The 69,749-nt window shown below is 52.6% G+C and overlaps 2 protein-coding genes across 2 annotated transcripts; one reads left to right on the top strand and one right to left on the bottom strand.

The window, feature by feature from the left end:
- The first annotated feature begins 228 nt into the window (after positions 1-228).
- LOC135873572 (cytosolic purine 5'-nucleotidase-like) lies at positions 229-30,872 on the top strand. Its single transcript, XM_065398184.1, has 18 exons — positions 229-347; positions 9,870-9,943; positions 10,723-10,840; positions 11,733-11,828; positions 15,910-16,001; positions 16,371-16,428; positions 17,113-17,206; positions 18,456-18,509; positions 19,048-19,131; positions 20,026-20,067; positions 20,349-20,447; positions 21,155-21,221; positions 21,379-21,549; positions 22,126-22,177; positions 25,278-25,338; positions 26,230-26,406; positions 27,009-27,104; positions 29,492-30,872. Exons 1-18 carry the CDS (start codon positions 229-231, stop codon positions 29,546-29,548), a joined length of 1,611 nt encoding a protein of 536 aa, XP_065254256.1. The 3' UTR covers positions 29,549-30,872.
- Positions 30,873-32,430: 1,558 nt separating this feature from the next.
- Positions 32,431-60,244, bottom strand: CKAP2L (cytoskeleton associated protein 2 like). The gene is made up of 9 exons (XM_065399462.1): positions 60,158-60,244; positions 54,121-54,187; positions 48,444-48,510; positions 44,157-45,463; positions 41,773-41,974; positions 39,204-39,359; positions 38,089-38,152; positions 33,264-33,459; positions 32,431-32,647 (listed from the first exon to the last, which is right to left on the bottom strand). The coding sequence occupies exons 1-9, from the start codon at positions 60,186-60,188 to the stop codon at positions 32,431-32,433; spliced, it is 2,307 nt and encodes a 768-aa protein (XP_065255534.1). The 5' UTR covers positions 60,189-60,244.
- Positions 60,245-69,749: the final 9,505 nt, after the last annotated feature.

Below are 69,749 nucleotides of genomic sequence, written 5' to 3' on the forward strand. Positions count from 1 at the left end.
GCCGGGGGACACTGGGGGGGAGCCGTCCCCGCTGGGACGGGACCAAGCCCCGCAGTCTCCGGCAGGAAGCCCCCTCCTCGCCCCGCAGCGAGCCCCGCGGACGGGCCGGGGCGGGGCGGGGCGGCTGGCCCGGCCCGATAGCCTGTCAGGCGATAAAAGGCTCCACTTCCAGCCGGCCGCTCGCTCGCTCTCCTGGCCAGGGCGCACCACACCGGACCGGCCGCGCTCATGGGCAGCCTCGCCGGGGAGCCGGACGCCGCACTGGCCCCGCCGCAGGACGGGCCCCGGAGCGCCAAGGAGCCGGGGGGCGCCGACTGCCGCGCCCTCAAGAGGGCCTGTCAGCACCGGTAAGGAGCAGCGCGGAGCCGGGCGCCCAGAGCCGACGGGGATGGGCCCCTCCGGCGCTGGCTCGGGAACTCGGAGCTAGCGCCCCGGTGCACGCCTGAAGCTCCGCTCACCAGCTCGGGGGCAGCCCGCCAGGGGCGCTTGGCCCCATCCGACTCCTCCGCGGCGCCCCGACTAACCGGGAGCCGTGCGCGGGAGTCCCATGGGGAGGGGGGAAGGCGCTGGAGCCTGGCACCCCCCGGTGCAGAGCGCCCCCCTCCGGGGCTGGCCAGTGACTCCCCAGCAAACCTGCCCCCCCCCCCCAGCATCATTAAAACAAGCCTTAAAAACCAAAGGAGCAGAGCGGGGTGGCACTGCCCCTCCTGCCTGTGCCCTGTGCCCCTCCTGCCTGTGCCCTGTGCCCCTCCTGCCTGTGCCTGGCCTGTCTAGTTGGACTGTCTCTGGTACAGCTGGGCCCTGATCTCAGTTGGTCTCTAGATGCTGCTGTAATGTCCAGGACTCTCAGAGCTGGATCTTGGTAACCAGACCTGAGCACCCAAGGGAGCGTGTGGATTGTGAGCAGTAGCTCTCTGAACACCCTGGCGGGTGCTGCGGTCAGGAGCTGTGTCTGGCTTGGGTGGGCTGGGGGAGGGGGTGAACTCATGCCGGGCACAATGGAAGTCACTATAGTTATTCCTGTTGTGCTGGTGGGGAAACTGAGGCCCCATGAGGGAAAGTGACTGCACGAGGCTATTGGCAGAGCTGGGAATAAAACCCAGGTTACCTGGGCCTTAGGCCACCTGGGCCCCAGGCCAGCACTCTCTCCACTAGGCCATGCTGCCTGCCTTGTTGCTAATGATTTTAACCTCCCTTGGCCCGGGTGTAAGTGATGACACAAGGTGCAGCGTGTGAGCATCCAGCTCGGGCTTCCAGTCAGGACAGCTCAGCGAGAACAAGTCTCTCCATTCTTTAAAGCGCCCATCACTGTGGTATCTAGGCACTGGACCTGCCGTAGTAGCCACTGTATCTAGACTCTCCCCAATCTGTGACCTCTTGAGACCCGTGAATTCCTCTAGCCCCTAGATTGCCAAGGCCTTTAAAGTAGGGTCAGTATCCCTGTTTAATTGATGGGGAAACTGAGGCACAGAGTCACAGGATTTGCCCTAGGTTGGCTGGTGAGTCAATGGCAGAGCTGGGCCTGCCCGCCCCATGTGGCAGGCGTAAGCCTGGGTACAAAGCGTTGCCTCCGAGGGCAGCAAAGAAGGGTTAAAATGCCCCAGCCCCACAATCTGATCTGAGGACAGAGCAGATGCACCTGGTGCAGCTGAGCCTACTGGGCAGAGATCTGGGAGGGGCAGATCTTGGGAGTGGGGGAGGCGGGGGTAGAGGGGCTGGGGGCCATTCCAAGAAGCGGGGTCTGAGCCCAACCCAGCCTCTGGGCCCATGGACAGTTCTGTGACTGTCACCAGGGGGATCCAATCCTTCCCTCCCCAGGATTGAGCTCCCCAAGGGCATCCTGAGACACGGGGCCTGCTCCTGCTTCCGCTGAGTCACTGGGAGCTCTGCCATGGGCATCAGCTGGTGCTGGTGGGTGCTGATCTCTCACAAATTCCCTTGGGCACCCTAGATGCCAAGGCAGCCATTGCCTGAGCCCTCTGGGGCATCTCTGTGGTGCACGCCCCATTTCAAAAGGCGTTTTTCTGCTCTAATAATTTTATTGTCTCACGCTGGCCTCTATCGCCCATCTTAAAGGGCCAGTGCCCATACTGCTGCCTCCTCCAGGCCAGATCTTTCTTCCTTAGGTGCCCAAGAAATCCCCCCCTCCTCCAGGATCAAACACAGACAGCAGAGTGGGGGGGGGGGGGGGGGGAGGAGGAGGGAAGTGAGCAGGCCCAAAGCACCAGAGCAAAAGGAAATGTCCTGAGGGGGCTCTAGAGGGCTCAGACAGATGCCAAAGGGTTCCACGCGCCCGGTAGGGCTTGCCATGGCAGGGTCTGAGGAGCTGTCAGCCTAGCAGCCCCCAAATCAGGGGCACAATGTAGGCCAGTGGCTCACCCATGTGCCTGAGGCATGGGAGACCTGGGTTTCCGTTCCCGACTCTGCTCGGGCTGCCGCTGCTCTGTGCCTCAGTTTCCCCATCTGTAAAATGGGAGTGGGGGTGCTATTCTGACCCACTACAAGATCTGTGATTGAAAAGCACTGCATGATGGAAGTGGGGTGTGCAGAAAAGCAGGGGTTCAGCCTGGTTCTGTGTGTGGGGCACAGTGTTTCCTCCTCATAGTGACAGCACCTCCTCCCTGGACACAGAATTTGCCTGTTCCCCTCTGCCTCCTGACTGCATGGGAGGCTGCCCTCTCTGAGCGCAACCTGGCTTCGCTCCTCTGGGGAGTATGGGGAGGTGGGGGCTGTTTGAAAGAGGGCGATTCTCTGGAGTTTTGCTGAAAGTTTTCTGCCCTCATCTCTACTGACAGCTACATTCTCAGCTAATAAAAAAGGACAGCAAAATCCAACCAGTAATCCTAAATATTTCTCTTCCACAGCTACCTATTGCAGCAAATCTCTGAGGGGGGGAAATGAGGGGTGCAGGGGAATATAGTGAATGAAAGAGGGAAGAGGAACACACACTTGCAGGGCAGCGTAGGGAGGTGTAAGTGGGAGAGGGAATTTGGGGTGGAAACTCCAGCAGTTTTGCCCTGCGCTGGTGAAACGAAGCCTCTGGAGACCTATTTGAACTGTTCTGTCTCCCTTGTGCTGGCCTGCAGCACCGTGTGGGTGAATCCGGCCATTAAAAGATGTATTTAAGAAAATGGTTTAAGGTTGATGCTTCATTTCTTCAAATCCTCCAAAATATCCTGCGGTAACGTTCAGGTTGGGTTTCTCGTTCAGTGTTTGTGTGTGAAACTATCAGTGAAAAACGCTGAGCGCTTCAGTGCAGGGACTGTTCTTCATTGCTAGGTACAGAGCCTAGCCCGGTGGGGTCTCCGTTTCAGTGGCAGCCTCTAGGGCAGGGGTGGGCAAACTACGGCCCCGCGGGCCACATCCGGCCCGCCAGCTGATTTAATCCAGCCCGCCAGCTCCTCCTGGGGAGCAGGGTCTGGGGCTTGCCCCGCTCCAGCTGGGGAGCAGGGTCGGGGGCCACTCCATGCACCGCTGCTCCCAGAAACAACGGCATGTCCCCCCTCCAGCTCCTATGTTTAGGGGCAGCCAGGGGGCTCTGCTTGCTGCCCCATCCACAGGCGCCACCCCTGCAGCTCTTATTGGCCAGGAATTGCGGCCAATGGGAGCTGCCTGTGCACGGGGCAGCACACAGAGCTGCCTGGCCATGCCAGAGCCGGAGTGGGGACATGCCGCTGCTTCTGGGAGCTGCTTGAGGTAAGCGCTGCCCAGAGCCTGCACCCCTGACCCCCTCCCGTGCCCCTGCCCCAGCCTGATCCCCCTCCTGCCCTCTGAACCCCTCAGTCCCAGCCCGGCGTATCCTCCTGCACCCCAAGCCCCTCATCCCCAGCCCCAGCTGAAGCCTTCACCCCCCCTGCACCCCAACCCTCTGCCCCAGCACGGAGCCCCCTCCCACACCTTGAACTCCTCTTTTTTGGCCACACCCCAGATCCCTCACCCCCTCCTGAACCCCAACCCCAATTTTGTGAGCATTCATGGCCCACCATACAATTTCCATATCCAGATGTGGTCCTCGGGCCAAAAAGTTTGCCCACCCCTGCTCTAGGGGCTACAAAGAGTGAGAGGGGCATGGGTTCTTTGCAGGAAACCAGCAGCCAGGCAGGACAGTGGAGGATCATGTTACAGAGCTATGTAATAAAGCTAAGCCATGTGGAATGGCCCAGTCAGCAGGTGGACTAATGAGACCAAATTATCCAAGGCATAAGTGATAACCAGGTCAAAGCAAAGTTATTGGGAGAGATTGCGTTAACGTGGCAAAGAAAAAGCGTGTCCCGCAAAGCATTCAGATGGAAAAGAACTGAATTGCATTTCCTTCCAAACACTTCCCAAGGCCAAAAGACAGACCAGGGAAGGGCTTAGACCAGCTTGATTTGCAATCAATGCAGAGGCAATTGCAATGCAATGCAGAGGTCTCCAGAAGAAGCCAAGTGTTTGTGCTTGCAACAAAAGCAAACATGTTGCAAGTGCATGTTGCTCTCTGTCCATATTGCAAAGAGAGAAAATCAAAATGTGTTAATGATTGTGCAGCTGGCAGCTGGTGCAAAAGCAATGCGAGGTTCTGCAGCACCTTGGCTTGCGATGGAGGAAAGACATGGACAAAGAATGGATTCCAAACCAGTTACTAGAACTGAGTCTCCATATACTAACTCATCAGTGAATGCCTTGTAGAAATAAAAACCTCAGCTAGTTGGTGGGGGGACCTTCCCCAGCGTGTAGCTAATGGGGGATATGTTGGGATGTTTCCAGTACTGCCAATGCAAAACGGACAAAAATCATGACTCCAGCCCTCAGAATCCCGAGATTGTCTTAAAAAATCATGAGATCGTGTGATCTTTTTCTTTGCCTTCTGGCCTTTTAGCTTTTAGAGCGTGCTTGGTTTGCATTCCCCAGCTCTTCTTTGCAGTGGCGAGAGCTGGAAACTTTTTTTTAAATGCAAGTTGAGAGTCTTGTGATTCTGGGATTGGGGGCTTTCAGACAAACACTAAAGACTGTGAGGCTGAATCCTGCATCTTCTATGCCGGTTGGCATGGGGGGTTGGGGTACGTAGGGAATCCTGAGCAGGCTGGGGTCTGTGCCCCTGTGCCAAGGAAATGCTGCTCTGAAGCAGTGTGCAGCCGTTTCATCACCTTGGCTTTGCTGCACGGGCTGCTGTGTGAGGCTGATAAGAGAGTTCAATGAATCACATGTCCCAGCTGTTTACAGAGAGAGCCCTGGAGATTTGGCAAGGCTCTGACGCATGATTGGGGTGCGGGGTGTCTCCCCCTGGCTGGGGGGGTGCTGGGAGTGGGTCACGTGACCTTTGGATTTGTTCTTTTTCCCAGCTTGCGGAGGGTGGCATGGGACCCCGTCCGCAGCAGGAGCCAGGTTGGACGATCCTTGTCGAATGGGGCACTGGCTCGGCACCTCCAAACCCTGCCGCACCATATCCTCAAATGCTATTGAAGCCAATGGGTGCTTCACCACCCTCTGTCCCCTCACCAGCATCTGCGGCCTTGGGTGAGCTGGCTGGGTGGGGATGAGCTTCATGGCAGGATCCTGCCTCCCTGCAATGCCCGTGGCAGCCCCTCATGGCATAGGTGGGTGTCTCGCTGCTCAGGACTGTGAGAAGAGCGACCTCACGCACCCTGTGGTCTCACATGGGCCTCACTGGCTTTCATCGGGCTGCAGGGCCCTGTTTGCTCCTCCGGTCCCAGCGCTGCCCACGGAGAGCCTAGCTCAGCAACCGCGTCACCCCGCTTCTATGCGAGTGTTCATCCTGAGGGGTCCTGGAGCGTGCACCGCCCAGTTCAGCTCTTGTTTGGTGGGCCCCAGGCCAGTATTTGGCCCACTGCGAGTGATGGTTGCACTGCCGTGCCAGGGCCCCTTCTCAGGCCCAGGGAACTGCTGGGTCTCAGTGGCCAGCCCAGGCCTCGGCCTCAGGCAGAGGCTGCTGATGGGGGAGCAGGCGATCACTGGGAATTGTACAGTTTTGTGTCCTCAACCAATGGACTCCACTTTAAAAACAATGAACGTTTGTAACAATGAAATGTTTCCTTTTGTTCTGTCTGTACAGCACCTGGCGCAGTGGGGCCGTGGTGCATAACCAGGGCTTATGGGTGCTACCAGAATATAAACAATGCTAATAAGTGACAGCACGGATAAGCTGCACCTTCCTTCTCCAAAAGCCTCACTGCTTGAGCTCAAGGAGAATCTCTGGGAGCAGTTAACAGTATTGGGCCTATGCCACGTAGGCGAGCAGGTTACCTTCCATTAGATGAAAGGAGATCTGCCTCTTACTTACACATGCCAGTCCTCTGTCAAGCCAGCCATTGAGAGATGAATGCTGCAGGTCCTCTTCTGCACATCCAGAAGGCTCATAGGCAGAGAAGAGGCGAGGTCTGTGCTCTGCATTCCCACAGCTGACACCAGTCTGCCCAGAAAAGCAACAGTGACAATTCGTAGGGTTCTAGGACCAGAATCTGGCCCCTTGCATAACCTAGGCCAGAGAACCTTGCACAAGAAAATAACCGCCAGACTGGGTCAGACCAAGGGTCCATCTAGCCTAGTATCCTGTCTTCTGACAGTGGCCAATGCCAGGTGCCCCAGAGGGAATGAACAAAACAGGGAATCAAGTGATTCAGCCCCTGTTGCCCGGGGAGGGATAGCTCAGTGGTTTGAGCATTGGCCTGCTAAACCTAGCGTTGTGAGTTCAATCCCTGAGGGGGGCTATTTAGGGAACTGTGGTAAAAATCTGTCTGAGGATTGGCCCTGCTTTGAGCAGGGGGTTGGACTAGATGACCTCCTGAGGTCCCTTCCAACCCTGATATTCTATTCCCGGCTTCTGGCAAACAGAGGCTAGGGACACCATCCTGGCTAATAGCCATTGCTGGACCTATCCTCCATGAAATCACACAATGATTCCTGCATCAAACCTATAACTTCTGTCTGAACTAGAGCATATCTTTAGACAGAGACTTCAAGTGATGGAGAATGCACCCAGGCAAGTTGTTAAAAACTTGTGCTTTTTCTAGTCTGAATTAATCTAGCTTCAGCTTCCAGCACTTGAATCTCATTAGGATGTTTTCTGCTAGATTAAAGAGCCATCTGCTATCAGATCTTTTTTCTCATGTAGGCACTTAGAGTGGAATGCAGTGACACTGAAAAGGACGTAGGAGTCCTGGTAGATAATCAGTTGGACTTGCGTTCTTGTTCAGAGGTGCATGACCTTGCATTTGGCTATATTAAAACCAAGGTTGTTCAAAGGAGTCCATTTTATTAGGTGATCCAGAACAGGCTGGTTTCAGAGTGGTAGCCGTGTTAGACTGTATCAGCAAAAAGAACGAGGAGTTCTTGTGGCACCTTAGAGACTAACTAATTTATTTGAGCATAAGCTTTCGTGGGCTAAAACCCACTTCATCAGATGCATGCCTGTATAATCTGTATACAGTCTGTTTAATCTGTCCCCATCATTATTTACTGATCCACCAGTTTGTGTCCTCTGCAAACTTTACAAGCCATGATTGTCTTCTTCCGGAACATTGATAAAGATTTTGAATTGCAGTGGGCCAAGAGCAGATGCCTATGGCATCCCCATTAGACAATTTCCCATTTACAATTACTTTTGAGATCTATCCATAAGCCAGTTTTTAATCTATTTAACATGGGCTGCAGTGGTTCTCTCCGGTGCTAAAATGTTTATATCAGAATGTCAAGTTAAATATCTTACAAAGGTAATCTATCGATACAGTGACCTTTATCAACCAAACCTGTGAACTCGTTTAAAAAATAGAAAAGCCCACAAGACTTATTTCTCATAAAACCATGTTGATTGGCATTAATTGTGTGCCTAATCTTTATTGATTGTATCCCTTAATAAACTTTCCATGATTTTGCCAAGAATTGATGTCTGGCCATAAAAGGCATCAGCAGCACCCACCCTGCCCTCCATGGAGCAGACCTGCTCCTTCGCACTACTCACCAGCTCTCCGTCTGATCCTTTGCCCCTGCAGATCAGAGCCAAATGGGAAGTGAACACCTCCTCCACACTCGGGGGGGGGGAGGGAATCTGCACAGTGAGCAGGAAGCCTCCCCCAACCCCCGTTGTTTTCCATCAATGCCCAGCGCAGCTCGGCTCCTGTTGTGCTGGCGAGGAGGGTGGCGCGAGGGTTCGTGGCTGCCGGATGTGCAACGCTCCTGTGGCAGCAGCCATTGAAAGCTGGGATCTGGCAACAGCTTCCAGATATGCTGCCTTGGTCGCCTCTCGCCCCTGGGCCTGTCCTCATGCAGCTGCCTCTGGGGAGGGGTGTGTCTTCTGAACACCTTGTGGTGCAGGAGGCTCTGATTTAGGGGGCCCCCACCTCCTTTCTCCTCAGAGCAGCCTGATTCTTGCCTCTTCACGCCACCCTGCTCCCCATGAACACGCTGGTTGATTCCCTTCAACTCTGCTGGGAGCCAGAGACTGGGAACAGGGCTGGGAGCTGCTAGGTTTAAGGCACTTCCACTCTCCGCGGCTGGCTGGTGTTTATCACCTCAGGAAATTTTAGTGGGAACGCCTGCCCATGGGCCACCTGGAAATCATTTGGTGCCAGGGTGGCGCTGCTGTGAGGGGCACAGACCCCAGGGCTGCCTCATCTCCCTCTGCTGGGGTCAGGGCGGGAGCTGAGCCCCTCCCCCAGAGGCAGCACACTGGCTAGGGGCTCAGCACATTTGCTTTCATTGCACCTCCTCGTGGATGTCGGGTCCCTGGACCGTCCCCCTGTCCCGGGGCACTGACGCTGGGTTTTCGAAGGGACTGAAGAGTGAAGGCTGCACCTGCCATCCGAAGTCCATTAGATGTTTTGGAAATCTCACGCCTCAATAACAAGGCCCAGCTCTTATTGCCAGCAGCAGCAGCATTCCCACCCTACAGATGGGGAAACTGAGGCACGGGGCAGTGACAGGATTTGCCCAAGGTCACCCAACAGGCCCGTGGCAGAGCCAAGAATAATATCTAGGTCTCCTGAGCCCCAGTCTAGTGCTGTACCCGCTAGGCTAAACTGCCCAGCCCTCCTGCCAGGTGCAGGGCGGGCTCCAGCCCTGGGGTTAGGTGGCCCCTCTGTGGTGAGTTTGACCCTTGATGTCTCTGCCGGACTCATTCAGTCGCTCCTCCCCAGATGATAGCTTTGGAGTGTTGCACCCTGCTGGGGTTCCCGCCCGGACACCAGCATTCCCCAAAGGGGCTGTGCTCCCCCTCCACAGTGCCAGTCCTGGCTCCCCCCGGCTGGTGGCTCCCTTGGCCAGCTCTTGTTCCTTCCCAAGAGCAGAGCCTGTCTGTGCTGTAGGAGCTGTGGGAAGGGCTGGCTGCTCACTAGGCTAGGGGAGCCCATGGCAGCCAACCTGTGTGCACAGGGTGGGTCTGAGTGGGGCATGGCCGTGTTACCAGCGTGGCCAGGGCCCCAGCATCCTGGCAGGCCGTGGGCAGGTGGGTGCAGAGAGGAGACTGTCTGTCTCTGTCAGTCACCAGCAGCTAAATCCCCCTGGGCTGGAGGTGAGGGAAGGACAAATGCAGGTCCCAGCTAATGTCCCTGTGATGGCAAACCCAGGGCTAGCCTGCCTGGAGCAGCGCTGGCGTGACCGGGCACTCACCAGCATTCCCCTTCAAAGCCTCGGCCCAGCTCCCCTCCAGAGATACAGCCCAGCGGGACGGGTGGCGGGCAGGGGGCAGGAACGTCTCTTTAGCGGTGGCTAACTGTGGTTCTCCCAGGGGCTGCTTGAACAAAGGGGGGGTGAGCTGGAGGGAGTGCCAGGTGGGGGGTGTTGGTATTAAAGGGGGGCAGTGCCAACTGGAGAGCGAGAGCCCTGGGGAAGCAGGGCTGCCCCCCATTCACCCTCTGCTGTCATTTTCCTTCCAGGATCTTTGTGAACCGCAGCCTGGCTCTGGAGAAGATCAGGTGCTTCGGTTTCGATATGGACTATACGCTGGCGAGTGAGTTCTGGGCCGGGAGGAGGGATGGGGTTCCTATAGGGCAGGACTTACCTCTGGCCTGGCCTGTGAGGAGCTGGGTGGCACCATGGGATCCAGTCGATGGGCCCAGGAAGAATTCTGGGTAGGCACCAAGCTAACCTGCCTGGTCCGTGGTTTGGTCTGTGAGGTTCTGGCCTGTATCTGGGATCCCAACAGTTTGGCCTGGTGGCTTTGCCACTGGTTTGGGAGTTCTGCTGGCTTCCCCCAGTTTGATCCTCACTTCCCAGTTTGGTCCGGGGCCCAGGACTGTCTGTGGTGGCTGCCTGCTGAGCCCCCCGTCTTGTTCCCAGAAATCCGGAGTAACCCTACCCTCGGCCCCGGCGCAGCTCTGGATTCACACCAGGTTCTGGCCATCGGCTTGGATGGGAGCAAGGGCTAGACCCTAGTTAGTTCTAAGGCTGCCTCTCGCATATACCGGCTAGCTGGCCCCATATGGGCCATGCCCCAGTGGGGATGGGGCGCGAGTGCCAGGGGCTCCCCACATTCCAAAGGCAGGTTCCATTTGCCTGCCCCAGCGGGGCTCATGCTGGTTACGCTGTCTGCAGCATACCAGTGCCAGTGGGTGAACTGGGATCCCTGCTGTAACCCCCTGCCCCTCCCCCTGGGTGTCGCTACAGCCTGGGGTCTTTGGGGGAGGCAGCCCTGGGCCCTATTTCCTTGTTTTGGGGAGAGGGTTCCCCGCGCCAGCTGCTGGAGCTCTGGCTTGTGCTCCTCTTCTCCCCCCCCCTTCCCGCCCGCAGTATACAAGTCCCCAGATTACGAGGAGTTGGCCTTCGAGCTGCTGCTGGACTGGCTGGTCTCCATTGGGTACCCCCACGAGATCCTGAAGTACCAGTATGACCCGACCTTCCCCACCAGGTGAGCGCTGCCCCCCACAGCCGCTCTGGGCTGTCCCCTAGCGAGCCCCACTGACGGCTTGGGGGGGGGGGGCAGTGACGCTTTAAAGTGCCCCTCCTTCCCCAGTGCACCAGGCTCGTGGTGTCTGAACACCCCCAGTTCAAAGGGGTTTGGTTTACACCACTTAGTGGCTATTTGCCCCCTTGGATCTGAGAGTCAAGACGGGCTCCCTGGGTATCGTCCGCTGGAGTGAATGGCCAGGGGCTGCGTTGCTCAGCGCCCGGGAGCTCCAGTCCGGGGGCGGGGGGGGGTTCCCTTGTTCGTCATGGGGAGGGGGAGATGGGGGAACCTCCATTGTTCCCAGGGGGCTTGGGCCCTGTCCGTTGCCACCCTGCCTTGTCACTTACCCCCATGCCAAGCAGGGGCCTGTTGCTGCCATTCCAAGTTGGCACCCCCATGCCCAGGTATAAACACAAGGCACAGGACACGATGGGTTGGGCCCTGGAGGCCCAATTGGTCCCAGGTGTAAACCCAGTGACACTAGTGGGGTGACACCAATGCGGACAGAAGACGCCGTTTTGGTGGTGCCGTTCAGCCAAGGGCCTGAGTGGTTTCCTGAGGCCTGTGGAGTCAGTCAAGCCACCAGGTGACGAGGGATGGGCAAGGGGGGGCTGGCATTGCCCCCTCCCCCCCCAGGTCACAGCGCTTCAGAACCCAAGGCCCTGCCACTCAGACGCTGCCACGCCAGCGGAGCCCACCACCCTGCTTTGGACGCAGCTCCGCTGCTGGGACTCAATTCCCCTGCGTGGAGGGTCGGCGGGCTGGCGCCGGGAGGTTAGAGCAGCTCCTAGAGCTGGTTGCTCTCTGAACGGGGCTTCCCCCGCCCCCGGACACTCTCCTCTCCCCCCTGCAGGGGCTTGGTGTTTGATGCTCAGTATGGGAACCTGCTGAAGGTTGACTCCCATGGGAACCTGCTGGTCTGCGCCCACGGCTTCCGCTTCCTCAGTGGGTAGGTGCCTTCGCTGCTCCTCTTGCCAGCCCAGCAGGCTGGCTGGTGCAGGCACAGCCCTGGGGTGGGGCGGGAGCCCCGGGAGACTCTGGCGCAACCCCCCACCGTCAGGGGCCGGCGGAGCTCTTCCCGTGCTGAGTCCATGGGCTCCCGAGTGCAGATACGTGGCAGTGTTTCCCTCCTGTGTCTCCCTATCCCATCGGGACCCTGGGCTCCTCTGACCTCCTCACTCCCCTTGAGTCCAGTGGAAGCCAGCAGACTGGGCCCTGATCCTGCTGAGGGCTGAGTGCCTGCTGGGCATAGTGACCTGTGGGGTGGCGAGGGCATTCGGCCCCTTGGCACTGCCAGTGCAGCCTCAGGCTCTGCGTATCCTCCACTGCCACCCACCAACTCCCTCCCCACGACCCCTGAACTGTCCAGAGGTGTCTGCCTTGCAATGGCCCCTATTAGATTTCCTCCTATTGTGGACACTTGATCCCAGGGCTGAATCGTCCTGATACGCTGGGCCAGGCCCCTGCTGGATAAGAGCTATTCCTGGCCAGGCTCCTAAGGCAGCTGCTCGGTCCTGCCACCCGCTCTGCCCGCGGGTGCTGAGGGATTAGCGTGCATGCCCTGCACTTAAGGGAAGGCTGGGGGGCAGGGGAGGGCAATGAGGGACGACCCAGCACTCAGCTACATGTCTAGGAGCTGGAGTGAGACCAGGGGCACTGTCAAGACAGCAGCATTTGGCCTCCTCTCCCCTCCCAGGAGCCACATGATGGAGGCTGCTGGGCACAGACAGACCTTTGGGTTCTCGGGCTCTCTTGCTTCCAGCCTGCACTGCCCAGTGTCTGCTGTGGGTACCTGGCCTGGCTACACAGCGGGGCCCTACGAGTGCCAGGAATCAGCCCTGCCCAGGGAGGGGGCTGGGAACCAAATGCACCTGTTGCCCCCGGGTGGTTTGTTCGCTCCTTGCCCTTGTCTCCGTCGCTCCTGCGTCAGAGGGGGTGGGGGACAGCAGGGCGGGTGGCATTGAGGTGGACATGGAGGACCCTGGAGCTGGCTCCCTGGTTTGGTGCTTTGGGGGAGAGGAGAAAGGGCCTTGCAGGGGTCAGTCTCCAAGTTGCCCTTGAGTCACAGAGTGGGGCTTGCCCCTGAGTCTGGCACTGACCATGCTGGAAAGGTCTGACTCAGGTACTGTGGGCCGCAATGGATCACGTCCCTGACAATCCCGCCTGCTCTGACCTCTCCGGAGATGCTAGGCCCACCCCCATGTCGTTCCCCTTGCAGGGCAACTGGAGGGGGACCCTGCTATACAAAACCTAGTGAAGGTATTTCCTCATCACCGTGGCCTCTGAACACCCCACAGTCTTTAATGCATTTATCCTCACCCAGCCCTGGGAGGCAGGGCAGGGCTGTTCTCCCCATTGGACAGAGGGAAAGCTGAGGCACAGAGCACCGAAGTGACTTTGCCTTGTCTCCCAGGCCAGCCCCTAACCAGTGGTCCATCCTTGTGCTCCTGGGATTGCTGCCAGTGCTCTGATCCTGGGCATAATGAAGCCTGCACATTGCTCCCGGGAGGTAGTGGGGAAGCCAGGTTGGGGCGGAGGGATGTCTCCAGGCTGCTGTCATGGTTCTAAATAAAGCGCAACAACACCAGCCTGCTGCTGGCCCAGCACTTCATCTTCTTTATAAACACGGCGTTGTTCAGCGTCCCGGGGTTGCGCCTCCCCCGCAGCCCGGCACTCATCCCTGGAGGAGCTGTCCCTCAACCGCAAGGGGAGGTGGGACAGGCTGAGGCTACTCGCCAAGGGGCAAATTCACCCCAGTGCTGAGGCTGGCACTGGGGGCACATCAGGGCATAGGGCTCGCCCCAGTCCACCCTTGCTCCCCTGCCCCAGAACACTTCTTGCACTGGAGAGGGGAGATCTGAGGGGCCTGGCTCTGCCCTGCCCTTGGTCACAGCTTTGAGCAGGGGGTTGGACTAGATACCTCCTGAGGTCCCTTCCAACCCTGATATTCTTTGCCTGTCGCCTGGCATGGCCATCTCTGCTTCCGCGGGGAGATGGCTGTGCCATCAGCTCCCTTGTGGCTGCATTGGGAAGCACTGGGGCAGATTGGGGGAGAGCCGCATGCTCCCAGATGGGGGGCTGTGCCCCACAAGGAGCTGTCTCTGCCCAGGCACGGGGCCTGGGGCGGTGCAGCAGCTGGGCACAATGGGACCAGCACTTCCATTGCTTGCCAGGCAGGGGATACTTTTAGCCATCGTGTTTTCTTTCCAACCAGACGCTGGGCCGGGGCGATTGTTACCTTCCATCCCCACGGCCTGAGTGACGGGGCAGCTGTGAGCACAGCTGAGCCACCGGCTTTGGGGGTAGTGGAAACATGCAGGAGATTTAGGGAAACATGTAGGAATGTGGTGTATATCCCCCCCCTTCTCCCCCGGGCGCTCCGGGGAGACATTCCAGGAAGGGCATGGGGAAGGTCATCCCCTTCCTGGAAAGGGAGGAAGCCTCATGCTGAGGGACTCAGGTTGTGCTGGGTTTATCTGGAAAACTCCCGAGGTTTGGGCAGTGCAGCTTGGGACAAAAGGCCCAGCCAGGGAGCATCATCTCAGGGGCCTGTCTGAGCCCGGCCGGCCAGCCATGGGGCTAGATCTCTGGATGGGGGCAGAAGTGCTGGTCCCCCATGGGGCAGGGAGCAGGTCGAGAATCAGACCAGATGCAAGTAGGATTCAGGGGGGTGGGGTCCTTTGGTGGGAAAGTGGCCAGCAAATGCCCTGTATTGTAGCATATAAATAAGTGCAGCCCTGCGTGCCCTCGCTGATCATCCTGGGGCATCCTGTCAGCTGGTGGGGGGCATAGTGTCAGTGTCAATGGGGTGGGGGGTGGGTGCTGTCAGCATTGATTAGGGTGCAGGGGGGTGTCCCATTCTCATCCTTTATAGCAGGGGTGCGCAAACTTTTTGGCCCGAGGGCCACACCTGGGTATGGAAATTGTATGGCGGGACATGAATGCTCACGAAGTTGGGGTTCAGGAGGGGGAGGGGGTGAGGGCTCTGGGGTGGGGCCAGAAAAGAGGAGTTCAGGGTGCAGTCTGGGGCTCTGGGCTCGGGCAGAGGGTTGGAGTGTGTGGAGGGGGTGAGGGCTTCAGCTGGAGGTGCAGGTTCTGCCGTGGGGCTGAGGGGTTTAGGGTGGAGGAGGGGGATCAGGGCTGGGGCAGGGACACAGGAGGGGGTCAGGGGTGCAGGCTCTGGGCGGCGCTTACCTCAAGCAGCTTCCGGAAGCAGCAGCATGTCCCCCTCCGGCTCTGGCATGGCCAGGCAGCTCTGCGTGCAGCCCCGTGCACAGGTGCTGCCCCTGCAGCTCCCATTTGCCACAGTTCCTGGCCAATGGGAGCTGCGGGGACGGTTCCTGCAGACGGGGCAGCACGTGGAGCCTCCTGGCTGCCCCTAAACGTAGGAGCCATAGGGGGGACATGCGCTGCTTCCGGGAGCCGCAGTGCATGGAGTGGCCCCAGACCCTGCTCCCCAACAGGAGCTCCAGGGCTGGGTTAAATCGGCTAGTGAGCCGGATGTGGCCTGCGGGCCATAGTTTGCCCACCCCTGATTTATAACATAGTTTTTGTTCTCTTTGCCGTGCAGCAGCAGCCAATCAGTGCTCTTGGCCTGTGACCGCTGGGCTCCTTGTGGGGAGCTGGGTGGGCATTGCAGGCTGGCCGGCTCCGTGCTGTGGATGCTGCTGGGATGTCGCACGGGGCCGTGCAGACAAGCGCGTGGCTTAGGGGGCTGCAGCTGGCTCTTCGTGGTGCTCTGTGTGTGCAGAACACACCTGCTCCAGCCACCCGGGAGCTGGCCTATGCAGGGGCAGGAGGCCTGGCTTAGGGTGCCAGCTTGTGGTAACACTGGGTATTGCAGGCTGGAAGCTAGAGAGAACCCCAGGGTCGTCTGTGTCCAGCAGCCTCTGTGGGAAAATCCCTGTAGGATTGATCACAGCTGAGCTCTGCCTCTGCTCTACAGCATCTGCCCTCTCTGGCAGCTCCGCCCTGGCCCTCACTCAGCCAGTGCCCCCCGGTCCCTCACACGGGTTTGTCTCCCCCTCCAGGGCTGAGATCTGGAATTATTACCCCAACAAGTTCATTCAGCGGGACGATATGAAGCGATTTCACATTCTCAACACGCTCTTCAACCTCACAGGTACGCAGGGCTACGGCCTCCCCCCATGTGCAGGGGGCAGCTCTGCTGTAAAATTCATCCCCCATTTCCCCTGGGGCCCCCCTCACTCACCAGGATCCCCGCCTCTCTCTGGTACCTGTCTGCCGTCCAGTATCTGAGCATCTCACCCGAATGCGTTTACCACCCCCGATTGTGCCAGGGCCATGCAGGTGACAGCTGGGATAGGAGGCCCAGAGAGGCTAAGTGACTAGCCCAGGGGGGTCTGTGGCAGAGCAGGGCTTGAACCCATGTCCTAGGCTAGTGGTTGGGCCGCAACCACAGCTCCCCTCTCCCAGAGCCTGCTGTCTGAGCCAGCTGCCTTGCTGACCTGCCCTCCCTTTCCCTTGGCAGAGACCTATCTCTACGCCTGCCTGGTGGATTTCTTTACCAACTGCTCCAGATACGTCAAGTGAGAGCCCCTGCCTCGCGGCACGCTGAGGATTTGAGGAGTGTGTGTGGGGGGGGCATCCTGCTGATCCCTGCGCTCAGCAGCCCGACTGGGTCCTGCCATCTTCGCAGCAGGCTGGGAAAGGTCCAGACGCTCTGCCAAAGCCTGGCTGGGTTTGGCTCTGAGTGGAGCTTTCCTTGGGACTTGGGAGGGGGTCCCCGGGGCCAGGGAGGCTGGCAGGTTTGGGAGGTTCAACATCCCTGCTGATTGCCAGAGCGAGAGCCCTGTGGCCTGGCAGTAGCAGATGCCAGATGGCCAGTGGGCAAGCTGTCACGCCACCCTGCTTCCCCCCTGCCCGATAGGCAGCCCAATCTTCTCCCACTGAGACTCCGGCCCGCCTGGCTGCCTGTGTCTGAGACAAGCCCCCCAAACTCCCAACCCCCGGGGCTGCTGTGGGAAGTCCATGGCTGCTCTGCGGCCTGGCAGGGGCACACACCAGCCCTGGGTTTCCCTTTGCTGGGTGTGGTGGGGAAGAAGCATTTTGCAGTCTGGGGGGCCTGGGGCAGCAATTCCCCCCTTCCCTGGGGTGTCTAGGAGTGCCTTGGCTGCCATCCCAGCTGCACCTCCCCCTGCCCCACTCAAAGTCCCCCAGCCCAGTGCCCCTCTCCTTTCCCCACTGACCATTTTCTCTCCTCGCTTTCCCAGCTGTGACACGGGCTACAAACACGGCAACCTCTTCATGTCATTCCGCAGCATCTTCCAGGACGTGCGCGAGGCCATGGACCACGTGCATCTCTCGGTTGGTCGCTGCCTGGGAACCCCTCGTGGGCTGGGAGGCCTGGTCTGCATTGGGAAGCTTGCACTGGAATCCGTTTAAAACCCCAGTGTAAATCCACCATAACCGGTTCCAAGCAGGCTTAGCCAATGTAACATGGCAAGTTACTGCCGTGGGCTACACCTGCTTGCTCCCGTCTGTAGCTGGGGTGTGTGTGGGTGACATGAGATTTGATCTTGGTGACACCAGGCCATGGTCTCCACTCCAGACAGTGCCCCAGGCAGCGTGGGGCTTGCCGGTGTTTGTGCAGAGGATGCTGGAGCCCACCTGAGGGTGGGGGCTCCCGATTGGCTCTTTGAGCCAAGTTAGAGGCACTGCGTGCCCGCATGGGAGGCTGATGCCCAGCCCAGGAAAGCTGGCAGCTCAGCTGTGTGATCCCACCCCTAATGGACAGGTTGGGCCACGGGATGCACAGACCCCCCCGCCCCCCCAGGACACTCTGCTCCCTGTGCAGATGGGACCGGTTCAAGGGGGCTCCCAGTAGCTTTGCCAGGGGAGGTGATTCCCTGATGGGACCGGCTCAGCCACGGGGAGATGCCTGTCTGGCTCACCTGGCCGGGCTGCTCCTCTGGCCCGTGGGCTCCAGCTGTGGGTTTGGGCATAGCCCGGTTCAGCCCGTTGCCCTGCACCGTGTGTCCTGAGTGGCAAGTGTGGAGTCCCGGCCCCAAATGAGCAAGGTGAGTTACCGCATCGGAACCAGGGCTTTATTTGTGGCAGTCCGGAGCCCCGGCCCCGCTTTCATTACAAACGAAGCACTGACTGGAAGGGACTAGCTGGGGGATCAGATGCTGGCTGGGAGCCCAGTGAGGGGGCTCCGGGTGCTGTCCTCTCTCCCGTGAAGTTGTGCTCCTCCTGAGGGCGTGGGCCTACACTGTACAATGGGGGCTGGTTCTGTCCTGCAGCATGGGGCACTGGGGCGCGGAGGGAGGGGCTAACACTCCCTGGGCCTCAGCGCCTGTGCTGCGACACAGCATGTGATGGGCTGTGATGTGGCCCGGCCAGGCGTGGCTCCAAGGCACTGGCATCTGGGTGCTGCTGTGGGGGCACCGGGGTGTGTGTGTGAGGGGGACACGAAGTTGGAGTTGGGGCCTCGGTCCGTTTCCTGGCACAAGAAGAGTCCCCCACGCCACATGGGCAAGGGAAGGGGGCAAGTGCCCCACGGGGGGCAGATGGCAGCAATTGTGACCCGCTCCCTCTCCCCGCGCTTGCCCAGGGCTGCCTGAAGGAGAAGACGCTGGAGAACTTGGAGAAGTTTGTGGTGAAAGACGTGAGTGTTGCATCCCCCACTTGGAATGGCTGCGCTCTCTCTCCCCCCTCCCCCCAACGGGCCTAGAGGGGCATCACACCCATGCCCTGCAGGGTCAACACGGCCCCCATGCATCCTTCCTGGGCATCCCCTCCCCTGGGCTCTATGGCCAGCATGGTTCCCAAGCCTGTCCTGCTCCCCCAGCCCCCTGGGACCAGACTGGCTCCCTCCTTTCCCGCACTGAGATCTCTCTCAGGCTCCCTTCCGAGAGAGAGGGAGAGAGAGAGTTGAGCAAAACCATCCCCCTACTGTGTGAGGGGGGGCACCCCTGGCCGACAACACCCCTCCCCACCCAACTGCCCTTCCCAGGTTACTGCATTACCCAGTGGTGAGCCAGCCGGGCCAGGAACCCTGCTCCCCGAGCTCTGTGGACGCAGGCCTCGTCTGCCGGAACTCCCCCAGCTAGTGCTGGTCGTAGGCCCCAGCCCCAGCGGGGCACCATTGCCCCCTTGCCCGCTCCTGCAAAGCCAGCCCCTTGCATGGATCTTGTTCTGCGCAGCCCCGTGTGCCCCTGCTGCTGAGCCGCATGAAGGAAGCGGGGAAGGTTTTCCTGGCCACTAACAGCGATTACAACTACACAGATGTGAGTACCCAGCCCTCCCCCGGGGCCCCCGGCAGCTGGTGTGGCCTGTGCTCTCAGCCTGAGCCAAAGGCGTTTGCCCCAGCCTCCCTGCCCCACCTGTGGGTCTGCAGCACTCTCTGCTGGTGGGGGGCACCTTGAGCACCCAAGCTGAAATACATGCACGGGGCGGGGGGAGAGCGCCTGACAAAGGTGGTTCCCCTGGGGGTGTGTTGGGGGGGGGGGGGGCGTCGTCGTCTCCCTTGTCAGACAGCATCAGGGCTCGCCTGCAACAAACAGAAAGGGGATGGGGCCCTGTGGTTGTCTCTGGGTCGCTAGCTCCCAGCCCATGTGGCCCGGTTTCACCATGGGGGCTGCTCTGGGGCTTGGCCTGGCCCGAATTAAGAGCCACGCTGCTTTGAAAATCAGAAAGTGACTCCCAGCAGCCACGCCTGTCTCTGAGTCAGAGTGGAAGGGACAGCCAGACCCTCTGTATAGCGCAGACCCGTCTCCAAGCCAGTGACCAGCATTAGCCCAAAGCGTTTCAGGAGAGCCAGCTGTGGAGAGCCACCGGCAGAGAACAGGAGGGACCGAGGGTCCCTGAGTGCGAGATGCTCCGTGATCCCAGCAAAGGACCTGCACCCCATGCTGTGCAGGACAGAGCTAGACTCAAGGCCTGGGGGCAGTAAGTGAGGTGTATCCAGGGCCCCCTGTGTGGGGCTAATGCCAGGCTGGGCAGCCTTTGTGTGATCACAGCACTTGCTGCGCGGCTCCCCACTCCCTTGGGAGATCCCGGGCCCCCGTCAGCCAGCCCGGCTTTCAGTGCATGCATTCTGAGTGCCGTTCATCCGCTGCCCCTAAGCAGAGCGTCTTGTGCCAGCGCAGCTGATGCCAACTCCACGCTTGTGTCTTTGGCAGGCGATAATGACATACCTGTTCACCTTGGACCTGGGAGACAAGGTGAGTCTGGACGAACCCCAAGGGGGAACTGTGGGGGAGGGGTGATGGCTCCTGGGCTGTGGCTCTCGAGGTGGACTGGGAGATCTGGCCATCACCGTGGTATCTGACCGCTGCTCCTGGACACTGGTTGCAAGGCTGGGATTGGCTGCAGGAAAACCGAGTGCTAGCGATGTGGGGTGGGAAGTCTGTCTCTGACCTAGTGGGCCCAGACCTGGGAGCAGCCTGAGCTGCGACTTTGAAGGGTGCATCCGCCGGGCCCCTGACCTGGTGTCCCCCTGCAGGTCCAGCGCCCATGGCGCTCCTACTTTGACCTGATTGTCGTGGACACACGCAAGCCACTCTTCTTCGCCGAGGGGACCGTCCTGCGGCAGGTCAACACGGTAGGGCCCCCACTGCAGTGACTTCCCCGGAAAGCCAGACAGGGCCTGCTGGCAGTGCAAGACTGGAGCAGAGCATGGGTCTGGTTACCCCACAATCCTGGTTCTGCTGTTCCAGAGGCAAAGAGACCGCCCTACCGAGCGCTGTGGGAAGTGGGCGGCACTTGCCTGACCTCTGCAAGGGGTCAATTTCTGTGCTCTGAAGCATGAGATTAGCTGGTATAGCTGCAAATGTTAGTCGTGCCCGTGGATTAGCCAGCCGGGCACTGGAGCTGGAATTCCACGTGCTGGCTGGTTAGGCTGGGGCCGCCCAGCACGCGGTGCGTTGGATGGGTTGGAAATGGCTTGTGCTCTGCTGTGGGCGCTTCCAGCCCTCGTCTTAGTGCCCTTCCTGCACTAGCTGGCTTCTGCCATGCATGGGGTGCAGCAAAGGCCTCTGTCTCCATCCTGGTCCCTCCAACCACTCCCTGCTTTCTCCGTCCCTTCCACCCAGCAGCCATTGTCTGAGTCATTGAGTGGCGTCGGACTGGATCCCACGCAGCACGCTCCTCACCCGCTCCCTGGATCAGCCAGCAGGGTGCATGGCCCTGACCCTCCCTCATCTGGGGACCCCCGGGCCTGCCGAGTGGGCCCCTTGTACTCAAGAATCCAGCCCCCTGTGCATGGCTCCTCGCTGTCTGCCCAGTATAACACCCTGCCTTTACTTCCAGGACACGGGGAAGCTGCGTATCGGGACCTACACCGGACCCCTCCAGCACTGTGCTGTCTATTCTGGAGGTAATGCCTGGTGCCCCACCCACCCGCTGGCCCAGGGCCTCTAGCTGCTCTGCCGGCCCCCAGGAATCCTGCTGAGACCTTCCCCCAGCACATGGTCTCCTGGGGGCAGAGTGTGCCCTCAGGCCACAGGCGCTGATTTCCGGTCCTCTCGCCCCAGGCTCCTCGGACATGGTGTGCGACCTCCTGGGGGTGAAGGGCAAGGACATCCTCTACATCGGGGACCACATCTTTGGGGACATCCTCAAGTCGAAGAAGAGGCAGGGCTGGCGCACCTTCCTGGTGGTGCCCGAGCTGGCCCGAGAGCTGCACGTGTGGACAGAGAAGAGCGGTGAGGAGCGCCCTGGCCTGGGCGCCGGGCGGGGGAGCATGGGGCAGGGGTGGTGTCCCAGGGCTGGGGGGGGGGGGTGGCAGCAAAGTGCTGGGGAGCCCTACAGCCAGTGCCCAGGCCGAGGGAAGCATTAGAGCCATGCCTGGTTCCCCCCTTCTTCCCCTCCCCGATGGGGAACCTCTTCCCCCTGCTTTCTGGGGCTGCGTACCCCCCTGAGCAGGTACAGACTAACAGCAAAGCACCAGGGACCTGCTAAGAATCTCTCTGAAGCTTCATGCCATGGGCCAGCCCAGAGAAGGCCTGAGCTGAGGTTGATCCTGTCACCATGGGCTCCTGGGAGTGCTGCATCCAGCTGTGGGTCTGGCTCTGGGGTCTGGGCCAACTGTCCTTGGCTTGTGCTGGGGTGCAAACCCCCCTCCCCGCCCCAATTCCACTGATCCTAAGCTGTGCTGAGCTTCATGCAGCTGGGGAAAGGCGAGCCGGGGCTGTCGGGAGCCAGGACTGACAGAGAATGTCACTCCCAGATAACCCTTCTCCCCCCCCCCCGCCTCTCCCCTCGCCCACTTCTGCTTGCAGAGATCTTCGAGGAGCTGCGGAGCCTGGACGTGCTGCTGGCGGAGCTCTACCAGTAAGTGGAAGGAGAGAAGCTGAGCTCTAGCTGTGTGGCGGAGCCTGAGTGCAGAGAGGTGGGGGAAGGTCACTTGGTGCTTGGCTGGGGGCTCAGACCCCAGAGCCAGACCCACAGTTTGGTTCCTCCCCGCCACAGAGCCCAGAGCTGCAGGGAACATGTCAGCTTCTCTCTCTGCAGCTGGAACAGGGCAAACCTGTGGCTGTCTGACTGAATAACCAAGGGGAAGGGCAGCAGCAACACCCCTTGGTGCGGAGCCTATACCGGCAGCTGACCAGACCCCTGCATGTCCGGGGCAGTGTAGGGAAGGCAGACTTGGAGAGGGAGCACTGGTAGGGTGACCAGATAGCAACTGTGAAAAAACGGGACATGGAGTGGAGGGTAATAGGCGCCCATATAAGAAAAAGTCCCAAAAAACAGGACTGTCCCTTTAAAAACGGGACATCTGGTCACCCTAAGCACTGGTAGGTTGTAAGCTCCCTGGGGCCAGACCCTGTGTTCTGTGTCCATGCAGCACCTTGCACGGGGAATGAGAAATGCTGATCAAGACCAGGATTGGGAGCCAGGACTCCTGGGTTCTATTCCCAGCTCTGGGAGGGGAGTGGGGTCTAGTGGGTTAGAGCAGGACTCCTGGGTTCTATTCTTAGATCTGCCACTGATTCACTGTGTAGCCCCTTCCTCGCTGTGTGCCTCAGTTTCCCCATCTGTGTAACAGGGATAGTGATCCTATGTTGGCCTAAGTCACTGTGTCCGCAAAGTGCTTGGACCTCCTTAGGCAATGAGCTAGCGCTTACCTGGAGTGCCCTGGCTGGGTCATGTCAAAGTGGCCCCTCCTGCCCCCTTGTCCATCATCTATTGTTTGTGCGGTGCTAGTGCCTGGGAACCCCAGGCATGGACCAGGGCCCCACTGGGCCAGGCTCTGTGCAGACACTGATCAGCTGTTGCTCTCTAGCCAGTGAGTCAGAGAGCAACAAGCCTGTCACGCTGCCAGCTCTGGAACAAAAGAGAAGCAGCCGCATCCCATCTCCCCATGAAACAGCAAAGGCGAGCGGCCGCCTCGCATGCCAGCCAGCAGTGGGGGAAGGCGCCAGACGCTCTGTGGGCCAACTTCCCCCTGGAGTGAGCTCAGAGTGACTCAGCGGCAGCAGGTTGAGGCCTCTCTGTGCGCCTGCACTGTTCTCTGCATTGCTGGTGCCGGAGAGTCACCATCTCCGCGGCTGAATTTGCTGGGCCCATTGTGTACGTGAGGTTTTGTTGCTAGTGAATCCAGCTGGAGGGGGAGAGTGTGAATTCTAGACTGGCCTGGATACGAATACTGCAGGGAAGGTTGCGAAATGGTGGGGTTAGACCCCACCCCATTAGTACACGCTCACTCATTCCTCTTGGGCTAGCGCTCTCCAGCCAGAGCTGGTTCCTCTATTCCAGGGGCAGCCCCACTGCTTTCAGCCAAGGCTGACCTGACTTAGGCCTGGTCTCCACTACAGAGTTAGGTCAGCATAAGGCAGCTTACGTCTACACTACAATGTTGCTCCCGCCGATGTAAGTCACCCACTACACCAAGCTAATAACGCCACCTCCGTGAGAGGCGTAGCACTTAGGTCGCTGTAGTTAGGGCAACACACTGTCAGTGTAGACACTGCATTATTGACATCGCCTGTTGGCTGTAAGCCCCATGCCAGGCTTGCCGCTGGAGCCCCCTGCCCTCGGGTGGGGCTGACAGCTCGGGGCTGGGGGGCTCCAGCGGTGAGCCTGCCCCCCACACTGCCCCATTTGTCAGTGCAAGCGCTCCTGGTGAGGACGTGCACTCCTGGTAGAAGGAGCACAGTGTGGACATGAAAAACTGCAGTAATTACTGCGGTGGCTGTAGGTTGACTTAATTTTGTAGTATAGACAAGGCCTTAACCTGGTGGAAGTAGAAGGAGAATCTGCCTTTGGCTCTGCCCCCAAGGGTCATGTGGCTGGGGAAGGTGTTGGGAAATCTGGTTTTTGAGCTGTGAATGGGAAACCCCACAAGCACCCCCACCCCTGCACTTGCGGAGCAATGGTCACCAAGCCAGCTAGCCCCCAAGGCTCCCAAGACTCTGCAATGCCCTGGGTAGGCAGCCCAGCGGGCACCTTCCCAGCAGTGACCTCACCCGTTCCACACTGCTCCCCTTACATAGAGATGCAGATGCAAGTTAGACCGTGTGGCTCTGTGAGGTGCGGGGTACACTCAAATGGGTGTGGCTGAGCAAAAGCTTCCCTAGGCACATTCTCTAGCTGGGGGATGGCAGAAAGGGGTTGGGAATGCTCAGCGTTCTGGATGTTTGGAATTGCACATGAGGCCCCTCCAGGGAACATCCCCATGTCGGAGGGCCTGAGCCCCGGCACTTGAGGCACGACAGGGAGGAGGTGTGAGGGGGCTTTAACCCCCTTTGGAGCTCCCTGAGTTCTGGGGCCATGCACTGTAAGCAAGAGACGCTCTGGGGTTGCTCTAACATACATGCTGGGATGCAGAGAATACCCATAATGCCATGCACTGTGTACAGCTGCTCTCTGCCAGCCAGGCAGGCCCCTGCAATGGGGCTATTCCCTGGGGACCCTTTCTCCCCATCCTAAGGCCTCCAACTGTTGCTGGAGTGTCCCTGAAGGTTAGGCCCCAGGTCTGGGAGAGGCGCTCGCTGTGCCAGGCCGTCCCTCTGACGCCTGCTCAATGCTGTCACACTGTGCCAATCTGTCGGGGGCCTGATGCTTTCCCTCGCAGAGCCTCGGAAACCAACAACCCCTTGTTAGCACTGAGCGAGGGCTGCGCCATGACCCATCCCGGAGTCAGGGAGCACAAAGGGGCAGGGCCTCAGTCCTGTCCCTCGTGTCAGTTACACCCAGGCGGGGGTGGGATGCCCTCCTGGCATGAGGGGGGCTCTGGGGCATCTGACACGCACTTGGCAGAATCAGCCCGGGTCTGGATGTTAACTGGACCACCTTGTGGGCATGTAGCAATGGCCCCTTCTGGCTCTTGTTCAGTCCAGAGCACTGTGCAGGGAGCAGCTGGGAGGATGGAGGGGCTGGGACTGCCCCCTCCAGCAACACTCACCCTGGTGCCGTGCTGTGCTCTCCTCAGGCCCTTGGACAGCGGCAGCAGCGAGCGCCCGGACATCAGCTCCATCAAGCGCCAGATCCAGGTACCCAGAGCTCTTGGCTCAGGGAGGGGCTTTGGGGCCCTGCCACTTGTTTTAAGAGCTGGGGGAGTGAGAGCAGAAACTTGCTTCCTGTTCCCTCCATGCCTCTGGCAATGGGGGGTGGGGTGGGGTGGGGAGGCAGATGTGAGGGGAAGACTGTCAGCTGGTGCTCCTGGATCATCCTGCTCCCCCACCAGGGCAGTGAGCAGCAGCCCAGCCCAGTCCCCAGGGCCTGGCTTCCTGGCCCACAGCAGGTCCCATCTGGGTCACAGAATGATCTCTGCTTCCTTGTGTCTAGTTATAGCGGCTGTTCGGGCGGGGGGGTCAAGCCTGGTGGTGGGGCCCCTGAGTTCACCTCCTGATCCCTTTCCCACCTCAGAAAGGCTTGTGTGCCTTCTCCTGCTGTTTGCTGGTGTGTGGCTCTGCTCTGCAGAAGCAGACACCCAAATCCTCTGCTGCCGGAGCTGATCTCTGCATGGAGGGGCAAAAGGAATGAACACCGTCGGTGCCAGGCTGGTGCCAAAGGGGCAGCAAAATCTGAGCTACCTCTGCCAGGCAGAAGAGCGACACTCTGCTGTGGTGATGTTTGAGCTTCCTAGCCAGGAGGGGCTAGCACTGGAGGAAGCAGGCAGGGCCTGACACAGTAGGGTCTGGGGGTCCCTGGCAGGGATTCCCTAGACTTTGTTGAGCCTTGTGGTACATAGCCCTGAGCGTTGGCCAGTCCCCTGGAGCGTGCACCTGTGCCTGTTTTGATGTCTCTGTTGCGGTGTCTGTCCTATATCTGACTCTCCATTTAAAAAAGGGTCCTACACTGACAGGCCCCCATCTCCTCCCTGGGGAGCCAGGGCAGGGCTGGGCCTCAGGCCATGCTGACTCACTTGCTGTCTCCTGCAGAAAGTCACCCACGAGATGGACATGTGCTACGGGAAGATGGGCAGCCTCTTCCGCTGTGGTTCCCGCCAGACGCTCTTTGCCAACCAGCTGATGCGCTATGCAGACCTCTACGCCGCCTCCTTCATCAACTTCCTCTACTACCCCTTCAGCTACCTGTTCCGTGCACCGCCCGTGCTGGTACGCACTTGGCCAGGGCAAAGCCGGGGCAAGGAGATGGGCTGGGTCCACAGGGAGCCTGGGTTAGAGAGGGAGATGATGGCCAGGACTCTGCCTTGGGTCAGTCCAGCTGTCCTGTCCTGGGAGCTTGGCCATTGTGCAGAGGGCAACTCAACAGGGCCATCCAATGGGATCAGGTTCACCCTAAGCCAGGATGCAGCTGGCACTGCTGAGGGCAAGAAAGGCCTTGTGGTTCAGGCACTGAGCTGGGAGCCAGGAGAGCTGGGCTCTATTCCCAGCCCTGCCAGGGATTCTCTGGGCCTCAGTTTCTTCAGCAGGCATGCTGCTATTGACCCCTCCTGTGAGGCTTCATTGATATGTGGGAGATGCTTTTGAAGCCCTCTATGGAAGGAGATGTAGAAAGGCTGGGAGGTGCCTCTAGGCATGGGGGGAGAGACCACTGGGTCCATCCAGTCACTGCTTCCCTAGATCAACCCTGGTACAGCTCACGAGGTGGGGCCCCAACCCAGGGCAGTGTAGAGCTGGAGAAGCTCAGGCTCACTCCTGGGAAACAAAGTTCAGGGCCCAAACTCTGTGTTCAAATGCCCTCCCTGCGTCCACAGATGCCGCATGAATCGACTGTAGAGCACCTGGAGCTCAGGGAGTCGGGCTTGTTAACGGGGCATCGGCTGCACCAGCTCAGCTTCCACGGCCACCAGGTGGGTGGGTGTCGGTAACACTGCCGAGCGCCTCTGGGGCGTCTCTTCTCCCTGCCTGGGGGTGGCTGCACTGTTGACCTTGTGCTCTTTCACCTCCGACCTTTCCACCTTCTACATTCATTGCACCTGGCTTCTCTCTCCTCTCACCCTCTGGGCTGATCTGCTTCACTCTCCCAACTTCCCCCTCCCTCTCCCCACCACTAGGGGGCATCAGCCTCTGTACTGGGCTCCTGCTGCCCCTCACTGCCCACCTCGTCTGCCCAGCCGCCCTGCATCCAGCCCACGGGCTGCTCCTTGACCATGTCCTAGCCAACAAGCAGCCCCTGCCATGTCATCAGCACCCTGAAGCTGGGGCTGCTCTAGCAGATGGTGGTAGCAGTTGGAGTGGGCACGGGCCTTCTTCCCCTGCCCAGAGTGGGTAAAGCCTGTGCCAGTCTACACTAGCGCTGCTGCTAGCCCTGGTGGGAGTGCAACGGGGGTGGATTTCCTGACCAGTGCTGGCTAGACCAGCTCTCTCCGCCCTTCCATCTGACCTTTTGAGGGTTGTGGTAGCCCTTGCGGGGCAGTGCCGAGCATAACTCAGCCATGGTGTGAAGAGTAAACATGTCTAGCAAAACTAATGCAGCAGCTCCCGAAAGGCACAGATTGTGTACCAGACTCAGAGCACAGCACCCTCTGGGGCTAAATGGGCTGGGCTAGCAGTGAACTCAATACAGCTCCAGAGCGGGAACTGCTCTCTGAGCTGATCAGATGCATTTGCATCTTGGACCTCACTGAGTTGGGCTTTTGCACAGCACTTGGCCGGTAATGATGCCTGCAACCGTTCTGCCCAGGTAGCCCCGCTGGGCCTGTTCTCTGGCAACGGGTACTGCAGCACAGCGAGGCCAAGGCAGCTGTCAGTGAGCAAACACGTCATTGAGCCAAGTTAGACCCTTACACACTCCCAGCTTTCAACCCTCGCCCTTCCATTCAGGTAAAGCAACAAGGGGTGAGCCCAAGTGCTCTCCCTGAGAGCGTGCTGTGTGTGTCTCCTAACAGGCAGCACCAACCTCCCAGCACAATGACTGACCCCAGGTGCAGGCTGGCAGAGCAACCAAAGACAGGCCCATGGCCTAGCTACATCTGCAGCTGGGCTTCCTTAAAGCCATGGCGCCAGCCAGCTTGCAGCCACCCAACTCAGACTGCTGGGGATGTCCTGGGTGCTGGGCTCCTTTGAGCCATCTGCATGACAGGGGCCTCAAACTGCCTTAATCCCTCTCCTGGTGCGGAAAAGCAGCCAGAGCAGGAAATATCCTGTTTTCATGCAAATATCCCTCCTAATTAAAACCCAGGAGATGGTGCACTGAAGGCAGCCTGTTCCTAATTCGAATGGGTTGCAGTGTCACTCCAACCTGCCCTCACAAGCCAAGATGATTTGGGGGTTCAGGCCAGGTCATGTGATGGAAGCCAGGGGCTGCAAAGGCTGTGATGCACCCGAAGAAATGCTCCCTGCCCACACACACTCCCACACCCTGTGGGAAATGCTTGTGCCTCCACCTGTGCAGAAATACTGCTTCACAGCCAGTAAAGTGAGATCTATGGGGCAGCGGAGCAGGAGGAAATCAGCCAAGTAATTGTCTGTAGTACTCAAGTCAGGCCACTGGCTGCCTTTGGATTAGACAGGAAGCTACAATTCTCTTTGGGCTCTTTAGTGTCCGTCACTGTAGTTCTCCAGCAAAGCTTTGAGCTGAGCACTGCAGGGCTTAGTGACCCAGGCCTTGTACTGCCTCCCTGATCTCCTTTTTGACTTGGTGCATCATACACACAAATCAAATCAGGTTAGCCAGATGCTGCTGGGTCAGCTTACCCAGGCCCATGCTCATGGCTTGGGGAGATGTTGCAACCCAGCTCAGATTTGCTCTCTTTTGTCCTTTAAAAGTTCAGTAACTCAGAAAACTTGAAGCTCTCCCCCCAGATTTGAGGGGCAAATATAGCAGGTTGCCCTGGCCCCAGCGTGGTTGTGGGCTAGAGTTTTAATACTTAAATTAAGTGAGGAGCGGCATTAAAAATAGAGTCCTGTGCAGGGCTCCACTGGGGGCTGTGTCTCCAGCAGCAGCCTGGCTGCAGCAGGAATGCGCACAGCCTCCAGCCCAGCCTGTACATCAGGCTTGCTGTGTCACCTTGAAAAGCGCAGCTGAGAGGGTTGGAGGCCCTTGCCTACTGCTGAGTAAGGAGACACAGGGCACAGCAGGGACGTGGTGGCTCTAGAGTTTGGAAAACCAGAACTAGCAGTTGGGCAGGTCTTGTGTCCAAGGGCAGGATCAGACTCCTACTCCGTGAGAATGGGTTTTAGAGCAGCAGTGACATGGACACAGCTCTCAGGTAGTGCCAACCATCTCTCATTCCAGAACCTCAGAGGCATTTTCCAGGACACTGACGAGGCTGAGGATGACGACGATGACTGAGCCGGGCCACAGGCTGATTGCTGACTGGACGGCAGCTGCCAAACCCAGAACAAAGCATTTTTCTGAGGCATCAAAATCCTGTGAAACGGGAGAGTGTTCTGAAAAGAAACACTGCATGCCAACTATCCCTGCCAGTCTAGCCTTAGCCACCAGTGCCTAAGGGGGCCCTATGGAATCCAGCAGTTGTTTGCATGTTCCTCCAGGGATTGATTCAGTGGAGACAGTTCGTGGCCAGGTATCCCCTCAACTGCCTCTGAGGCAGAAAGGCCTTTAGCAGCCAGGGAAGGGTAAGAGGCCACTGCTGGTGCACTAGAAGTCTGTGGTATGCTAGTTTCTCCGTCCAGTCCCCACTCTGATTTCTCCTTTGCTAGGTTGACTCATGTAGCAGTTGTTGCTTTGTGTGAGTCTACTGCCGTGGTGGAGTTCCTGGAGTCAGATACTCACCCCTTACAAGGCAGGAGCTAGTGACCCTGACCGATTCCACTGCTCTTACATGGGATGGGAAAAGAAAGCTCTGATTCCCTGGGAATTGTGGCTGAACCTGGATTCTAAGGCTTGGAGCAGGCAGTGCTGGTCTGTGCCCTCTGCCTCCACTCCCCTGCCATCCCCCAGGAAATGTGAACTCTCATTCAGTATAAATTGAATAGCTAGATTTCTTTTGAGCTGGGATCCCAGCTCCTCTTTCAGGAAACACTCTGCAGCCCTACTGCATTTATATCAGCAGGGATGCTTGATAGTGTCCAACCCCCTCCCACAAACTGAGTACCGTTTTTAAAGGCTTGTGCATGAAGGTTGTCTTAGGTCTGTTCAGGGAATAAAAGAATCCAAACTGTCCCAATAAGGCTCAAACCTGACTGAAGTTTAAAGTCACAAGCTCCATACTTCTTCCCTTTGGTGCTAAATGATGGATCCAGTGGAAATGCAGGTGTGCCCTAGCACTGCAGCCTTCCAGAGCAGGGCAGAAAGTTCCTGATTGTAAATTTAAATCAAGTCAGCTACCAGAGTGATGCAAAGACTATCTCACAGAGTGAACAGCCATCCAGATCACAGCAGCATCCAAGTGTATATACCATCTATCCCTGCAATAGTGCTGAGAGGGCCCTACATCCATAGGTAGAAGGGGATGGAGAATACAGTGTATGTGGGGGAGGGAAGGGAGGTTCCTTTGGGTCTGAGCACCCTAGACTGTGTGCAGAGCTGCTCCTGCACTGACTTTCATGGCTCAAAGCACACAGGCAGCTCTTTGAGTATGGAGGAATTTGACTAGGGTGGGAGAATTTTTAAGGCTATTGTGTACATTTTTTAAAATTAAAGATACTACAAAGGAAGACCACTGGGTACTGTCTTTGGGGGGAGAGGGTCTGATATGTGTCCCCCAACTCAGTGTGGAGACTGGGACCATGCACAACCCCCTCTAGGTATTGAGCAGACAAGATGCGTTAGAAATACTTAGTCACCACAAGTTTGGAAGAAGTTCCTTACTGGTCACTGAAATACTGCACTGCTGTGGCAGTGGGAGGTCCTGCAGCCAAACCAGCTGCTCTAAGTCAATCCTGAGAGTTTCCCTGCACCGTTTCAAGAGGCACAAGGCTACTGGAGGTGCCAACATTAGTTGTGCTGAGAAGCCCTGCCCATGTGGTGGGATTAGAGCCCAGGGCCTCTTTGCAAGGTCTTTGCTTTGCTCTGGTGTCCCCTCTTGGCTCAGCAGGACCCTGCTATTCTGCTATTTAATGGCTCAAAGTATTCAGCATTAGTTGATTCATCACAGTACCACCACCTCGGTCTTACATAGTGCTCTTCCATCCATTGAGCTCACAGCACTTTACAAAGGTCGGAATTATTCTCCCCCATTTTATAGATGGGGAATCTGAGGCACAGACAGGTGAAGTGACTTGTTCAAGGTCAGCCAGCAGGCCAGGAGTAGAGCCAAAAACAGCTACCTTGTGTCCCAGGCCAGTATGCAATGCACTAGGTCATACTGTGTCACAGGGTATGTACATTTATTAAGAGTAGTAACACTGTAGAAAGGCAATTACACATTTCCCCCAGTATATTTACAGGCCTCCCCTTTAGTCAGGCAACTTCCATTGCTTGCCAGGCAGGGGATACTTTTAGCCAGCGTGTTTTCTTTCCAACCAGACGCTGGGCCGGGGCGATTGTTACCTTCCATCCCCACGGCCTGAGTGACTGGGCAGCTGTGAGCACAGCTGAGCCACCGGCTTTGGGGGGCAGCAGAAACATGCAGGAGATTTAGGGAAACATGTAGGAATGTGGTGTATATCTCCCCCCCCCTTCTCTCCCGGTCGCTCCGGGGAGACATTCCAGGAAGGGCATGGGGAAGGTCGTCCCCTTCCTGGAAAGGGAGGAAGCCTCATACTGAGGGACTCAGGTTGTGCTGGGTTTATCTGGAAAACTCCCGAGGTTTGGGTAGTGCAGCTCGGGACAAAAGGCCCAGCCGGGGAGCATCATCTCAGGGGCCTGTCTGAGCCCGGCCGGCCATGGGGCTAGATCTCTGGATGGGGGCAGAAGTGCTGGTCCCCCATGGGGCAGGGAGCAGGTCGAGAATCAGACCAGATGCAAGTAGGATTCCAGGGGGTGGGGTCCTTTGGTGGGAAAGTGGCCAGTGAATGCCCTGTATTGTAGCGTATAAATAAGTGCAGCCCTGCGTGCCCTTGCTGATTATCCTGGGGCATCCTGTCAGCTGGTGGGGGGCACGGGGTCAGTGTCAATGGGGTGGGGGGGATGCTGTCAGCATTGATTGGGGTGCAGGGGGGTGTCCCCCTCCGCAGGACTCTGGAGTACCGGTAAGTCCTTTAAGTTACTTTCACCCCGGGCAGAGGAAACCATAACAGAAGGCCATGAAGCTTGTGAACACCACCAGCCTAAAGCTCCAGCTCCTCCTCTTCCAGCAGGGCCTCATTTTTACGAAACACAACCTGGCTCACATCCTCCATGGCCATTATTTCATCAAGGGAAGACACTACGGTGTCATGTTCCTTCAGCATCTCTGGGTAACGGGATATGGCATGCTCTATCCGCAGAGAACGCCGCACTGGGGTTAAGAATTTCAAGTCTTGCATATCAGACAGTCCCTTCATTCTGCAAAGAGTAGAAGAGAAAGAGCCACTTAGCAGAAGCTTGGCTGGTTGAAGAGTCCCATTGCCCTGGTCTGGTCTCCCACACGTAGACCCTGGACAAAGACACAGCACTATAAAGCAGGAGAGGTTTGGGGAGGATTTCCCCTACTCACAACGAAAGGCCCATGCCCATCTGAAAGGCTACAACATGGATCCCTTCACTGAGGCTTCATTCAGATCAGTCTCCCCCTTAAAAAAAATCACTAGTCAGGGCTACCACAGCTCTGCAGGGCTCATTGTGCTGATGGCCACTCTGCCCACCCCTGTCCACCATCCTGTTAAGGTCTTCCCCACATTTTGCTGACCTAGAAACAAGCAAGACAGACCTCAGGGCTGATGTAGTTGCAGCCATAATCAAGACACTGCAGGATCAACACTCTGCAAAGCTCAGGAGCAAGACAAGAAGCCAAACACCCGCCCCATGACCCCACACACTGATGGCAGAAGCATGGCAGATCTCTTGGCTAGTGACATGCTGGCTGATGGCAACAGGTAGAAAGGTTTGATCACTGGAAGTGAGGAACAATATACAACAGCAGGGATAAGAGCAGCTTGAACTGCAGATTACAGGTTCTTACCTGGGCACGGGGACAACTTGTAACTTGACCAAGGAGACTGGCTTGCTAGTCAAGAACCTTAAACTGGACTGTGGAGTTGCCACAACCTGCTCTCTCATGCCAGAGCAAGAAGTTCTGGGCCCCTGAAGCACCGGCTCTTCAGCTGCATCCTCCATTATATGAGAGCTGACTTCAGCAGAAGGGTGTGCAGAGACCCCTGGAGAGGAAGAAAAAGGGCAGGTCAATTCCAAGTTTTGTGGCCGCAACTTGGCTTAAAGAGGGAAGGAAGGAAGCTGCAAGCTCGAGCAGGGTTACGGTAATGCAACACTTTGGAAGAAGCCGGTTTTCAATCTGTTCTAGCAAACAGTGACTTGCAAAAGAAGAGAACTGGCCGTGGGTCCTTCTCTGGGATGGAGTGAGGCACCGCTAAGGAAGGTTTTTCTGTTTTTAGAAATACTAGGAAGCGGATTTTTGAAAAATTCACCCTGGAAAAAAAAGCACACGTTTAACAGGGATGGAAATTAACCCCCAGAACTGCTTTCCAAGGGATGGGATAAATTCATCAGCACTTGAGTCTTTAAATCCAGATTGGAAATCTTTTCCTACAGAGATATCTTGTAATGCAACCACAAATTATTGGACTTGACAGTGAAATCAAAGGGTGATAATCTCCTGCCTGGATCACAATGGCCCTTTCTGGCCATAACATCTATACAATACGTATCTTCTCTACACTGGAAAGCACTATGGATCTTTGGAGAAATTGATGTATTACAGCAAACACCAAGGAAGTGACAGCTGATTAGCTGAGAGGGGAAATGGAATTTTATTCCAACTGTAACCTCTATTTAACCCAAACAACCTAAAAACAAATGGGAGAAAAGAGTTCTCTATTAAGATTTAGCAACTCTGCCCCATGATTGGAAAGCTCTTAACTCACATCTGAGACCTCCAGAAAAAACAGGTTTGGTGGTTCCAATACTAAGATAACAAACAAGCATGAAAAATATTTAAAAACCTGAGGCCTTCTTTATCTCAAAGCAGCAAAAAGACAGACCTCTATTTATTTTTCCTTGGCAAGTCACCTTTACAGAGCATTTTCAGTTAGTGACTCATTCAGTTATGAGCACTAAGCACATTCATGTCCCTCAGAAAGATGAACAGATTAGAAAGTGGGTGCCTAGATCCAGATATACTGCTGGGGCTGGCTGTTTGATTAGAAGACCAGCAGAGGCTTGAGGGTGGGGTGGGACAAGAGGCATTATCTTTTCTTATCTTCTTGATAATGGTCGTCACTGCTTCTCTCCCCCATTGCATTTGCACTGAGAAACCTGCACTTCATCTCTTAACGATCACAGGAAACTAAATGTACAAGTCCAGGATTCCCAGGCATACCTTTCTGCTGCCCATAGGTGGAGAAAAGCTGAAATCTTTGCTGTCCTGCCCTGTAACGCCTGATCTTGCATCCTTTACCCTTCCACATAGGGCCTATTCCAGCCCCATATGCAAGTACATGTTGCATGGTCAGACTTAAGGGAGCATTGTATTCAACAGACTGTATTGTTAGTTTCTATCCCCTTGCCTATAGCATGACCTTCCATAGGCATTGACTTATTTTTCCTGGTGGGTGCTCCACCTCCACTCCACCCCAAAGCCCTGCCCCACTCCACCCCCTCCCTCGAGGTCCCACCCCCACTCCGACTCTTCCTGCCCCCGCTCCTGAGGCCCCATGCAGCTGCCGAACAGTGGCCCAGCTGAACAGCTGTGGCTGGCAGATGTTGACCACCCCCACTATTTTTTTCCATGGGTGTTGAGCCCTGGAGCACCACGGAGTTGGTGCCTATGCCTGATTCTCTCCTCACTTGTAGCAATGTAAATCAGGAGCAATCCCAATGAAATTAGTGGAGCTACACCGATATAAAATTAATGAACCACAGTTGGTTCACCAGCCTGGGAAGCAGTCTAATGAGGCGCTGTGGTTCACCAGCAGATATAAACCCAATCTGACAAGCCAGAGAAGGCACGTCAGACTGGCAGTGCCAGCAGGAATCTGAAACACATTTCTTGAGTTGAAGAGGGTACTAAGCAGGGGTGAGTCTAGCTGGCATAGCTATACTGGCAGAGGCACTGTAGTGTAAACAAGACCTGCATTAACCATGTTTTTGGGCAGTTAATTTCCCTTGTTTCTTGAGGAAGAGGTGTTAGTGAGGGGGCATGACTGGAGGGCACCTATGGGAGGGGAATGATCTGCTACCAGCTCTGCCCTCCTCCTGGCCCCACCATTCCCCCGGTAGGGCTGGAAGGGCCATGGGAAGAAAGAAGGATGGTAACTGATGGGCTGTGAGGAGCACATCCACCAGCTGGAAGCAGCAAAAAGAATAGCAGGGACCTCCAGGAGCTTCCCTACTTCAGGGAGCTAGTGTAAAGGAAGGGGCTCTGCACAGCCCTCTGCAGTACAGGAGTACTGTTGTATGTGTGGAATGGCCCATTCAGTGGGGTGTGCTCAGATGAATTAGGATGCTCCAAAGAGATGAATAGTCTAACGCAATAGCTTTGGGTGGTGAGTTCCCCTCTACCTCAGTTTCAGTTGTGGAATACCATTGTTCAAGATAATCTCACTATGCATGTCAGTTTTAGAGCAACTGGAATATTATAAGTTTTCTTATGGGGAGGGAGAGGGGGAAACGCCAGTATCTGAGGAACGCCTGACCCAAATTATTCCAAACTTGCACCATTGCCCCTGTTGTGGCATACCTGGATAATCTCATTGTGCATGTGGAATTTAGAGTATTTTGAAAAAGAAGCTCATAATGCAGAGGAAGGACATATATTGGGAACCTCTTGATCAAATGACCTAAATTTGCATCATAAATTCTACCCCAGTCCCTGAATAGCTTTTTAATTATTGCTTCCCCAAAATGGAAATGGGTGGTGGAAATTATCCACAATTGATCCCGAGAGAGTAATATCAGGATCAGAGCCATAGTTTGAGCCCCAAGTATGTGTAAAAAAAATCAGAAGTTATAAGAAGTGTAAAATTTGGATGTTACATGAGTATTTCAGTGGGACTGTATCTCACTTACATAACCTCAAAAATCTTGACTACTAAACCAACCCTGTGGCAATTTTCAAAGACAAGATTTTTTTTGAGGGCCAATTTCCCTGAATCAGTTTTCTCTTACCCTAACCTATTCTGTTGTGCTCCCAGCACTCTGTTCTATATGTACTTGCAACGGTGGAAAGGGAGAAATTTTCACACCCAGATCCAGTCTTTCAGCCCCACAAAAAGTCAGCAGTTACCCTGAATTTGGGGAATTAGGATTGCAAAGGCTAATTTCATTTTTAAGGGTGATCTGTAAAGGGGCAATAACTGAGACTGTGCCTTCATTTGTTTTTCTTCTGATGTGTAAAGAAGGCATGAAGATTTGGGGGCCTAGGTGGTTTTTGTTGTTTGCATGTTTGTTTTGGGGAGGGAAGATACTTTTATGTTGCCTCCTTTTATGTTAAAGATCCAGGCCCTGCCTAGCCTAGGGGACTCATGCTTTGTCTAGACTAGAGTTGGTGGTCCTGTTATAATTTGAGCTAATTGATCCCAAATGCTAATTGTGTTGAAAACTGAGGTTCCTCACAAATGTTTGTTTTGGGGCACAAAGTTTTGTGGTTTGCCTGAGGCATGTCCTGATACTTAACAAGCAATTGGCAATCTGACTGTAAATGCTAATCAATTACAAAAGAAGGACAAATGCTAGTCCAGACAAAGCCTATGATACCAGGAGAACTAGTGAAATGATATCATTCACAAGAGTCAAAAGACAGAAAATTGAGCAAAGGAGAGGGGAAGGGATTTTAAAATCACATTTTGAAAAACTGTTTTGTCTGATTTTGTTAACACCTATTTAACTTCAGTGCCAAATGAGTATTTTGGATAAAGAATGCATGGGTGCAAGGGAGGATGAGAGAGACAAATTTGTCCCTAGATTTTTACTATCCTGGGGGGGCCAGGACAGTTCCCCCCCCAAATGGTACCCCTGAGGACAGACACTTCCCCACCTAGGCAGAGCAGAGCAGCTCGGCACTGGCAGAAATGGGGGAAGGCAGCGACAGTGACTCTGCAGGCCCTCCCACCCCCAAACTGTGCCCATGGTGGACTCCCCTCCCCCTCACCTGACACTGCAGCACCCCCACTCCAGCCAGGCTCCCTCTGCCTGAAACAGGACTCACCTAGTGCTGCCTGCAGTTGGAGCTGGAGCTTACCCAGGAGATCTAGGTAGGCGGCAGGGCGACCCAGGTGAGCAGGGTCTCACCGCTGCTGATCAGGCTGGGCTTCTGCTGAGCAGAGGGAGCCCTGCATTCCCCCCTCGCCCACCCCAACCCTGGCTGGAGCAGCTCCCTGAGGCTGCTGGAGGAGGGCCCCCCCCCCCACTGAGGGCTGAAGCAGGGTTGGGTCAGCCTCTGCTGCAGCAAGCCCAGGAGCTACAAAAGTTGAACAGCTCATAGCAGCTGTCTACTAACTGGATGGTGGGGGTGGGGCTGCCTAGGAATTACTGATCCCTGGCAATAGAGCACCCACGGAGTCCGCGCCTATGTGACTTACATTTTCAAGACTTAACAAGCTAGCCTGGCTTTCAGGGGGTAGGGGGGTTGCTCAGTGCCTATGAAAGTCAGAGCACTTTGGTGCCCAAAATTAGGCACCCAGGTCAGAAAGCGGTGACCCTTATCCTCCACTCCTAAGGAAACATCATCCCTCTTCAGAGGACCTTTTCCCATTCATGCGTTCTTCCAGTTTCACCCAGCTAACCATTTGCTCAGCCTTGTCAAGGCTTAAGTTCCATTTAGTACATGTTACCTTGGTATACGTTGTCTGTATTTTTCAAAAACTCAACAACAACTTCTCTCAGCTCCTGGATTGGCTGCAGGAAAAACAATTGAGAACTTTAAGGTCAGAGCACACTTGACTCAGGAAAATGTGAGTATCCGAACCAAGACTTTGGGTCCCAAAGAGTGTAGTGTGTTCGGAACTCACTATTCCATTAAATCACAACTCATCTCCCCACACCAGGCAGCCAAACCAAGGTGAATCAATGATAAAGAGGAGGGGAAATATTTGTAAGCAGACTGAAGTCTGTTCTTGAACAAGCAAGCAGAGGATTGCTAGATGCTGTCAGCAAGAAGAGAAACATTCCACCCCCTCCACACTTGGTCTGTGTCCTTACAGTTCTGGTGTCCACAGTATGTTCCTGTCTTCTGGGGAAGCCTGTCACACACCTCAATGTCAGACTTTCTAAAATAAAGATTAACTGCCACCATCCCATGCTCCTGAGAGGACTACAAGCCAGGGTCTGCAGGGACACAGGGTGGAAACGGGCTGGGCTTGAGTAGATGGAATATGACAAGAAATAGTACAAGTGCATAAGAGACCTACATATTATGGCTGCAAATTGACAGCTGTGCAGAGTCTGCCCATAACTCCTCCCACAGCCCCTCCCACCAAACTATGCTGCCTTCATCAAGCCACGGCAACTTCCAAACTCTGGTTGAAAGGAAAACTTAACATTGCCCTCCTTCCTACACTGTGATGGGGAGCAGGTGTCTCAGTAACTCCTGTGTGTTTGGAGAAAGGAACACGATTATACAGTTGACCAACCATCCTCACCTAAAATTAGGGCTAGAAGTGTAGCCATTTCAGTATGTCTATTCACCCCCATATAAGCAGCTTTAAAGAGACATTCAACTAATATGTTTAGCCACAAACACACACCCTCTAGCCAAATCTGGCTATTGAGCTCCAGAAAATTTGTTTAGCTTATTGGAGAGGATGGGTCACCATCGCTGTTTTCCCCAGCCTCCTGGGACAGGAAATATCTGAATGAGGTTTGCTGATGTCGAGGCCACCAGAACTAGCTGGGACATTTGCGAATTCAGAGGAAGTTCCGATGAGAAGTTTGTGGAGCAATCACTCACCGCAGCACCAGCACAAACCGCTGCTTCATACAACCCAGTCATGTCAATGGTGCCATTACGAGCCAGCAGCTTTGCCTTGCAGATCCAGAACTTGGCAAACTTCTCTGCCTCTGGGATACTGGACAGTGTGGTGAAGAGCTCCTCTGAAGGAAAACCCTGCAAAAACAGCCATATCAGGAAGAGAAGTGCAGGTTAGAATGGAGGAAAACCACCGACAAGGTTAACGGTTAACATCCCTCAAGGAGAGGAAGGATGGTCTTCTATTTGAGGCACCTGACTGGAACTCAGTTAAATACCCAGTTCTGACATATATTTACTGTGGTGACTTTGGGCAAATCATTCACTTTCTCTGTGCCTCAGTTTCTCATCAGGAAAATGATGATAATGTTGTGACAGAGGCCTATTGGTGGTTCACAGCTGTGTGTTAACAACTCATTAGGTCTGACATACTCACTACACCTAATACACTGTTGTCAGGATATATACCCCAAAAGTGTCATGTAATATGTCATTAAAAAACTAACAACTTACTAATCATTAATATTCTTGAATGCTGTATGTATGCTCAACCCACAAAGGATTATACAGATGTGCTGGAATTATGATTAAAATGTATTTAAACCAGACAGGTATGGGGGAGTTGATAAACAGGTATTTTCCAGACAAAGGAATGCAGTTCCGCCTGCTTGAATGTGTCTGCTATGTAAATTAAGCAAGGTGTGACAAAGGACAAAGAAAAGCATCAAAAATAACAGGAGTACTTGTGGCACCTTAGAGACTAACAAATTTATTTATTTAAAGAAAAGCATATTTGCATGCCAGGCAATCAAAGCCATCAGCAGAGCAAGTGGAGGAAAAAGTGATCACTTAATCTCACGGGGGATGGAGACTGTGCCCCCAGGAAACCTTCCTGCCTCTTGAAGTTTGAGAGAGAGACTTTTCAAATGTTTACTGGACTATAGAGAAAAGGGCAGAGAATCCTAAAGTTATCCTTCACCTGAGGAGGCAAGGAAAACAAGCACCTTGGACTCTGTGGGGATTCTGAGTAAGAGCTAGTCAACCATTGCTGGAAAAGAAAGATCGTTCAAGGTAGTCCTCACCAAAGACTGTAGCTTGTTAAATTAGATTTTACGTCATTAGAAAGCATATTTTTACATTTGTTTGTAATCCTTTCTATCTTTATTCCTTATACCTGCTATCACTTAATCCTATGTCCTTTTGTTAAATAAACTTGTTTTACTTTTACTATAAACCAGTTCAGTGCTTTGATTTAAATGTCTGTCAAATCCCAGTTAAATTAATGAGTTGTAGTGTATTGTCTCTTTAAAAGGAGCAACAAACTTAACCGCTGCAAGTGCTCCAGGAGAGGGCTGGACACTGCAGGGAGACAGCTTTGGGGAAATTCGGGACTGGGAGAATGTTGGTCACTGGATGGTGGAAGGCAGGATGTGACCTGCACGATTGTGTGTGGGCTGTTGGTGTCAGAGCTGTGAGCCACAGCAGCATAACATTTAAGGCACCTAGGGTTGCGGGGCAGGCAGTGACACAATCTCTTCCTGGTCTGGGTTGAACCCCAAAGTGTCACAGATGTATCCCAGGGGTGTTGCGATGATACCACAGTATCAGCCCAAAAACTAAATGTAATGGGGTCTATATAAATACCTATACAGATCATGTAAAGTCACTTGGCATTTCCAGCAATGAAATTCAACAACAGTAAGGTTCTTCAAGAATGTACAACTTTAGACACAAGTTAAGGTATGATGCTGGACTTGGAAGTTTCTGGGACCAAATGCACTGTGAGCAGCAAGAAAAAAATTGTGACAAGATATTTTAAATCATGGGTAACACTCATATCAATTATTTTGTCATCTATTAATGATGTAAAATTCCCATTTTAGCACAGATTTCAGTGCTGCTCTGCTGCGTAACTTAAATCTCCACAGTATCCCAATTATATCTCTTACTGCAGTGGGCTATGGAATCCTTCAAGGAAAGCTGAGCAACAGATTTTCATCCAATCTTAAGTATCACATTAATATTTCATTGGTAGGATAGAAACTGGCTCAGTATGGACACTAATACTGCCTCCAAGATCATGGATACTGCAATTTTGCCTTAGATCTGTACTGGCAGTTTGCTCCAACCCAGATGGCTACACCTAATTTAGGTGTCAAAGAGCAAATTGCAATGGTCCTCATCTTGACTACAGAGGCACTGCAGAATGGGTTTGCTTGATAAGAACTATAAGAACGGCCAGACTGATGGTCCGTCTAGCCCAGTATCCTGTCTTTCGACAGTGGTCAATGCCAGATGCGTCACAGGGAATGAATAGAACAGGGCAACTATCAAGCGATCCATTCCGTTATCCAGTGGCAGCATCTGGCAGGCCAGATCCAAGCAGTAAGGCCACTGAGCACAAAGAATGCTGCATGCTGGGGCAGGCAGTCTTCACAAACCATGCCCCTGTATTACAAGTTAGAGTTGCCTCAAGCTACCTCTGCCTAACAGTCTCCCAAAACACATTAAGAGGAGCAGGTTGTTAAAGCCACTCCTGCTCGGTCCTCACCTTCTCAGCAAGTTCCAGACACTCTGCCAACATGCCATTGATCTTGTCTGTCACGCAGAGCTGCTTTCTCTTCTCCTCCTTCTCCATGCCGTTCCAGAAGGACAGGTTCATCATCTCCTTGGTTGGCTTTTTAGCAGGCAGTGTCATGGGTGGACGTTTATACGATTTCCCTTTGGATGCCAACCACTGCTCCAGTTGCTTCCTATCAAAGGGCAAAGAGATCGTTAGGCCATCAACATCAGATTACAAGTTCTAATCTATCCCCTGGGCTACAGCTCTGATCTTTGTTTTAGTCATATGTCGAGTCCACTGTGTTGCTCATAAAGAGCTAATAGATAATAAGTAAGACAAACATTCCAAGATCTATTGAAGGCTAGGAAAGAACCCTCTTTTTTAAAATTAAAGAGTCAGTTGCACCTCTTCTTTCCTACTCAATGATATGGTGAGGTCACTGGCGTTTCCAGTCAGACCATAGCTACAGTGCTTGACTGATTTATAAATAAGTTACTACATTTTGAATACAGACTTCTGCTGATTCAGCATTAAACCAAAGCCATACGCTTCAACACTTGTCCTATGCTATGGGAAATTTCAGAGAACCCATCTTGCTGCATCTGAATTTACAATCCCCTTCTATCGAAAGTGCATCATTAGCACAATCTCATTGCACTCTCAGGCCCACTGCAAAGTGAAAATGACCCTATTCTAGCAAGTTTCACTTTACTGTTTTTGCTGGGGGTAAGTAGAGGGGAGGGGTAAGATATGCACAGGAGAAAGGGAATTGCAGAAAGGGTAGGAAGAGCTCCAAGTTTAGCAGAGACCTACTTGCCAGGTTGATATGAAAGAAGCTACCCAGTGAGTTCCAGAGACAACACTCTGATGGGAGGAGAAAGGAGCCCAGAGTGCCTCCCTTCCCCTTCTCCTTACCCTTGAATTTCAGGAGGACCCAGTCTCCATTCTTGATCAGGTACATTTTTGAAGCTCAGACTAGAAGATATGATGACCTGGCAGTTTTAGGCCCTACTAATGGGCAGCTCTAAGCAAACCCATCCAGTTTAAAATTATTATATTCAGGACCAAATGTGTTAATTCAGAAGATCTTTCAGGTACTTTCAAATACATTAGAAGGTTTAGATTCTGTGCTTTCCAAGGAGCCCAGACAGCAGCTTGAAATGAGGATGAGAGAGAGTAATTCAATATGCAACAAAGTTGTAGGGTTTTTCTGGAGGCAAGGAGCAGTGATTTTAGTAAAAGAATGGGCCCACCACCCAAAATGATTGCTTTTTGAAGCAGCCTGTTTGTGTAGTCTGCAGGACAGAGGGAAAAAGTAAGGTCCTTTACCTTTCAAATGTTCTGGTCAGAAACAGGCCAGAGCTTGATTGTAACCTGGATGGTGAGGCAGACTCATGCCTTAGAAATCTCATCTATTTCTCATCCATGTGTTTTTTCAGTCTCTGGACATTAATACCAGTCAGAATGTAGAACACCTCAGTAGCCCCAAACTACTAAAAAGGACAGACTATTACTAACAGAACTTCCAAGTCAATTTAAGAAGATATTCCATCTCCTTTCAGGTTGACATAGTCCTGAATAGATCTGGTAAACTATTTTTGAAGGAATAGAACACCTATTGAAATGTTACAGATATCTTGGTGCAGCTTAGCAGCATGTCTACTTGGCACTAGGTAATAAACATTTCACTTCCCCAGACTGGATCTGTCCATATCCCAGACAATAGGATTTACCCTAGCCTGCTTTCAGCAGATGACATCAAACAATGCACTGAATACAATTCAAAGAGCTGCATTTCCTGCATATGTTTTAGATATTGCTTGTTGGATGGGAAATACTGAGCCCTTATCTCTTATTCACAGCGTTGTTTAGAAGGGTACTGACAGAATACTGCAGTTTAATACATATCCAAATTTTGGACGCAATCTGGTGGGAAGCATCCATCTGTGAGGTGGAAGAACACTGGGATCCTGGTGAACAAGTGAACCTCGAGCATCTCACTCTGCCTCAGGATGGCTGTATTTAATTTAGCAATAAGCAAGCTTTCCCTTGAAGGGATACTTCCTTCAAGAGGTATCAGTAGCTGAATTAGACACAGCTACTGCACCAGTGGGGTAAGGGAGGAGGTAGAAGCCCAGCCAGGGCATTTGACCCCCTCATGGAGAGGAAGGCAGCAGAAAGGTAAAGCAGAGCCCTTGCCACCATGAGGCAGGAGCTCATCTCCTGTGGGTTGACTCTGAAGAGGCATTACCTCCTGTCTCTCCAGGAAGACAACTTGTCTTGGTGAACGGGTGAGGAAACAGGTTAGCTGCCATGTTCAGGGTTACAGGCAGGAGGGAAAAGAGGAGAGAACCAGAAAGGAAGTTACTTACTTGCGATTCTCAGCAGCTGGGGTCTTGGGATCCTGATTACCCAGAACCTCTTTCACTCTTAACAGCTCTCGCTTGGGTGTTTCTCTCATATTCCTAAGCATGCCAACACTGGCTTGGTCTCTGGACATGCATGTGCTTGCAGTACAGTTTCTGGGGAGAGTGCTTTTGGATTTTGTATCACAAGTCTGAGAAGCTTTCTTCAAGTCTTTAATGCCCTGCTTCCCTTTTGTTGCATTCATTTGCCAGTTTGCTGTGCCACTTGTTTTTGAATTGGGTCTCTCTGACATGGGTTTTGATTTTGCTTTCAGTTCCATCACAGAGGGCCTCTTGGAGACATGAGAATTTATGGGAGACCTTGTCAGTTTCAGATCTTGTCCAGCTCTAACCTGTTGTTTGGACCTTCCAACTTCCAGAGCGCCAGGAGTTTTACATGTTCTTGAGTGCTTCACATATTGCTTTTGTGTGGGCTGTCTTGCAAGACCAAGCATTCCAACTGCCTGTAATTTCACTGTGTTTTGCCTCATAACACTGGGATGTAGACACTGTTTTTCTGAACCTGATTTCTTGGATAGCCGAGTACTAGAAACAGTAAATATCTGGTAAGGAGGCACTGACCCCCGGGCTTTGCTGCTGGGTTTTTGAGGACACATGACTTTACAGCTAGGTGGAGATTTTGCTAGTTTATTCCAAATTAGTTCCTTACTGGTCTGACAGGCAGTAACTCTGTCTTTCAGACCCACATTGTTCCTTGGAGCTGTGCCCAAGGAATGCCTGTGAACCAAACCTCTTTTGCTCTCTGGCTTGTTTAAACCAGTCCTAGATTGTACTCCGATGTCCAGTCCAGACTCTGTCCTGTTCTCAGAAGATTCTAGAACAGTTTTACTAGGAAGATTTACTTTATCACAGTCTACCATTTCTTGCAAATTCTCAGTTACTGAGTGGTGCTCCCCACACTGGGGATCATTTCCAGTCTGGGTCAACATTACAGCCCTTTGATCTGTGACTGACCCCAGATTTTCAGATTTCACAGTCTCTTGTATTTGATTTAACTGATGACAGGTAGATGATGATGCCATTCTGTTCAGTTGCACACAATGGCTTTTGTTTGGTAGAAGGTTGGCAGGTGGCCCTGTCCTCTTTCCCAGAAGGTTGGGAGGTATACTCTTTGGCCTCTGGGACCCAGGGGCATTTGAGGACCTGTGCTGAAGAGCACGACGTGCACTTCTTGTGTTTTTGACAGCAGGTGCATGATCCTTCGGTATGCATTTGGACACTTTTGAGAGAACATCCTTCTGGGGCTGGACAACCTGAGGAGAGAGAAGATAAACATCAGTCTTAAAAATAAGAGAAATGAACAGAATCCACCACCAGATTCTAAATTAGACCAGGAGTTCATACTTCATATACATTTGAGAGAGAGAATCAAAAAAAGAAAAAGAAAAAGAAAACTAGGACTGGAAGGGACCTCGAGAGGTCATCGAGTCCAGTCCCCTGCCCTCATGGCAGGACCAAATACTGTCTAGACCATCCCTGATAGACATTTATCTAACCTACTCTTAAATATCTCCAGAGATGGAGATTCCACAACCTCCCTAGGCAATTTATTCCAGTGTTTAACCACCCTGACAGTTAGGAACTTTTTCCTAATGTCCAACCTAAACCTCCCTTGCTGCAGTTTAAGCCCATTGCTTCTTGTTCTATCATTAGAGAACAAGGTGAACAAGTTTTCTCCCTCCTCCTCATGACACCCTTTTAGATACCCGAAAACTGCTATCATGTCCCCCTCTCAGTCTTCTCTTTTCCAAACTAAACAAACCCAATTCTTTCAGCCTTCCTTCATAGGTCATGTTCTCAAGACCTTTAATCATTCTTGTTGCTCTTCTCTGGACCCTCTCCAATTTCTCCACATCTTTCTTGAAATGCGGTGCCCATACTGGACACAATACTCCAGTTGAGGCCTAACCAGCGCAGAGTAGAGCGGAAGAATGACTTCTCGTGTCTTGCTCACAACACACCTGTTAATACATCCCAGAATCACGTTTGCTTTTTTTGCAACAGCATCACACTGTTGACTCATTTAGCTTGTGGTCCACTATAATCCCTAGATCCCTTTCTGCCGTACTCCTTCCTAGACAGTCTCTTCCCATTCTGTATGTGTGAAACTGATTTTTCCTTCCTAAGTGGAGCACTTTGCATTTGTCTTTGTTAAACTTCATCCTGTTTACCTCAGACCATTTCTCCAATTTGTCTAGATCATTTTGAATTATGACCCTGTCCTCCAAAGCAGTTGTAATCCCTCCCAGTTTGATATAATCTGCAAACTTAATAAGCGTACTTTCTATGCCAATATCTAAGTCATTAATGAAGATATTGAACAGAGACGGTCCCAAAACAGACCCCTGCGGAACCGCACTCGTTATGCCTTTCCAGCAGGATTGGAAACCATTAATAACAACTCTCTGAGTACAGTTATCCAGCCAGTTATGCACCCACCTTATAGTAGCCCTATCTAAATTGTATTTACCTAGTTTATCGATAAGAATATCATGCGAGACCGTATCAAATGCCTTACTAAAGTCTAGGTATACCACATCCACAGCTTCTCCCTTATCCACAAGACTCGTTATCCTATCAAAGAAAGCTATCAGATTGGTTTTACATGATTTGTTCTTTACAAATCCATGCTGGCTATTCCCTATCACCTTACCACCTTCCCTATCACCTTACCACCTTCTTGTTTGCAATCACTTGGGCCCTCTTTCCACACCCATTCTCAATCGCAGAGGCCCTGTGGTAGCTGTCTACATGAAAGAGTAATGGACACAGCTGTCCTGAAGTTTTCAATATCAGAGGCAACATGCATGGACCTCTCCATAAGGTGCATCCTGAGATGAGACTCAACTTTTGAGTGCACTTAGAGAAGTCTGTGATGTGCCCATCTTCTAAGCAAATGAGGCACTGAGTGTGGCAACATCATTAAGAGGCACAAGAGCCTTGCAAACAGGGTAGCTCTTAAAGCTTGGAGATTTATGCATTGTACGAGTATTATCCCAATACATACATGAGCCATTCCAATGGGTACTGCTGACCAAAAGTCTCCATCTCAAGTGCACTAGGCATGCACATACCAACAGTGGAATATATATGTTGACAATCACTCAAAGGAGAACAAAAAACATTTAAAAATAGTAATTGAAGGTGGTTGAGTTTGGTTTGGATGTAGTACACACTTTCAGTTCTGAACTTCTGTGCAGCGTTGCTACCCTGGTAGACAGCTGGTGTTTCACCCCAGAGATAACTATTTTAGTAGTGGCTGAAACATCAAGCATATTGGCATGTTTCAAAGTCTGCATTTAATGCTTAGTGACTAGAGGTCTTCAGCATTTTTAATATATTTAGTAATAAAAGATTTGTATTTAATTGCCTCCTATGCCAAGCTAGCTAGCACTCCATTGACACCAATCTCTTTAGGGCAAGGAACCCATTTTATTGTGTCAGGTTTCAGAGTGGTAGCCGTGTTAGTCTGTATCAGCAAAGACAACCGGGAGTCCTTGTGGTACCTTAGAGACTAACACATTTATTTGGACATAAGCTTTCGTGGGCTAAAACCCACTTCATCAGATGCATGGAGTGAAAAATACAGTAAGTATATACAGTATATATATATATATATATATATATATATATATATATATATATATATATTACAGCACATGAAAAGATGGGAGTTGCCTTACCAAGGGGGAGGGGGGGTGTCAGTGCTAACGAGGCCAATTCAATCAAGATGGACGTCACCCCTTCCCAACAGTTGACAAGAAGGTGTGAGTAACAACAGAGGGAAAATTACTTTTTGTAGTGACCCAGCCACTCCCAGTCTTTATTCAGGCCTAATTTGATGGTGTCCAGTTCGCAAATTAATTCCAGTTCTGCAGTTTCTCATTGAAATCTGTTTTTGAAGTTTTTTTGTTGAAGAATTGCCACTTTTAAGTCTGTTATTGAGTGTCCAGGGAGACTGAAGTGCTCTCCTACTGATTTTTGAATGTTACAATTCTTAATGTCTGATTTGTGTCCATTTATTCTTTTGCATAGAGACTGTCCGGTTTGACCAATGTACATGGCAGAGGGGCATTGCTGGCATATATCACATTGGTAGATGTGCAGGTGAATAAGCCCCTGATGGTGTGGCTCTTATTATGTGTTTCTACAGAGCCCCTAACCATGCCTGGGCTGATTCCAGCATAGAGTACAAAACTAGATCATCATAAGAGAAAGGTCTTTTCTACTTACAGGCCCTGATTTAGAAAGTCGTGGTAACTGTGGATTTGGCTGATTGGTCCGGTCCTTTAAATAGGGTCTATAGAAATCAAACAAAATATCAATGTACCAAACAGGATGTTGAATGAAGGATTAAACACTAGGCAACAATTCAAAAGCAGTTTTAGTGTTAGTAGTTTTTGAGAAGCTTTTTAATAGCAGAAACCAGTTAGTTAACTGTGTGACACTGGCAGACCAGGTGCCAGCTTATGCCAGAGCCCCAGGTCAATTCACTTGTGTATTAGTATAGATCAAAGTGATTGTTAAATGTATGTGTGACGCTCTGTACCCTAAAGCAACACCCTGACACCTCCATATTTACCATGGTGATATGATTATATGTTTTGTACAAAGCATTCCTTGTAAGGTATCATTTTAAAAGTCTTAATCTGTTGAACATTAATATCCTGTGGAACTGTATGTGCTATCATTGTTCGTGGAGTTATGGAGTTTTGCTAAGTGTGTGTTACTGAAAACTGTTGTGAAGTTGGAAACACCCACATCCAGCCTTTCAGGTACAACAATGGAGGAGCCAAGTGTGCTAATGGCCCATTAAAGGGAATACATACTCACAAGGACTGTCCCAGGAACCATATACAATGGAGACTTCTCAGAGATAGCACCTATGGATACTGCTTGCCTCACATCATAGCAAAGGATCTTTCCAGCAAGCTGGAAGAAGCTATAAAAGGGGGAAGTGACATCATCGCTTGTCCTCACTCCCCTCACAACTCAACACCTGGAAACACATCTGTAGAACAAAGACTGAACTGGGGAGGCGGTCCGAGGCTGAAAAGAGGAATCCCACCCCCTGTGTATGAACGAACTATACCATCAGGGTGATACAATGCTTGATTTAAATATTTCTGTAGTTAATAAATCTGTCTTATATTTTACTTAAAACAGTGTGTTTTGGCACGAAGTGCTTGGGAAATCTGTTCAGGAACAAGAGCTGGTGCATGTCCTCTCCACACTGAGGGAATGGGTGGACTGGGTTATAAATGTACACTGGTCAGGCTTCTGACCAGGGCAAGACGGTACAGTTCTGGGGTCCTAGACTGGGGAGCTGTGGGGAATTGGCTGGAGCCTCTTTATTGTTGGTTCATGAGTAGTTAGCAAAAGCATTCATGTATCACAGCTGGGTGTGTCCCTGCCTATGATTTTTTTTTTTAATTGAAGTGAAGATATATTTACCATTGAAATAAACTGACATTGGAAGCCAGGGCATAGGCAGTTGTGAGCCAAATCTAATGCTGCAGCAGCCAGCGTGAATGCTGGACACAAACCCCAGGAAAGGCACAGCACTAACAAGTCCAGGGCAGTTCTCCCTATTTCTCACGAGGATTGGAACAGCCAAGCACGCATGTGGGATGCAGGAGGTGCGAACCACAGCAGCCATGCTAAGCCTGGAGGGTTATTCCATCTCCACTCCTGCACTGGGAGCTGCTGTTTGTTTCTCACCCACGGTACCGGCTCTGGCACATGCGTGTCATAAGTCCATTTAGGGAAGACGCGCTTGTACAGATTCAGCATCACCATGTCCTGGGATTTCAGCTGCCCATCAAAATAACACTTCACGTGATCATGACTCGCTAGCGGCTCTGTGATGTGTCCTTTGCAGCCCCACTTGGTCCTCAGCTCCACCGGCTTAAACCACAGCACATATTCTCTGTTAAAGAACAGCTGCCTTGCTGAAGATTTTGAAAGGGTGACCACTGAGCACCAGCCGCTTGATGATGTGTTAAGTGCAGAGGTTTGCAGTTTGTGACAGCATCACAGTGTGAGAGGGAGCCCAGGTTGGTAATCCAGAGGGCTCAGTGGTACCCCAGTTCCAGGCTGCACCCCGGGGAACCCATCACAGTATGAGAGTGTATTTGGTGTTTAAACTTCATGAGAACTAATGGGACGTTACTTGCATTGTTTTCACTTATCTGTATCCTGTTCTAACGTAGTAGCAAACATTTACATTGTGTATATCCCTGTAACAAAATAACCCATCAAAGGACAGGGACACCTTGTGAAATGCAAAAGAAGAACTTTAACAAAAAAGTACTAATTTCAAAGCAAGTGGTCATTGTGTGAGATGACTGAGGTCAAAGACCTAAAATACATTCCTCGCTCTCTGTCATCAAAGGAAAAGCCCATGTGGGTACTGACACTGTCAGCTTGTTTTCTGTGAGAAGAAGCTATAAGTATGGATTCAAGGAAAGATCCTTCATCTCTGGATTGTTTGAACTATTACAGGGAAGTGTACCAGATGCAAAGCAGAAATCCCCAGAAACAATCTGATTACCCCGAAAAGACATTTGGGAAACTGGCAGTTTATTACATCACTGCCACCATTTGGAATTACAAACTGTGACTTATCTGTCCATATATTTTACCTGCTTTAACCTCTCAATAACTCTTATTTCCTTTTCTTAGCTAATAAAACTTAGTTTACTATAGAATTGACTACCAGCGTTGTCTTGGGTGTATGATATAGAGTACCAGTTGATTTAGGGTAAGTGACTAGTCTCTTGGGACTGGAAGCAACCTAAATGTGATGTAATTTTTGGTGTAAATAACCATTTTATCACAAAGTCCAATATTGTCTGGGTGGCAAGATACACTAGAGAGTCTAAGGCCTGGTCTACGCTTGCAAGTTTTTGCGCTAAAAGTCAGCTTTTTGTGCTGAAACAACAGTGGCATCCACACTGACAAGTCACTTTTTGCGCCAAAACTCCTTAGTTGCAGCTCTGTAATAAAACCACCCTGACAATAGTCATAAGGCTTTTTGCGCCGAGGCTTTAATGCTGTAGTGCCAGTATGAACGCCTTGATTGCTTTTATCACTGCAATTGGCCTCCGGAAGTGTCCCACAATGCCTGCAGTGACCACTCTACTCATTGTTTTGAACTCAGCAGCCCTGCAGGCATGCGTCCCTCCCCTTTCAAAGTTCCTTTCTGATGTTCTGACAGCCTGGGCTGCTGTGCTGCTCTGAGACAAAGTAAATCATTAATGAGGAATGCTCTTGCTATCTCCCACAATAGGAACAGAGGCAGGCAGGCAGGCAGGCAGGCACGTGTGTGTGACAGTGAGAGAGACTGTGCTGTGCAGAGCCATGGAGGGAGGTGGGGGCCGAGGTTGGGGTCTCCCCCTCCCAGTGTCTCAGGACTGGTTACTTCCGGTGGCTGTTTGAATTTATGAGACAGCATGCCGACACTCTCCCCCAACACACACTGTGTCTCCTCCCTGCCCCCCACACTCGCTATCACACACTCTCCCCACCACACTTCAGTTGAAAAGCAGCTGGCAATGGGATTGAGAAACCTACATCATGTGAGGCTGTACCTGCCCCATGAGGCATTGCAAACCCTTCCCAAAGCACCCTACGGCCAGTTGCATAGTGGAATAGCTACCACAGCTGCTCCAGCGACACAAGGAGCTAGTGTGGACACGTAACAGTGCTTTTACTTAAAGCACTTTAATAAAAGTGGTATAACTTTTGGCGCAAAAACTTGCCAACGTAGACATACTGTAAGGCCTGGGTGTGGAACCTCCAGCCCACGGGGCAAATCCAGCCCCCTACTTAATTTCATCTGGCCGGCAGCAAGTCTCCGCGCTGCAGGCTGGAAGCCCTGAGCCTCGGTGCCCCCCCATGGGGCTGGAACTGTGAGCGCTGGCTCGCCCCACTGCAGGGGGAAGCTAGGATGCCAGGCCTGTCGGGCAACTGTCCCTGCGGTCCCTTCTAGGCGCAGGGGTGATCAGGGAAGCTCCGAGTCCATGTGCGCCTACCCCCGCCCGCACCATACAGAGCCGCCTGGCCACATCATAGCCGCTTCCAGGAGTGGCGCGGGGCTAGGGCAGGGAGGGGAGCCCACTGCTCTGCCACCTGAGGTAAGCGGCGCCCAGCCGGAGCCCACACCCCTCACCCCCCCCTGCACCTCAAGCCACTCCCAGAGAATGCATCCCCACCCTGAACCTCCTGCCCCAGCCCTGAGCCCTCTCCCAGACCCCAACCCCTCCCAGAGCCTGCACCCCAATCCCCTACCCCAGCCCGCTCCCTGAACCCCTAATTTCTGGCCCCACCCTGGAGCCTAGGGGGAAGCCCTGAGGGCCCCGCCCCCCCAACAGGTCTGTGTGTGGCCCACGACTGATTTTTCTGTGGGTCAGTGGCTCCCAATAGAAAAAAGGTTCCCCACTCCTGCTCTAAGGGGACTGTTTGTGACTCCATACTAAGACTCGTATAGTGATCCAGGAGTTCACAGTTGTTACTGGCTTGGTGAAATCTAATTATAGAACACACCACCAGTCGGGAGCCACTCCAGACAGCATGACAAACTGCAGTGCAATATTAATAAAGATTAGCAGCTCAACAGGAATTTCTATAGAGATTAAGTTTTGCTTAGTAAGGTGCTCAGATACTACTTGGATGGTGAGAAACAAGGGCCTAGATAGAGAATATATATCTGATCATAACTGTGCACTGACTAAGTGACTGAAAGATTATGGATTTTCTCCCCTCCCTACTAAGCTGTATTTCTGACCTTTAGAAACCGCCAAGCCATGTAGCCCTCTTGAGGCCCTGCACTACCACAGGCAACATATGGATTCAATTTGGCCATTATTTGAAGGGGAGGGAGCCAGTTTTCTAACCCTGGCTCCCAGCCCTTATTCCTCATCACCCCACAAACATATATGAAGTTTTTTTGTTTTGTTTTTTTAAAAAGAGGGCTCGCCTTTGCCATAGTATTAGTACTTGTCAACTGAATATTAGGTCAGAATTAAAGAGTCAAGATCAGAAAGTCTCTAATGCCTCTCCTCTATCACCTCACACTATCTGAGCTATTTGCTTCCTCTCCTTGGGAGCATGACTTCAAATTTATTAGCACCAAATCTCCCCATATCACCTGCAAATTCCCCTGCTCTCCTATATTTTTACTACCTCTCTAATGTTGGTATCAGCCACAAAATGCAATCATTGTGCAATTTACAAACTTCAATTAAAGACAGATAAAGCACTTACACAGAATATAGTTTAAAGTCAACTAGAAATCTAGTCAATTAAAAAAAAAAGTGAATTAAGAACAATTTCAGGTTCCACATCTGCTCCCACCCACACAAATCCATCTGCCAATTTGTGGCTTTGCAACCTCATTTTTTAAAAATGAAATGTTTTTCTGTGAGAGACCCCCACAGAAACAAGGGAAACTGACCAAGGCCTCTGTCCTCCAATAGGATTTCCTTGAGCATAAGAGTCTGTCCTCAGAAATCCTGCTCCAAGATTGGGGCCTAACTGACAACGCATAAGATTTTTTTGTCAAATACACAGGGTGATTAATTTTTCAGTTACAGTAATCTGAGGTCTAACTATAGTCAACATATTCTGACCAGTGTAATTTGAGTCAACTATATCCCTTTAATTGGACAAAAAGACACAAAAAATACCTGAAGAGGCTATAACTAAGAAGAGATGATTCTGTTTTGTGACAGCAACTCTGTGGGGACCACAACTTGAGAACCAGGATACTAAAATATGTTCCTCTTGTCATTATAGGGGCAGCTAAGCACAGGGAAACAGAAATTCTCAGCTAATCATTAACTGAGAATTCTGAAGTTAAGTATTAGCAAGCAAGACAGGATTCAATTAGAAATTTGTTCAAACTCACTTTGTATTTGGACATTTCAGCTTTCCTTTGGTTGCTAAATACTCCTGAAGCTTCTTCTGCCGTTCTTCTGCAACGAAATCACAGTAAAGTACAATATACATTTTTAAAAAAACCATAGGACTTAATATTTCTAACATATTAATGAGAGTGGCTGATTTGTTTTAATTCACATTTAAATTATTTTACCCTAAAACAAATCTCTTGGGCTCCCTTCTCTGCTGACTGCACTAGGTGACACTATTCCTAGAAATATGTCACTGAAATCGATGCACCATAAAACTAGTTCATGTTTGTGGTGTTAATATTAAAGCTAACATCTGAAAGTAAGACTTGAGTTCTAGAAGACATAACAAAGCAAGGTCTCATCTTTCATATGAAGGTTTGTTTTGTTTGGGGTGATTTTGGGAGTACAGGGCAGGATGGTGCTGTGCTGAATCTTTCAAAGGTTGAACTAAAAAGGAGAACTGAGGCTATGGCTACACTACGGACCTTACAGAGGCAAAGGTCTGCGGTGTAGCAGCTCTAATTAAACCACCCCCAATGAGTGGCAGTAGCTATGTCGGCAGGAGACACTCTCCCTCCAACATAGCGCTGTCCATCCCAACGCTTTTGTCGGTGAAACTTATGTCAGCCAGGGGGGTGTTTTTTTTCATACCCCTGACCAACAAAATTTTGCTAACAAAAGTGCTAGTGTAGACAAAGCCTAACATGACGTTTGCTGCCATCACATAGTTCACTCTGCTTGTGTGTTATACCCCTTGCCGCATCTTGTGTCTGTCCTATCTATTTAGATTGTAAGCTTTTGGGGGCAGAAACCTTCTATGACTGTTTGTACAGTGCCTAGCACAATGAGGTTGGCCCCTAGGCACTAGCATAATAAACATGTTAAATAAAATGAGTTAATAAAGATGCTCCCCCCCCCAAAGCAAGTGACGTTTCCCTCTGGTGTTATCCAGACCGGTGATCTGCTAGGTCACTCCAATCCTTGACTCGGGGAGCCAGTCTTACCCTGCTCTGCTGTGAGAACCCCCACTCCTAGGCTGTTCATGCACAGCCTCTGGCATGTAAGCTGCTGCCTGAATTGTGCAATCGAATGACACTAGCCAATATCCCTGGTCCCAGACACAACCTTAGGAACTTCCGTCTTGCAGTGTCCAGTTATGCCCCATGGATGCTGCAAGCTTATATGAGTTCGTCAATTTAACAAAGAAATTGATATGTACCAGGCTTGTTATCCCAAAGGGAGTCTCTAACACACTTCAAACCAAATGTACTGCTTCAGGTAGAATAAACAAACAAATTTATTAACTATGAAAGACTGACTTATAATCATTTAAAATCTAAGCATAACAAGTCAGATTTGGTCAAATGAAATAAAAGCAAAACGCATTCTAAGCTGATCTTAACACTTCCAGTACCCTTACAAACTTAGATGCTTCTCACCACAGCCTGGCTAGTTGCCCTTCAGCCAGGCTCTCCTCTTTGATCAGCGCTTCAGTTGTTTTGTGTGGTGTCTGTACATGTAGGTGGGAGAGAGAGAAAGCATGGCAAATGTCTCTCCCTTTTATCATGTCCTTTCTTCCCTCTTGGCTTTGCCCCCATCCCTTCAGAGTCAGGTGAGCATTACCACATCACAGTCCCAAACTGACCAAAGGAAGGGGGGGGGGGGTGACTCACTCAAGAGTCCAACAGATCCTTTTGTTGCTGCCTAGACCAGCGTCCTTTGTTCCTGTGTGGCTGGGCTGGGTTTGTCCCATACATGCCCTGATGAGGTGTGAACTGTCTCTCTGCTCTTGGAGAGTTTTTGCCCCGGCTTATTTTAAGCCATGAAGACACATTTTCATCCTCATAACTATATACATGAGATTATAACCTATAACATTACTATCACAACAATTACTGTAACATCACTATAACAATGCTCAGTGCATCATGAGCCTTCCGAAGACACCCGACATGACAAACTTTGCATTAGATACCGCACAATCATTTTACAAGGATGAACATGGGGGTGCTTGGTGTTACCCCAAGGTACAAAGCGTCACAGTGAGTCTTGCCTAAAATTTCTTCTCCCTCAGTTATTTAATTTTCATCTTCTTAAGTCACTAACTCTCTAGTAACCAAGAGTCCTCTACTAAAAATGGGCTAGACAAGACCTGATATGTCTAACATTAAAAAGACAACCAGAAAAAATATACAACTCCTAACCTTTATTTATACAAACTAACCAAAAAGAGCACAATTTTCTCTTCTTTGTAGGCTAACGCTTAATTTCAAACTCTTTAGACAAACCTCAGTGAGGACTATTGAACTACAAAGAATACTTCACTAGCCCTGATATAATTTCAACCTTTTCCCTAGTATTTACACAGATTAACACCTTGATCTCAATGTAGCTCACCCCAAGGTTTCAACTCTACCATCTAGCACATTAAAAGAATACACTGCCTTGTACGCACTGGATTTTTAGAACTGTTTAAATCCTAGTCAAGACAAACTCTATGGTTTGGTCTAGATTAGGATTTGGAAAGTGTTAGCTCCCATGTTATACGCTAGCCTCAACCACTGACACACTGGTCCCCAAACAGCCCCACACTTCTCATCACCCACACAGATCTCCTTGGTTTTCCTGACACCTTGCACCAAATGAAGAGAGATGGTCAGAAACTTGCGCATTGATGGAGGAAAACAAAGGCTGAGAAAGTTTGGAACAAAGACTTTCTTCCAGCCTATACAAGCGATATTTCAGGCAAAGAGAACCTTCCTATCAGCCTCCACTCAAACTGCCAAATCTCACCCCAAGGAGCTATCCAGGGTGGCAACCACTTCATAACAGAACCCAGCACCAAGCTCTGCAAAGAATTACCATCGTACCTCACTGAAAAGATCAAACATATTTGGGAAGGCTTCTCTGGATCCACCCTGCCTATACTTGCTAACAAACAGCTCACCTGTATTCCCGAGTTCAGTACATTCACTCATTAAGTAATACAAGACTCCATCAGGGTGTCCAGATCCAAGACCTGTGAATTTGCCCCACACCCTTCCTGGCTAGCAAAAAGGAGCCATGAGCAACTGGTGTCATTCATGACCAAAATAGCCAATGCTTTATTTAGGAAAAGAAGTTCTCTTCCTCCTCCTCTCACTCACACTTACTAGCCTGACCAATGGAAGCAACCCAGATAACCCCTTCAAAATCCTAGGCCTAGTCTATACCTAAAACTAAGTTGACCTAGCTAAATTGTTCAGGGTGGTGAAAAATTTCACACCCTGTACGACCTTGTTAGGTCAACTTAACCTACTATTGCCTCTCAAATGGGTGGATTTACTACAATGACAGAAAACCCCCTTCCGTCACTCTAGTAAGTGTCTATGCTACAGCTGTGCTGCTGTAGTGTAGACATACCCCTACTCTAGATCAGGCCTATGAAATTCTAGAACAAAGGCTTGCAGCCTGGGAGCTATGAACATGTGTCATGGAGTCATAACCACCTTGCTCTTCCCATGTTGCTAATGGGAACAAGAGTTGAGAACCACTGCTCTAGTAACGCATAAGTTCTGTCTTCACTAGACTTTTTGTCTCTTGACTCAAGGTAGTTAACACATTTGTAAAAGCTACTGTGGACGCTCCCCAAATTAAATGTAGAGGTGTGGCTCTCCAGTATGCTCTGAAACTCTGCACATGGAAAGTAAGGGCGCCTTGTCTACACTTGAAATGCAACAGCAGCACAGCCACGGCACTGCAACTGCACCATTGTAGTGCTTCAGTGTAGAGACTACCTACGTCGATGGGAGAGGTTCCCCCATTGGTGTGGGTAATCCAGCTCTATAAGAGGTGGTCTACACCATCTAGCACTATCTACACAGAAACTTGGGTCAGTTTAACTACATCGTTCATGGTGCGGATTTTTAAACACCCCTCAGCGATGTAGCTGGGACAATCTAATTTTCTAGTGTAGGCCAGCCCAAAGATGTTGGTCGTTGAAGTATATAGCTATTTCCATTTGTATTACCATAGTGCCTAGGAACCCCCAGTATCCTGTTGTGCCAAGTGCTGTACAAATAGAACTAAAAAGATAATCCCTGACCCAAAGAATTTACAACCTACGATAAGACTAGAGACAACAGATGATACAGACAGACAGATGGGGCAAAACACAAGGAAACAGAGACGCCCTTAATTTGAGCCCCATAAAATAAAGAGGCAACACCATTCTGGAAAGAATGCCCTAGTGCAGCAGTTTGGGTGCCTGACTGTGAATATAGGGGAAGGTATTACAGTCCCGCACAGCACACACAAATGCTTTTATTGCAAAAAAACAAAAACAAAAAACAACAACAACAGTTTAGTGCTCAGGCCTTTGGCATAAAGGGAATTCAAGGCAGAAACAGAATGAGGCATTAGACTAGAGCAGTGGTTCTCAACCAGGGGTACGTGTACCCAATGGGGATACATTGAGGTCTTCTAGGGAGTACATCAACTCATCTAGCTATTAGCTTAGTTTTACAACAGGCTTCATAAAAAACACTAGCAAAGTCAGTACAAACTAGGGATGTATGTAACGTGTAAAAACAATAACCGTGTAACCGATTAAAATTCTATCAGTTACATGGTTAAGTTTACCCAGGGAACTAGGCGTCCCAGCTGCTAGCCCCATGCCCGGGGTCCTGTAGCCCGGAGAGACCCCGGGTGCACCAGGATGCAGGGCAGCAGCAGGGCTGGCAGCCCAGAGGGACCCTGGGCAGGTGGGGCCAGCAGCCCCAAGCAACCAGAGTTTAACCATTAACAGAAACCAATAAGCATCAAACTTATCAGTTAACCTCCTACATCCCTAGTACAAACTAAAATTTCATATAGACAATGTCTTATTCATATTGCTCTATATTCTATAGACTGAAATGTAAGTAAAATATTTATATTCCAATTGATTTATTTTATAATTATATGGTAAAAATGAGAAAGTCAGCAATTTTTCAGTAATAGTGTGGCTGTGACAGCTTTATATTTTTTGTGTGATTTTGTAAACAAGTAGTTTTTAAGTGAGGTAAAATTTGGGGGTACACAAGACAAATCAAACTTCAGAAAGGGGTACAGTAGTGTGCTGCAGCATCTCCTATACCAGGGGTCTCAAACACACGGCCCGCAGGGTTATTTTCTGTGGCCCGCGAGCTCCTCGCGGCCCCCCTGCCCTCCCCCAGCGTTTACCTAGAGCGGCTCCGGACCGATGCGCACCAGGGGCAGGGCAGGCTTCCTGCCTCCCTCGTTCCCCAGGTTTCGGCAGCTTCCCAGCGCGGGGGCAGGGCAGGCAGGGAGCTTGCCCTGCCCCCGCTGCGGGTCGGGCCAGAGCCCGCCCCCCGAACGCCTCCTACAGGCAAACCCCCTGCCCTGAGCCCCCTGCCCTGAAACCCCTACGGCACCCTGCCCCCCTGCTGCACCCCAGCCCCCTGCCGCACCCCAGCCCCCTGCCCTGAGCTCCCTGCTGCACCCCAACCCCCTGCCCTGAACCCCCACCACACTCCACACCCCTCCTGCACCTCAACCTCCTGCCCTGAGCCCCCTGATCCCCTCCTGCACCCCTCACCCCAACTCCCCCCCGGGGGCAGAGTTGGGGTGGGAATTTCAGGGAAGGGGTTGGAATGGGGGCAGGGAAGGGGTGGGAAGAGGCGGGGCCTCATGGAAGGGGTGGAGTTGGGGCAGCGAGGGGGAGGGGGTGTCAGTAAATGCGGCCCTTGGGCCAATGAACTAGCCCTCATGGTCATTTGAGTTTGAGCCCCCGTCCTATACACACCAAGGGAAGCTGCGTCCCCCCACCCAGCCCCTAACCCCGCCCCCCACTGCCCCCGTCCCGCTCCCCGCACAGGGGATGGGGGTCGGGAGCACAACACCCCGGCGACGAGAGGGCCGCCTGCGCCGCGCAGGACCCTGAGGAAGGTGGGGCTCCTTCCTACCTCGCCCCCGGCCCGGAGCCCCCAACCCAGCCCCACCTCCGAGCCCGCACCCCCAGCCGGGGGGGGGGGGGTCCCACCCCGCACTCACCTTGGGCGGCCGTGGCCCGCGCCCGCTCCATGGCGCCCTCAAGTTCTCCGCCGGAGCCCAGCAAAGCGGCCCTGCCTGTCCCGGCCTTTCCGCAGCCAACCGTTCCTGCGCGCTCATTGGCCGTCGCCGCGTTCGAAGCAGCCAATAGAAGAGAAGACGAGCTTGAGACGGCGCGCGGCGCAGGCGATTAGCTAGCGAGGCGCGGCGGGCGGGACCGCGGGATGTCAATCATGGGGTGCGCGCTCCGTTCCCGCATCTTTTCTGAGGGAGAGGGGTTAGAAAGGCAACTCCCTGGCTGAGTGGGGCGGGGCTGGGTATGGGGCTGCAAGCCCAGCTCGGGACCAGGGCGCTCGGCGCTGTACACTACACCCAAGGCACTGCATCGCTGCTACGGTTGCCAACTTTCTAATAAAAAGAACAGGAGTACTTGTGGCACCGTAGAGACGAACACGTTTATTTGAACATGCTCAGGGAGGATTCCGGTGGCCCCTTAAAGACTAGCAGATTGATTTAGTCTTTAAGGTGCCACCGGTAGGGTTACCATACGTCCGGATTTTCCCGGACATGTCCGGCTTTTTGGTCCTCAAATCCCCGTCCGGGAGGAAATCCCCAAAAGCCGGACATGTCCGGGAAAATAGGGAGGGAGGGGTCGTGGGGCTTGGGTCTGGGCTGGGGTCAGCGGTGCTCGGCCGGTGCCGGTGCCAGGCCGGAGCCGCTGGGGCCGGCAGTGCTCGGCCAGGGGCGGTGCCGGGCTGGAGCCGCTCGGCTGGAACTGGGGCCCGAGCCGAGCTGGGCTGGAGCTGCCGGGGACAGGGCGGGCCGGAGCCGCTCGGCTGGAACCAGGGCCGGCGCCCCAGGGCCCAAGCCGAGCTGGGCGGGAGACGCCGGGGCCAGAGCCTCTTGGCTGGGGCCGGCCGGCCGCCGGAGGGAGCCGCTCGGCCGGGGGGGCCGGACGGGGTCGCGCCTCCACGCGCCCCGCCACCGCCCCAGCCCCAGCTTACCTGCTGCCTCCCTGTTGCCTCCCTGTTTCAGGCTTCCCGCGAACATTTGATTCGCGGGAAGCAGGGGAGGGGGAGGGGCAGGGGGCGGAGCGTTCAGGGGAGGGGGCGGAGTTGGGGCGGGGACTTTGGGGAAGGGGTGGGGGCGGGGTGGAGTGGGGGCGGGGAACGGGGTGGAGTTGGGGCAGGCGCGGGGCCCTGTGGAGTGTCCTCCTTTTTTTAAATTAAAATATGGTAACCCTAGCCACCGGACTCCTTGTTGTTTTTGTGGATACAGATGAACACGGCTACCCCCGTTACTTGTCAACTTTCTAATACAGGGGTGGCCAGCCTGAGCCTGAGAAGGAGCCAGAATTTACCAATGTACATTGCCAAAGAGCCACAGTAATACGTCCCCCAGCAGTCCCCCATCAGCTCCCTCCCCACTCCCAGCGCCTCCCACCCACCGGCAGCCCCACTGATCAGCGCCTCCTTCACCTTCCATCCCCACACCCCCGGATCAGCTGTTTCCTGGCATGCAGGAGGCTTGGAGTGGGGGTGAGAGGAATGAGGGCACGGCAGGCTCAGGGAGGGGGTGGGAAGGGGTGGAGTGGGGGCAGAGCCTGTGGCAGAGCCAGGGGTTGAGCAGTGAGCACCCCCCAGCACATTGGAAAGTTGGCGCCTGTAGCTCCAGCCCCGGAGTCGGTGCCTATACAAGGAGCCGCATATTAACTTCTGAAGAGCCGCATGTGGCTTCCGAGCCACAGGTTGGCCACCCCTGTTCTAATGGTACAAAACCAAACACTCCTGCCCTGCCCCTTCTCTGAGGCCCCGCCCCTGCTCACTCCATCCCCCCTCCTTCACCCTCCCCCCATCCTCACTCACTTTCACAGGGCTGAGGTGTGGGAGGGGGTGCAGGCTCTGGATGGGGGTGGGGCCGGAGATGAGGGTTTTGGGGTGTAGGAGGAGGCTCTGGGGTGGTGCAGGGGGTTGGAGTGCAGGGGGGGTGAGGGCTCCAGTTGGGGGTGCAGGCAGGGCTGGCTTCAGGCACCAGCTTAACAAGGAGGTGCTTGGGGCAGCCAAGGGAGAGGGGCGGCACCTGCGGCAATTCGGGGGCGGCAGGTCCCTCACTCCCTCTAGGAGCGAAGGACCTGCCGCTGAACTACCGCCGCCGATCGCGGGTTTTTTTTATTTTATTTTTTTCCAGTTGCCGCCGCCGGTCGTGATCGCGGCTTTTTTTTTTTTTGCTTGGGGCGGCAGAAATGCTGGAGCCGGCCCTGAGTGCAGGCTCTGGGGTGCAGCCAGGGATCATAGAATCAAAGAAGATTAGGGTTGGAAGAGACCTCAGGAGGTATCTAGTCCAACCCCCTGCTCAAAGCAGGACCAACACCAACTAAATCATCCCAGCCAGGGCTTTGCCAAGCCGGGCCTTAAAAACCTCTATGGATGGAGATTCCACCACCTCCCTAGGGAACTCATTCCAGTGCTTCACCACCCTCCTAGTGAAATAGTGTTTCCTAATATCCAACCTAGACCTCCCCCACTGCAACTTGAGACCACTGCTCCTTGTTCTGTCATCTGCCACCACTGAGAACAGTCTAGATCCATCCTCTTTAGAACCCCCTTTCAGGTAGTTGAAAGCAGCTATCAAATCCCCCCTCATTCTTCTCTTCTGCAGACTAAATAATCCCAGTTCCCTCACCCTCTCCCCATAAGTCATGTGCTTCAGGCCCGTAATAATTTTTGTTGCCCTCCGCTGGACTCTTTCTAATTTTTCCACATCCTTCTTGTAATGTGGGGCCCAAAACTGGACACAATACTCCAGATGAGGCCTCGCCAATGCCGAATAGAGGGGGATGATCACATCCCTCGATCTGCTGGCAATGCCCCTACTTATACAGCCCAAAATGTTGTTAGCCTTCTTGGCAACAAGGGCACACTGTTGACTCATATCCAGCTTCTCGGCCACTGTAACCCCTAGGTCCTTTTCTGCAGAACTGCTGCCGTGCATGGGATTCTTCGGTCCTAAGTGCAGGACTCTGCACTTGTCCTTGTTGAACCTCATCAGATTTCTTTTGGCCCAATCCTCTAATTTGTCTAGGTCCCTCTGTATCCTATCCCTACCCTCCAGCGTATCTACCACTCCTCCCAGTTTAGTGTCATCTGCAAACTTGCTGAGGATGCAATCCACGCCATCCTTCAGATCATTAATGAAGATATTGAACAAAACCGGCCCCAGGACCGACCCTTGGGGCACTCTGCTTGATACCAGCTGCCAGTGACATGGCACCATTGATCACTACCCGTTGAGCCCGATGATCTAGCCAGCTTTCTATCCACCTTATAGTCCATTCATCCAGCCCATACTTCTTTAACTTGCTGGCAAGAATACTGTGGGAGACCGTATCAAAAGCTTTGCTAAAGTCAAGGAATAACACGTCCACTGCTTTCCCCTCATCCACAGAGCCAGTTATCTCAACATAGAAGGCAATTAGGCTAATAAGGCATGACTTGCCCTTGGTGAATCCATGCTGACTGTTCCTGATCACTTTCCTCTCCTCTAAGTGCTTCAAAATTGATTCCTTGAGGACCTGCTCCATGATTTTTCCAGGGACTGAGGTGAGGCTGACTGGCCTTTAGTTCCCTGGATCCTCCTTCTTCCCTTTTTTAAAGATGGGCACTACATTATACTTTTTCCAGTCATCCAGGACTTCCCCTGATTGCCATGAGTTTTCAATGATAATGGCCAATGGCTCTGCAATCCCATCCGCCAACCCCTTTAGCACCCTCAGATGCAGTGCATCCGGCCCCATGGACTTGTGCTCGTTCAGCTTTTCAAAATAGTCCCGAACCACTTCTTTCTCCACAGAGGGCTGGTCACCTCCTCCCCCTACTGTGCTGCCCAGTGCAGTAGTCTGGGAGCTGACCTTGTTCATGAAGACAGAGGCAAAAAAAGCATTAAGTACATTAGCTTTTTCCATATTCTCTGTCACTAGTTTGCCTCCCACATTCAGTAAGGGACCCACACTTTCCCTGACCTTCTTTTTGTTGCTAACATATCTGTAGAAACCCTTCTTGTTACTCTTAACATCCCTTGCTACCTGCAACTCCAAGTGTGATTTGGCCTTCGTGATTTCACTCCTGCATGCCTGAGCAATATTTTTATACTTCTTCCTGGTCATTTGTCCAAGCTTCCACTTCTTGTAAGCTTCTTTTTTGTGTTTAAGATCAGCAAGGTTTTCACTGTTAAGCCAAACTGGTCGCCTGCCATATTTACTATTCTTTCTACACATTTGTTCCTGCAACCTCAATAAAGATTCTTTAAAATACAGCCAGCTCTCCTGGACTCCTTTCCCCCTCATGTTATTCTCCCAGGGCATTCTGCCCATCAGTTCCTTGAGGGAGTCAAAGTCTGCTTTTCTGAATCCCGGGTCTGTATTCTGCTACTCTCCTTTCTTCCTTGTGTCAGGATCCTGAACTCAACCATCTCATGGTCACTACCTCCCAGGTTCCCATCCACGTTTGCTTCCCCTATTAATTCTTCTCTGTTTGTGAGCAGCAGGTCAAGAAGAGCTCTGCCCCTAGTTGGTTCCTCCAGCACTTGCACCAGGAAATTGTCCCCTACACGTTCCAAAAACTTCCTGGATTCTCTGTATTGCTCTCCCAGCAGATATCAGGGTGATTGAAGTGCCCCATGAGAACCAGGGCCTGTGATCTAGTAACTTCTGTTAGTTGCCTGAAGAAAGCCTTGTCCACCTCATCCCCCTGGTCTGGTGGTCTATAGTAGACTCCCATCACCCTTGTTGCTCACACTTCTAATACTTAATCCAGAGACTCTTAGGTATTTCTGCAGTTTCATACTGGAGCTCTGAGCAGCCATACTGCTCTCGTACATACAATGCAACTCCCCCACCTTTTCTGCCCTGCCTATCCTTCCTGAACAGTTTATATCCATCCATGACAGTGCTCCAGTCATGTGAGTTATCCCACCAAGTCTCTGTTATTCCAATCACATCATAATTCCTTGACTGTGCCAGGACTTCCAGTTCTCCCTGCTTGTTTCCCAGGCTTCTTGCATTTGTGTATAGGCACTTAAGATAAGTCGCTGATCGTCCTGCTTTCTTAGTATGAGGCAGGAGTCCTCCCCTCTTGTGCTCTCCTGCTCGTACTTCCTCCCGGTATCCCACTTCCCCACTTACCTTAGGGTAGGGTGACCAGACAGCAAATGTGAAAAATGGGGACGGGGGTGGGGGGTAATAGGAGCCTATATAAGAAAAAGACCCAAAAATCGGGACTGTCCCTATAAAATTGGGACATCTGGTCACCCTACCTTAGGGCTTTGGTCTCCTTCCCCCAGTGAACCTAGTTTAAAGCCCTCCTCACTAGGTTAGCCAGCCTGCTTGCGAAGATGCTTTTCCCTCTCTTCGTTAGGTGGAGTCCGTGTAGAAAAATCTCTGCATTAAGCATCTTCACATAACTTTCATATTACTTTGTATTATGCCTCTATTTTCATACAACTTTGTACCAGATCCTTATATAGAAAACTTTGTATTGAGACTTGGTATAATGTTAAAAAAATGTCTTTTTGCTAGGAGTAGAATAAAATCTCTCCCCCCACCCTTTTTAATCTGTCCCTGTTGAATGAACGAGGTGTGAATGAGCAAGGCGTGGAAGGCAAGCACCTCCAGACAGTTGCAACAGTTGGAGAGGGGATGGAAGCCAGACCCCAAAACAATAAAACTTGTCAAGTGGGCTCACTAAAGAAGAGCAGACATATTGAGGGCCTTGGGAGTTAGAAGCGAGCACCTTCTTTTGAAAACACCCTCTTTGAACAGCATTGGGACAGCACCCAGAAGGAAGCAGCACAAAGGACCAATGGACACAGATACAGATTTTGAATCTGGTACAGATTTGCATGAGAGGGAAGCTGCTATAAATGTGAGGTGTCTTGCAGAGGACCCCGGGTCTTGTCTTGTCAACACGGGAGCATAGATCCGGATCGGCAGAAGTCCGGCTCCACCCCTCCCCCATCTAACTCACCTGGCCAGTGAAGTTAAGGGGAGCAACTAATTGGTAACAACAACAAGACAGAGTGTGTTTGTGTGTGTGTGAGTTCATGAGTGTAATATATATCATATATTGTTGATTGATACATGTATTACCAATAAATGTGGCGCTTTGCCTTATTCCCCCTGAAAAGATCCAGTGCAGTACTTTAAGTACAACACCCGTCTCTGCCTAGCACTCCTTCTTCTTGGAACACCATCCCATGGTCAAAGAATCCAAAGCCTTCTCTCCGACACCACCTGCGTAGCCATTCGTTGACCTCCACAATTTGATGGTCTCTACCTGGACCTTTTCTTTACACAGGGAGGATGGACGAGACCACCACTTGCACCCTAAACTCCTTTATCCTTCTTCCCAGAGCCACATATCTACCTCTTCCCCAAGCTTAGTGTCATCTGCAAACTTGCTGAGGGTGCAATCCATCCCATCATCCAGATCATTAATAAAGATGTTGAACAAAACCGGCCCCAGGACCGACCCCTGGGGCACTCTGCTTGATACTGGTTGTCAACTAGACATCAAGCCGTTGATCACTATCCATTGAGCCCAACAAACTAGCCAGCTTTCTATCTACCTTAAAGTCCATTCATCCAGCCCACACTTTTTTAACTTGCTGGCAAAAATACTGTGGGAGACCGTATCAAAAGCTTTGCTAAAGTCAAGATATATCATGTCCACTGCCAGGGCTGTCCCTAGGCATTGTGGTGCCCTACGCAAGGGGGGCTGGCCTCAGGTCTCTGTGGGGGGGGGGGAAGGTCTGTGCCGAAGGTCTGTGGGGGGCAAGAGCAGGCTTGGGGCTTGGGGGGCAAGGGGGAAACCACCCCCCAGTACGAGCCAGCGGAGCAGAGGGGGTTGGGGCCGGGTCGCTCCACTTCCTGCCGCTCGGTGATTGCAGGGCGTGCCCAACCCCTGCTGCAGTCTCCTGGGATGTAGCTCAGGGGAAGGGGTGGAGTGGGGGCGGGGTGAGGGCGGAGCAGGGGTGGAAAGAGGTGGGGCAGGGGTGGGGGCTATGGGGAAGGGGTGGAGTGGTCGCAGAGGTAGCTTTCCTGGCCGGCTCAGCTGGCCAGGGGATTGGGCTGGCCACTGGAGCAGCACGCAGCTGCGTAGTTTGTGTATGGGTAAGGAGGGCCCTGTCCACTGCTTTCCCCATATTCACAGAGCCAGTTATCTCATCATAGAAGGCAATCAGGTTGGTCAGGCATGACTTGCCCTTGGTGAATCTATGTTGACTGTTCCTGATCACCTTCCTCTCCTCCAAGTGCTTCAAAATGGTTTCCTTGAGGACCTGCTCCATGATTTTGCTGGGGACTGACATGAGGCTGACCGGTCTATAGTTCCCTGGGATCTCTTTCTTCCCTTTTTTAAATATGTGCACTATATTTGTCTTTTTCCAATCATCCCCCGATCACCACGAATTTTCAATGATAATGGCCAATGGCTTTGCAATCACATCAGCCAACTCCCTTAGCACCCTCAGATGCATTAGATTTGGACCCACGGACTTGGGCATGTCCAGCTTTTCTAAATAGTTCTTAACCTGTTCTTTCACCACTGAGGGCTGCTCACCTCCTCCCCATATTGTGTTGCCCAGGACAGCAGTGTGGGAGCTGACCTTGTCTGTGAATGCCGAGGCTAAGAAAGCATTGAGTATTTCAGCTTTTTCCACATCATCTGTCACTAGGTTGCCTCCCCCATTCATGAGGGGTTTGGGGTGAGGGGTTTGGGCTGCGGGTGCGGGCTCCAGGGTGGGGCAGGGGGTTGGGGTGCAGGGGGATGAGGGCTGCGGGCTCTGGGGTGGGGCTGGGGATGAGGGGTTTGGGGTGTAGGAGGGGGCTCCGGGCTGGGACAGGATGTTGGGGTGTGGGGGGGTGAGGGCTCTGGCTGGGGTGCAGGCTCTGGGGTGGGGCCGGTGATGAGGGGTTTGGGGTGTAGGAGGGGGCTCCAGGCTGGGACAGGGTTGTGACAATGCGGTTCTGGCGGAACCCAACTGAGAGTGCCAACTCAGGACAAATTGCTCAAACAGGGCAATTACAGCCCAAGGCTGGGGTTTTTTCCACCTCTAAGGCAAACCAAACCAGCCAGACTAAGAGGACTTCGGTCTCTCCCCACTGGCTTACCACAAGTCTCACAAGCAATTCCCTTAGACACTCCAGTTTCCCAGTATCACCACCAGTGCCACTCGTTATGGGGACAAATGGTTATGAAAACCAAGACCCCCAGTAAAAGAAAAAGGTTCTCCTGATCCCAAAGGACCAAGCCCCAGACCCAGGTCAATATACAAATCAGATCTTACCCACAAATCACGCTGTTGCCAATCCTTTAGAATCTAAAATCTAAAGGTTTATTCATAAAAGGAAAAAGACAGAGATGAGAGTTAGAATTGGTTAAATGGAATCAATTACATACAGTAATGGCAAAGTTCTTGGTTCAGGCTTGCAGCAGCGATAGAATAAACTGCAGGTTCAAATCAAGTCTCTGGAATACATCGCCCGCTGGGATGGGTCCTCAGTCCTTTGTTCAAAGCTTCAGCTTGTAGCAAAGTCCTTCCAGAGGTAAGAAGCAGGATTGAAGACAAGATGGAGATGAGGCATCAGCCTTATATAGTCTTTTCCAGGTGTAAGAACACCTTTGTTCTTACTGTGGAAAATTACAGCAAAATGGAGTCTGGAGTCACATGGGCAAGTTCCTGCATACTTTGCTGAGTCTCAAGGCATATTTGCCTTCTCTCAATGAGTCCATTGTATAGCTGATGGTCCTTAATGGGCCATCAAGCAGGCTAGGCAGAGCTAATCCCAGCTTGTCTGGGATGTCACCCAGAAGCATAGCATAAATTTGCCATACAGACAGTATAGAGCCAATATTCATAACTTCAACTACAAAACTGATACACACATATAGACAGCATAATCATGACCAGTAAACCATAACCTTGTCTTAGACACCCCATTTGACCCCCTTTATACAAGATTTGTGTGCCACTACAGGACCTTGGTTGCAACAATGATCTATATGGTCCCAGATTATATCAATAACGTCACAAGGGTGTTGGGGTGGGGGGGGGGGTGAGGGGTCCGGCTGGGGTGCAGGCTCTGGGGTGGGGCCGGGGATGAAGGGTTTGGGGTGCACGAGGGGGCTCCGGGTTGGGGCTGAGGGGTTCAAAGTGTGGGAGGGAGGGAGGGCTCTGGCTGGGGGTGTGGACTCTGGGGTGGGGCCAGGGATGAGGGGTTTGGGGTGCAGGAGGGGGCTCTGGGGTGGGGCAGGGGGTTGGGGCATGGGAGGAGGGCTCCAGCTGGGGGTGTGGGCTCTGGGTGGGGCCAGAAATGACGCGTTCAGGGTGTGTAAGAGGGCTCCAGGGTGGGGCTGGGGATGAGGGGGGTTGGGGTGCAGGACGGTACTCAGGGCTGGGGCAGGGTGTTGGGGGGTGTGGGCTTCGGGAGGGAGTTTGGGTGTGGGAGGGGACTCCAGGCTGGGGCAGGGGATTGGGGTGCAGGACGGGGTGTGGGGTCCCGGCGGTGCTTACGACAGCTCCCAGGAAGTGGCTGCCTGGT

The sequence above is a fragment of the Emys orbicularis genome, chromosome 2 (assembly GCF_028017835.1).
Source record: "Emys orbicularis isolate rEmyOrb1 chromosome 2, rEmyOrb1.hap1, whole genome shotgun sequence".
NCBI classification, from domain to species: Eukaryota; Metazoa; Chordata; order Testudines; family Emydidae; genus Emys; species Emys orbicularis.

What these genes read in the sequence shown, in the direction of transcription:
- LOC135873572 (XM_065398184.1), top strand. Translation starts at nt 229, where the DNA reads ATGGGCAGCCTCGCCGGGGAGCCGGACGCCGCACTGGCCCCGCCGCAG. An exon ending in CTGTGCTGTCTATTCTGGAG is followed by an intron (nt 21,222 to 21,378) that starts GTAATGCCTGGT and finishes CTCTCGCCCCAG; the next exon opens with GCTCCTCGGACATGGTGTGC. An exon ending in CCATCAAGCGCCAGATCCAG is followed by an intron (nt 25,339 to 26,229) that starts GTACCCAGAGCT and finishes TGTCTCCTGCAG; the next exon opens with AAAGTCACCCACGAGATGGA.
- CKAP2L (XM_065399462.1), bottom strand. Translation starts at nt 60,188, where the DNA reads ATGGAGCGGGCGCGGGCCACGGCCGCCCAAG. An exon ending in CCAGCTGCTGAGAATCGCAA is followed by an intron (nt 41,975 to 44,156) that starts GTAAGTAACTTC and finishes GCCCTTTGATAG; the next exon opens with GAAGCAACTGGAGCAGTGGT. An exon ending in CGGTTTGTGCTGGTGCTGCG is followed by an intron (nt 38,153 to 39,203) that starts GTGAGTGATTGC and finishes TTTTTCCTGCAG; the next exon opens with CCAATCCAGGAGCTGAGAGA.